The sequence below is a fragment of the Capsicum annuum genome, chromosome 8, assembly GCF_002878395.1.
Source record: "Capsicum annuum cultivar UCD-10X-F1 chromosome 8, UCD10Xv1.1, whole genome shotgun sequence".
In the NCBI taxonomy this organism is placed as follows: Eukaryota; Viridiplantae; Streptophyta; class Magnoliopsida; order Solanales; family Solanaceae; genus Capsicum; species Capsicum annuum.
Genome location: NC_061118.1, coordinates 80,705,050 through 80,777,138, shown reverse-complemented (window position 1 = coordinate 80,777,138; position 72,089 = coordinate 80,705,050). Strand labels below are relative to the sequence as shown.

At 35.3% G+C, this 72,089-nt stretch overlaps 1 long non-coding RNA gene across 1 annotated transcript; it reads left to right on the top strand.

The window, feature by feature from the left end:
• Positions 1-28,446: 28,446 nt before the first annotated feature.
• On the top strand, positions 28,447-38,998 carry LOC107879654. Its single transcript, XR_001677046.2, has 5 exons — positions 28,447-28,594; positions 31,313-31,384; positions 38,191-38,261; positions 38,380-38,754; positions 38,901-38,998. It is a non-coding gene; the product is annotated as an uncharacterized LOC107879654 (long non-coding RNA).
• The last annotated feature ends 33,091 nt before the right edge of the window (positions 38,999-72,089 follow it).

Here is a 72,089-nt window from a genome sequence, read left to right as displayed (position 1 = left end):
ACTTTCATGCCAAAGATATGGTATAGAGTATGCTTTATATACCTGACTGTTGCTTTATATACCTGACTGTCAACCTTCAGTACTAGTCCCAAATGGACTTTCCGTCTTTTCGGATTACTTATCTACAATGAACATATATAGCAATCTAGTATTAGAGACCAAATGTCACAATTCAATTATTTGAATTCACCAAAATAGTGGTTAAGTAGTAAGCCTTAATTACACCATAAAGGGTGTCACTTAACCCTCTTATACTCCAATTACATTCACATGCCATGCATATTCATACAACATCCTCCAATATCAAGTTTGGATTCATTTATCCTTCCAACCAATCCATTAAACCAAATTGAGCCATAGACATAAATAATCCTCAATTCAATAGTATATCACCATATCCACCTTCCATAACTCAATTACCATATCCACCTTCCACAATTCAATACAACCAAACCATGCAAAATAGTCCATAACCCTATTTTCATCACCTTTTAATAACAACCAATACATATAATCCTCTATCATACATATACATATGGAAAAGAATAAAGACAAATAATATTCATACCTTAGAATTCATCTCTTGATTATGCAATCCTTTTTTCACAAATAATAGGTGTCGTTCGAAGCTCTCGAGATGACAAACGCAGTTATCGGATTACTTTGGAATTTCTACGGTTGAATCAAAAGTAATTTAAAGGTCAAATTTGGCTAGGGTTTGTTCTTTCTCAATGATTGATGATGAAAATGAGTTTTTGAAATCATATACATCTATATATACACATATTCCCATCCATAATATAATAGATAACCAAAATGCCTTTAGAATTTAAATAATGTCAAATCTGTCCTTTGGTGGACTGTTTTGTTAAGCTAAAGTAGATTGACCATAACTCTTTGCTCCAATATCGGATTTGGGTGAAATTGGTATTGTTGGAAGGATAATTCAAAGGGCTTTCATTTCATATAAAGTAGGCCACCTAGTTTGTCCTGTACAAGGAGTTATGGTTGTTTGAAGTTGACCCTAAAAATCTATTTTGATAGGCTGAAGTAAAACGAGTATAACTCCTTACTCAGACGTTGTATTTGGATGAAACCAATTACATTGGAAATAAGACTCAAAGATCTTTCTTTTCACAGGTCGCAGCTCTCTTAGTTCATTATATTAAGGGAGTTATGATCATTCAAAGTTGACCCAAAAATTTGGCTGGCCTCAGTAGTTTGTGCGCGGGATATTTTCCTGCACATTTACTATTCCCAAATATCCCGGCCACCATTTTATAGTTTCGAACATACTCGATTATATCCGAAACCTATTAGTTTTTGGAAATCTTTATATCGTTGGAAAGCTTATTCAATAACCTTCGCATGGAACCATCAACGGGCAAATTCTGGTATAAATAAAATAAAAAAATTAATTCCATATAAATAAGATCAATACATGTACTTGAATACGCCAATACTCTTACTTGAATACGGGTGTTACAGTACTCCTTTGAGTGCACCTGGTGTTCCTTTAGCTCTAAGTATTGTACCCCCATCTGTGCCAAAGTCTACTTATAGTGTTCCTCTAGTTCTGAGTATGGATCCTCTTATTTTAACAATATCTACTTATGGTACTCCACAGACCCCGAATGCAGTTCCTCCTTTGGTGTCATTATCTGAGTATGATATTCCCACGTCAGGAGTTTAGTATTTTTCTATGATGCCTCCTTAGATAGGCTTTGAGCTAGTCAAATTTACTATGCCTCCTATTATTGCGAGTGCAGGTATGTATTTTAAGGATCAAAAGAGGTCTGAGAGATTTACTCATTTGGGTCCTGCTAGGTTTAGTAGTGTTGTAAGAAAGGATGCCTATGAGTTCTTGATGGATTATTGTGAGAAGTTACATAACCTTAGATCGCTTGAGTCACATATGGTTGCTTTTAATACTTATCAGTTGATATGCAACCAGAGATTGGTGGAGATCACTTATTAGCTGTTGACCTCTTAGTTTGCCAGATGACCTAGGATTAGTTTACAAAGTACTTTTTAGATAGATTTGTGTCTTTCAGTTTGAGGGATCATATGAGAGATGAGTTTGATCTCATAGAGCATGTATCCATGACTATTGTAGAGTATGAGGCACGATTTTATGCCTTTTCTAGATATTCTTATGCCTGTATTCCCACTTATTCTGAGAAGATTTGAAAGTTCACAAAAGGGATTGATGTTTCTCTTCAGCTTGCTACAACTCAGATGGTAGTGTATGGATCATCATTTTAGAGTATTATGGATCATACTAAGATGATTGAGGCTATTTCATGAGCATGTCAGGGAGGCACTAATAAGGTGCACTATTTGGTTGAGTTCAGAGATCTCATCTCTTAAGGTAAAGATTCTAGAGGCTTCCACGGGCACCATAAAAGACCAGTGCTGGCAACCTTTTAAAGTTCAGGTAGTGGGGCTTCTAGTTTGGTAGCTTTATGTAGTTATCCTAGTTCATTCGTACCTTCTTCCATTGAGCCAAGCTGTAGGATTTGCTATGTGTATGATGAGATTGACCATTTGACCAGGGACTTAACCCGCCGTGTCTTTAAAGTTACTCCTATATCGGTTGTGAGAGGTAAAGGTTCTACTAAAGGTGCAAGGGACAGAGGCAATGGTGCCTATAGTGGTGATCTAGGGACTACCCAGTTAGGTGGTGGACGTGGTCAGTGCTATGCTATACTGTCAGGCCAAAGGTAAAGGCTTCTAATGCCATCATCACAAGTATTGTCCTTATTTCCTTAAGATTTACATCTATTTTATTTGATCCAAGATTGACTTTCTTCTATGTGTTTGAATATTTTGATTCGTGTTTTGATTCTTTTCGTGAGCCCCTTAATATGTCTAATCATGTATCTAACCCTATAGGGAACTCTTTAGTGGTGGATCGGTGTACCAATCGTGTTGTGACTTTTGCTGGGCGTGAGATTTGGGTAGATTTGATTATCTTAGATATGGTTTACTTCAACATCATCTTTGGTATGGATTAGTTAGATTTTTACCTTGATGTCCTAGATTTCTATGCTTAGTCGATAACCTTAGCTTTTCTGGGTGTGCCGAGGATATCTTGAATGGGTGTGCTTCATAGCAAGAGAGTTATATCTTTTCACCAGGCTCGTCGATTGGTTGAGAGGGTGTGTTTGTCTTATTTGGCTAATATTCATGATACTAGTGTTGCATTACCTCTTTCTTTGGATTCTTTTCATATTGTCTTTGAGTTCATAGATATTTTCACTACGGATTTTCCTAGTAAGCCTTCGAATCATGATATTGACTTTTCCATTGATTTTGAGTCGAGTACCAAACCTATTTTTATTTCTCTTTATAGGATGGCCCTAGCATAGTTAAAGGAATTAAAAGATCAGTTGCAGGAGTTATTGGATATGGTATTTATCCAACCTAATGTATAACCTTAGCGTGCACTTGTGTTATTTGTGAAGAAGAAGAAGGATTGGTCTACACGTATGTGTATTGACTATCGATAGTTGAACAAAGTGACGGTTAAGAATAAATATCACCTTCCTCATATTGACGGTTTATTTGACCAACTTTAGGGTGCTTCAATATTTTCAAAGATTGATTTGAGGTTCGGGTATCACTTTTTGGGGATTTGAGCTTTGGATATTCTGAAGATAGATTTTAAGATTCTTAACGGTCATTATGAGTTCTTGGTCATGTCCTTTGGGTTGACCAATGCCCCAACCACATTCATGGAGTTGATAAACTGAGTAGGTTAATCATATCTCAACCTCTTTGTTATTATATTTTTAGATTATATCTTAGTTTATTCCAAAAGTGAGGCTAATCATGAGAAGCATTACTGATCGTGCTCCAGAGATTGAATAATGAGAAGTTATATGCTAAGTTCTCTAAGCGTGATTTTTATTTGAAGCCTGTCTCTTTCTTTGGTCATGTGGTAACCAAGGATGGTATTATGGTCGATCCAGCTAAGATTCCAGTGGTTCTTGATTGGGCTAGGCCTATATCCCCTATTGAGATTTGGAGTTTTCTTGGTTTAGAGGGCTAGTATTAGCATTTTATTGAGAGTTTTTCATCTATTGTAGGTTTGTTGAACAAGTTGACTCAGAAGAAGATTTCCTTTTAGTAGTCCAATTCTTATGAAGCGAGATTCGAAAAACTCAAGGATTTGTTGACTTCGGCTCTTATCTTGACCTTCCCTAACGAGGGCGTGGGTCTTACCATATTTTGTGATACTTCAGGTGCTTGCTGAGGTGCTTTGTTGATGCAGAAGGGTAAGGTGATTTCTTATGCTTCTCGTTTGTTGAATACCTATGAGAGGAATTAACCTGCCCATGATTTGGAGTTATGCTTGGTTATTTTTTCTTTGGAGGCACTCTTGTATGGTTTCCATTTCGAGAGCTTCTTTGATTATCGTAGTCTTTAGAATTTCTTCACCTAGAGAGAGCTTAATATGTGGCAGAACCATAGGCTTGAGTTTCTTAAGTATTATGACTTGACTATTCTCTATCTACTGGGCAAGGAAAATATGGTTATGGATGCCTTAAGCTGAAAGTCTACTAGCATTGGTAGCTTGGCGCATCTTTTGACTTAGGATTACCTTTAGCCTTGGAGGTTCAGTCTTTGGCTAACCATATTGTTTGGCTTGATATTTCTACACCTGGCTGTGTTTTGGCTTTTGTAGAGTCTATTATTCTTTGATGGAGCAAATTTTAGATCATCAGTTTGATGATGTTGGATCGAGAGTGATTCAGGATCAGGTATTGAGTGGTGGTGCTAAGAAAGCCCCTCTTGATCCAAATGGTGTCTTAAATATTTATGGTTGATTTTATGTACCGATAGTGGGTGATTGGATTATATTGATTTTGGAGGAGGCTTACTATTCCTAGTATTCGATTCATCTGAGAGTGATTAAGATGTATCGTGATTTGAAACAACATTACTGGTGGGATGGTATGAGGAAGGATGTAGCAGATTTTGTAGCTAGTTTTCTATGTTGCTAATAGGTGAAGGCCAAGCATTCGAGAACTGGTGGTTTACTTCAGGGGTAATCTATTCTCGATTGGAAATGGGAGCGGATCACTATGGACATTATGATTGGGTTGCTCGTACTTCTCATAGTTCTGATAGCTTCTGGGTCATCTTGGATCGATTGACCAAATCTGCTTATTTCATTTTGATTTAGGTTTTTTTCTATGTTGAGAGATTATCCCGTATCTATATTTGTGAGATATTTCGTCTTCATGGTATGCTAGTTCTATCATCTCAAATCGAGGTTTAGTATTCACATACCATTTCTAGAAAACCTTTCAGTAGGAGTTGGGTACTCGGGTTAATCTTAGCATGACTATTCACCCTTACACCGATGGTCAGTCAGAGCAGAGTGTTTTGAGTTTGAAGGATATGCTCCACGCTTGATGATAGACTCTGGAGGTGTAACAACCCAATTTTCTGAACTGGAATGCTACACGGTGCTCATGACCCCGAAGGACCACAAGCAAACCCATGATTGATATCTGTACCTGTATACTACATAAAAGACTGAAAAATGTGGAAACATAAACTAAAAGGCCATAAGGTTCAAACTGGATAAATATCTGATAAGAACAATGTCTGAAAGCGGTATAACAATACCAAAACAAATCTGAAATAACTGTCTGACATGCTATTGTCTGACAACCTCTAAACTGTCTGAATAAGGAGTTGATGGGACATATCCCCAACTAACTTTGACTACTGAAATAATCTGAAAACTGATATAATAATGTAATCATCATGTCCTCGAAGGATGAGGACTCACTGCTAACTCTGGTCGCTGAACTGGGATCTACTGGTTCTCTGGAGCTCGTGCTTCTAAACCTATGGTATGAAACACCATAGTGCAAATGCATCAATACTTTGAATGTACTGGTATGCAAGTGTGGTAGGCTGAATACAACTAGTTCATATGCATGAACAATACTAACTGGCTGACTAACATGAACGTGAGAATAAATGCATGACTACGTAACTGTAACTGACATCGTGATAGGTCTAAATACTAAGTTTACTTATATAGACATCTGAGTCACTGATGAATGAGAAAGACTGATAATGTATTACTGATCCTGATAATTTATTACTGAATACTGAGGGACTGAGACTATGTTACGAATACATGAATAACTGTGTCTGATAGTTCTGATTATGAAAACTGGTCTGGTTGACTGTATCTCAGTCCTAAAGGTGAATACTGATAACATAAGTTCTGATAATTGATATGATTGATAACATGAGTTTTGAGAATTAATATAACTGATAACATGAGTGACTGTATCTGACAGTCCTAAATCTTATGGAACTAGCTAGGTTTTGTACTGTATCTAAATTGACTGTATCTGACAGTCCTGAAATCTAAAGAACTATCTGAGTTCTTTTACTGAGACTGAGACTGTAACTGGGACTGTGGGAAGTAGTCATTTAACCGATATACCCCAATTATGCTATATCAGCTGAGTTGGGGTCCAATCTGTGCCCTGATTAGAAGGGTGTCAATACCGCGCCACTGGTAAGGACCACATGTGAGTAACCCTCATATAACAGGTAACTCTAATGAGAACAGTGGGAACCCTCATATAACAGGTTAAGCCACCTCATCTACCCTCATATAACAGGCTATGATGTCTCAACCTATGGTGGCTACATAGTTCTGGAATGCAAGGTTATGAGTTCCCATTCTTAGGTTCACTCGGTGCTAATTCCTACTCCCATCTGAATAGACACTGAACTGATTAATTGAGCTGAACTGATTAAATAAACTAAACTGATTAGCTGTACAGAACTAATTAGCTAAATTGAACTAATACTAGTGGTATTGTTTAGCGGAGCTAAACTAAATTTACTGAGTTATGTTGACTGACGGAATGTAGTGAGTTCTGAGAACTGACTGAGAGTACTGAGGTTACTGAGACTTACTGGGAATACTGAGATTACTGAGTACTGAGATCACTGAGATTACTGAGATTTCTGAGATTTTCTGAGTCACATAACTGACGGAGTTCTATGGATCATAGCTTGACTTAGAGTATCGTGAAAACATGACATAGCTCTAGGAACACAGCTAAATGATCGGGTACAAGTACCCCTAGGACTCGATGAGAAGAAACTAACATAGCATGGCTTACTTGAACACATGATCAACAACAGAATTCATTATTCATATATTGAAGCACTTCATCAAACATGTGATATACATAAGCTTGTACATACATGGGGATTTCATAATATCATACTAGTTGGGCTTTGTTCCTTCATCTAGGCATTAATCAAACACATGTTAGGCATAGCACATAAAGACAACATTATACAACAATTAATCATCATGATTCATTTCTAATTTCATTATCTAGGGTTTATTCATAGGTTCACATGAATATACATCTATACAAATCAATTCCACATAAATTGATCACCCAACCTGAATTTGAATTCAATTGATCATTCTCAACATTAAAAAAACGAACCCAACATGAAATTCATAAAGAAATCCATAGACTTAAACTTAGAAATAAGATTCTTGGGCTTCATGAACGAAAGGAGTCCACTCACCACTGAGAGTGAAATACACACACTCACACATTAGCGCCATGTCCACGTCAGCGCCATACAAGAAAAGTGTTTTTAAAAAGTAACTATTTTATATATAATTTAATACAAATATACATATATATAGTTTATATATAAATTTTTTTAAAAAAGGTTTTATTCTTCAACCCCCCCCCCCCCCATCTGCAATCCACTCACCCTTAAGGTATTTTCTTCTTCAAACCCCCCACGCCCTCATCTTCAACCACCCCACCCCACTCCCAACATGTTTTATTCTTCAACCTCCCCCATCCCACTCTCTTTCCCTCATCATCAACCGTACCCCCACCCTCAATTTAAAAAATTCCCTAATTAAAAAAAACCTCCGATTTTATTCTATTTTCTTTCTTCTACATTAATTTTATTTTCGTCAAACACACCATTTTTTTCATCTACACCGTTTTCTTCAATGAGGTGGAGAATAGATGAGGCAACAATTCAATTGACGTTTTGATACTCAAAATCAAAGGGCAGTTCGAAATTAACAGTAAAGCTTGATCTTTTTCATTTTGATGTTTTTTTACTTTTTGCTTATTTTTCCTAGGTTTTTAGGTTTTTAAGGTATTGGAATTAGGATAAAATGGATGGTCGAAGATACCATCTTCTTTGTTAAGAATGGAACAGAAAATGGGACATGTTTGTTAAGAATAAGTATGGTCGACTATTGGGGATTTTGGAGAAGAGAGTACCATGTGCTTCACTGGTTGTACCTCGCCATGGAAGGAGCTTCATAATTCTCCCACTGTATAAAGTGGATCCTTTAAAAAAAACAAATTCACGCATTTTTTTGTCACGTCAGCCGTAAGGGCTAAAATTAATTCACTTAAAAGTTGTTAAGGGATGATATATAATTTCCCGATTAGTCTAGGGTCTAAGTAAGTTTTGCTGACAAGTTGAGGGGGGATTTTATGTATTTTCTCCTTATTTATCTTATGTGTAGCTAGATATCCCTCTTGGGTTTATGTGTGACTAGGGATTTAAGTATGTGTGGTTTGTTATTGCTATCCTCTATTTAGTAGTTCATGTTGATGGGTTATATCATTGCTATGCTAACTTTGTTGTGATTTGTGGGTGAAAGTACCAAATACCTACATGGGTTTGATGGGTGATATTTGAAAGAAGGGTTATGGGGTGAACTTTAGGAATCCACATCATCCTTAAAAGAGGGATATGGAAACTAAAGAAATGGTAGAAAATTATGTGTGTAGTTTGCTAATTTATCACTATCCTAGACATAAGGGTTGTTGTGAAGTTAACTACACCTTGGGTATATCCTAGAAATAGGGATACCTAGATTGGAGTTTGGTTACAAATTGTTGAACACACCTATTAGGTATTCGAAAGAATCAATAGGTGAAAGTTTGGGGTTTTATTGAAAGACTAACATCAAAACCTATAACTAAACCTACCAGCACTTGATCTTCTAATGTTGAAGTTAATCATTAGCATCCACATGTCACTTCCCTTAGTATTACATAATCCCATGATCCGTCCTTAATTGTTTGAAAACTCTAATTATTCATAGCCCCGAATTTATACTAGAAAAAAATAAAAAAGAAAAATTAGTGTAGACTCCTATTTCCCCCATCTTTATCTTTTTGTACTATTTGTTTGAATTTAAATTATACCTATTATTTTTGAATTAACTTGATTGCCACTCACATTTCTCCTCGTGGATTCTACCCCAACTCTAAAGTTGGGTAAATATATTGACAACGACCACCTTCCACTTATATTGACATGTAAGTTGAGCATTATCACATATCTCTTCATTAAAAAAGTGCATTGGTGATCCAACATCTATAGTTCCTTTAGAAAAGGTTGACATGGAATCCTCTCTTATGAAGAAGTCCCTGTTGAGATCCTTAATCGTTAGGTTCATAGGTTGCGGAGTAAAAATATCGCTTTAGTAAAGGTTCTGTGAAGGAATCAGTTAGTTGAGGGTGCTACTTGGGAAGCAGAGGCAGATATGCAAGCCAAGTACCCTTATTTTTTCTCTTCAAACCCAGTTTTATCTTGGGGTAAGAGTTTCCTTAATTAAATATACAAATCTTTTATTTCTTTCTCAATCCATGAATCTAAATGCTCATGTCATAGCATGAATTCATGAGTTCAGTTTGATCCATGCTTCATATCTCAGATTCATATATTAGCTCATGTTTCAGCTCATAAGTATTGGGGCAAAATTTTAGTCTCCCCCCCTATTTTTTATCTTAGTCAGTTTAATTCAAAGAAAAATGATCCCAAGGGGGAGATATTATAATATCCCCAACTTTTCAAGCTCTAGAATCCTTAAAAGATAGGCTATTGATTTAGTTTTCCAATGCTACAACTCTCGCCTTCATCCGATATCCTAGCTAAAACTTATGCAAATTTTTCCTTAAGTATTAGTCAGCTGCCAGTGGCTGCAACTTACATGATGAACCGTTACCAGATTTAACGAGTCATTACAAGGAGTCATCTTCACAATAGTAAGGATCCTCAGTTTTAGCCCAGTGATAATGACCCTAACCTACTACTCGTCACAAGTAGCAACGAGTCATTAGGAGGGACTCATTATTACAACAATGTATATCCAAAAACCCAATCATAGACTACGAATTTACCTAATAAATCATAACCAATAGTGAAAAGTTGTTAGGATGGAAGTCTTAATCATAACATAAAGGATCCAAAACCTCATGATTTCAATTTTAACTCAGACCACGAGTCATGATTAGTCGTAATGAGTCATAAAAACTGAGAATGAAATTTCCTGCACTATTTCTCAAGGACTTTTAAGTCTTTTCCCACTCTTTTAAAATACAAACCCATGACATTTGGGCTACCAAAAGGGTGGTATAAAAGACTCAAAATCCCAAAATTCATGATTAAGTTGTAATTCCACATAGAGAAACCAAAAGGGGAAATTTTCTCCTCTCTCCAAGGCATTTAGGGTTCTTTATGTTCAAGCTCAATTCTAAGAAATTCTCCAAGCAATTTTCCTTCAGGTATGGAGATTTCATCAATGGGTCCATTCCACCTGTTGAGTACCAAAAAACCCTTATGCTCTAAGTAAATCCCTTTTTCCCTTGTATTGGATTCTAGGTCAATATGAGTTTTATCAACTCTCTCTATTTGTTTTGTTTATGAGCCATGATAATATGTTTCCCTTATAAATTGTGTCTCCATATGTTTGATAATTGTGAGTGCCATCATGATCAATTTTGAAATATTGAGTATTATTCATGACTTTCCCTACCATGACCAGGCTTAAATATTATCATGATCTATCATATTAATTAGAGTTGGTGGGTTATGAACACTCAATACCTAGAAAATCATGCATATATCATCTTACGTATTATTGAGATATTCATATTGTATATGTATTGTTATTTTTAGAATAGCATAACTTTAGCATATCATTTATCAGTTCATGTTTCAGTTTATATTTTAGTGTCTTTCAGTTGGGACTAATACATAGCACCGAGTAAACACAAGGATGATGGCACCCTCGTTAGTTAGGCATACATTAATAGCAGTCCCTAAGTTCCAGAACTATGGCACCACTGTAGGTCATAAGGGGCCTCCCTTCAGTAGATACATGATAACCTAGTCCTTTGGGACATTAGTTCAGTGGATCCTTGTCAACCATTATTGGTACCCTTGGTAAGGTACTAGTACCCTTCAAACTAGAGTTACAGGTTGGACCCTGGTTTTGTTAGATTGGGGTATGTCAGTTATAGTTAGCTCCCACAGTCTTATGTTCAGTTTTAGTTTACGTATCTAGTTTATGTTTCAGTCAAGATATGCATGACCTTGTATTCAGTCATTCATTTTATTCAGTACATTCTTATACTTGGTCTTGCATTCTGTTTACTAGTCCATGTATTTGTGTTTTGTTCTTACATGTTTGTTTAGTTTCCCATCACGCATACTTAGTACATTCAAAGTACTGATTGCATACTCTATTTTTACTATATTGTCTTATAATATAGGTTTGTACACCCAGTACTCGGACCGTGCGTTGTTTACCTTAGTATCACTCAACTGGAGTCATGGTGAGTCCTCATTAATCCATGACTAGTTATCAGTTATTTATCTTCAGTATTTAAGTATTTCAGTTCCTGGAGTTAGTTGGGGGTTTGTCCAAACAACTCATTCTAATTAGAGATTTTCAGATAGTCAGACAGATGTTTAGAGTTTTCAGTCTCATTGTATATCTTAGACTAACATTTATCTATTATTTTTCATTATCAATTTATTTCAGTTAGCTTCCACCCAATGTTTGTTACTTCTCTCTTAGTATTTGTAGTTCATAACAGACCATGGGTTATCTCTAGGTCACTTGAGACTCTAAGCACCGTGTTATGACTAAGGGATAGTCTCGGCTCGTGTCAAATTTGCCCCCATATTTATCAACTGTTCATCCAATTTTGTATGTTTCCTTGATTTGAAATAACACTTCGGATGATTCTCATGTCATTTGATGGGATTCCGTTCAGTTATACGAGAGGATTTTTTGTTAAGGAGCACATCTACATTTTAGACAAGGATGTTAGATGTTTGTGCTCTACTCCAGTAGTTAAGGTCCAGTGGAGTCACTGACCTATAGATGAGGCTGCTTGGGAGGTTAAATCGGATATGTGTAGTAGTTATCCCCAACTTTTTGTGGTCTCGAGTATTTATCTTGCCTTTAGTTCAAAGATGAACTAGATTTTTAGTGGTGGATGATGTAATGACTTGATTTTTGGTGATTTGTGTAAAATATTAATTTCAATATTATTTGACCATTTTACCCCTCCTTGTGGTTGCATTGTGGTAATTCTAGGGTGTTAGGATGATTGGCATGGTTCCCAATGCATTTCGATGTATTTTATATGAGATTGTGGTTTTTGATGGTCTTAAAGGATTATTAATTGACTTTGATTGACATCCATAATATATGCATTAGATTGCAAAACGGACTGTGGCAGTAGAGTCAGAATGTCGATTTTAGGTTGGTAACCTGGTTGGCGTGGTTTTATGTCCTTTATATCTAATTTTGACCCTTGGTTTAGATACTTCTGAAATTGGATTTTGGGGGTCAATTTTTTGAAAATGACATTTTTTTGAAAATCTAATATCACTAATGAGTCCAGAGTGTCGGATTTCATGGGTTAGCAGAGTTCATTTGCTTACTTGGTTTTCCGAATGAATCCCAAGGGGTTCGCAAAGACTGAAAATTCTCCAAGTCTCCAGCTGGTGCACTCGCGTAATCGACATGTCCTGACAACTAAAATGTCGACTAGGCGATATTAGGCTCGCTTAAGCGATGACCTGGTCGCTTAAGCTTCACTTACACGCCAGACGCCTATCGCTAAAGCGATATATATATATATATATATAAAATGCTGGGGATAGAGAACAATGCCTAAAATGAACATTTAAAATCTTAAACTGGATTGTGTAGCTTGACCATCATAAAATCCACCCACAGGCTATATGGTTCAGTTTTCACCCCCTAGACAGGCCCCAGTACATGTTAGGTGCTCAAACCGGAAATATCATTGAAGGTCGGGGGTTCTCTTGTACCGTTTTCCCTCCATGATACATATGCATATAAATACACTTGGGGGATTCGCTCGTACCCTACAAGAACAGGGTCATTAAGACCAACCCTCACGTCGGCAAACATGATTTTCCAGTATCATTCCTTTGGACTCTCACCTTCATGGCTAGCTAACAAAACCCCCATTAATGCCCAATTTAAACATTTAACAAATAACTCATTCACCAATTTCAGGAGTTAATTGATAAGGCATTATTCAGTGGTATTGTCATACAAATTATAGATTACAAGAAATGTCATTACGCGAACACTTAGGGATTCATTCGTACCTCGCAGACTCCATAATTAAAATCACTTGTTGGATTCCGTTGTAACCCACAAGGTTTTCATAAATCATTCACTTGTGGGATTCCATCGTACCCCACAAGGTTTTCAAAATAATCCTTAACCGTTTAACCATTTAGGCCATGCATTAGTTTTAAGGAAGTATACCAAACCAATCATTTTCATACCAATGCATTAATACAAGTGAGCAAACCAAACTTGGTGACAAAATCATATTCTTTGATAATTTCACAAACAGGTTGAGGGAATATTATTTCCAAACCATATACCAAAGCAAAAATCATCAAATTAGGGATTAACCATGACCGCTCCATTCAATTACCATTCTCAAGCATTCGAAAATGTTCCAAAATCATAAATAAAGCATAATTATGACAAAACAAACCATGGGAAAGCATTTGAACCAAACACATGCACAACCCTCAACCCATAGTTCAAAACCCATAATTTAAACCATGAAAAATAAACAATTTCATGCTATTAAGAAAATATAAGTTCAAGGGAAAGAGATGCATGCCTTAATTACCAAGAAATTTGAAGAAAATAACTCCCTTGGGATACTAGATGATCATTTCCTTAAGCCCTAGCCATGAGTTGAAAAGGGGATTTTGAGAGAATGATCGAGAGTGAAAATAATGACCTTAGTATCATGAAAACTGATGAGAATTGTCTTATATAGTGCTTAAGCGTCGTTTAAGTGAAAATACCCCATTGCTCCTCATCCCATTTAAAATAAACAAAACTGCCAAAGGAAATACACAGGTCTATGGCACGGATCTTATCGCAAAGGTCCAGCCTCCGTGCCACGTAGGTTAGTAGTCTCCATGATAACCTTTGTCGTACCCCAATATCATAGAGGCTTGCTTCCTCCGGGGTCTGAAGTAACCCCAAAACCCGTCCAAAAATTCTGAAACTCTTCTAAGTTACCCTTTTAACATCCCCAAACAAAATTTGGGTCAAAAATTGATATTCCAAGCCCGAAAGGCCAAAATAAATTGCTCGAAATTTGAGGGTGTTACATTATACACCCTTAGGATCATTTATCCTCGAATATTGAGTTAGGATATATTTCGTACAAGATCAACCGTAACACATCAGAATCAAAGGATGATCCCAAATAATAACAAGAAAGAACACAATTCATACCTCAAGCTTCTTCACCCATCACATGGAATAGAAATGGATACTTAGCCTACATATCCTTTTCCGCTTCCCAAGTGGCTTCTTCCACTTTATGGTTTCACCAAAGGACCTTTACCAATAAAACATCTTTGCTCCACAACCTATAAACTTGTATATCCAAGATCTCTACCGGGACCTCTTCGTAATACAGGGAATTCTAAACACCATCATCTTCAATTGGCATCACCAAGGAAGGATCACCCATGCATTTTCTTAACATGGACACGTGAAACACAGGGTGAAAAGAACTCAAACTTGTGGACAATTCTAACTCAGATGCAACACTTATTCTCTCTTCAAAATTAAATAAGGACCAATGTAATGGGGATTGAGCTTTCCCTTCTTCCTAAAATGCATCACTCCCTTCATGGGAGACACCTTTAAAAATACCCAATCGCCCACATCAAACTCTAATTCTCTTTGCCTCTTGTCTGCATAGGAATTTTGGTAACTTTGGGTAGTCCTAAGCCTATCCCGAATCACCTTCACCATCCCCATTGGTTCATGAACTAAATGAGGACCAAATAACCTTACCTCACCAACTTCAAACCATACGATAGGATATCTACACCTCCTACAATACAAAGCCTCAAATAGATCCATACCAATGCTAGAGTGATAACTATTATTGTACATAAACTCTACAAGAGGCAAATGGTCAATCCAATTACCACCAAAATTAATGACATAAGCTCGAAGCATATACTTTAACGTCTAAATGGTCCTTTTCACTTGTCCATCCATCTGCAGGTGGAAAGCAGTACTAAGGGTCACCTTAGTCCCCAAACCTCGCTGAAATGACTAACAAAAATGAGATAAGAACTGAGTATCATGATAAAAAATAATGGAAATTGAAGCGCCATGCAACTTCACAACCTCTTAAATTAACAACCTTGCATAATCCTCCAAAGAATAATTAGTCCACACAGGCAAAAAGTGAGCAGACTTAGTCATCTTATCCAAGATGACCCAAATAGACTCAAACTAGTTTTGAGACTACAAAATCTATATTTATCACTTCCCATTTCCATATAAGCAACTCAATTTCTTGAGATAACCCACTAGGCCTCAAGTGTTCCACTTTCACTTGTTGACACACCATGCATTTTAGCCACAAAATTAACTACATCCTTCTTTATGTTATTCCACTAATAAATCTCCTTAAGATCACTAAACATCTTCGTCTAACCAAGTTAAACCATATAAGGTGACTCATGAGCTTTGGTAAAAATTCTACCTCATAGCCCATTCATATCCGAAACACACAACTTACCTTGGTACCTTAAGATACCATCACAACCAACCTAAAAATCCATAACCTTATACCTACCCACATAATCCTTGATTTACATCAGGATAGGATCTAACACCTGCTTCTTTTTTACCTCAGTGCCAAGAGATGACCTTGCCATCTCGTGCATAAACACACCAATATCCTCAGAATTTAATAGACGAACTCCAAGATTAACTAAATAATGAATATCTTTCACTAAAACCCACTTCTCCACTGCCACATAAGACAAGATCCCCATAGATAACCTGCTAAGAGCGTCAGCAACCAAGTTTGCTTTACCTGGGACTCATGTCGTGATCCTTTAGCAACTCAAGCCATATCCTTTGCCTAAGATTCAACTCTTTTAGGGTGAACACATACTGCAGGATCTTGTGATCTGAAAAGATGTCGACATAAACTCCATATATATAGTGCCACAAAATCTTCAATGCGAACACCATAGCCAGCAATGCCAAATAATGAGTTGGACAATTCCTCTCATGAATTTTCAACTGCCTAGAAGCATACGCTACAATATTACCATGCTGCATCAACACACGACCAAGTTCCACATGGGATACATCACAATAAACCATGAAGTCATCACTACCCTTGGGTAGGGTCAAAATCGAAGTAGAAGTCAATTTATCTTTCAGTTTCTCAAAACTCCCCTTATAAGCATCGAACCATAAAAACTTTACCTTTTTCTAAGTCAACTTAGTCAAAGGTGCAAAAAACGATGAAAAGCCCTCCACAATCCCCAATAATAACTGGCAAAATCCAAGAAGCTCTAAATATCGATTGGAATCATGGGTCTAGGCCACTTCTTAACCACTGCAACCTTCTGTGGATCGTACATGATCCCTTCACTAGAAATGACCTGACCTAGAAAAGTAACAACATTCAACCAAAACTCACACTTAGAAAACTTACCACACAATTGTTGATTCTTTAGGGTCTGCAACATAACACGGAGGCGATTGGTATGGTCCATCTCACTCTTTGAATTTACCAAGATATCATTTATAAACAGAATCATAAACAAATCCAACTGATGAAATACCCATTTCATGATATCCATAAATGTTGTTGAGGCATTGGTCAACCCAAAATACATGACCTAGAACTCAAAGTGTCCATATCGAGTAGGAAAGGCAGTCTTAAGGATATCCTCCTACCAAATCCTTAACTAATGATAGCCCAAACGAAGATCAATTTTGGAGAAATACTTAGCACCTTGAAGCTGGTCAAACAAATCATCAATCCTAGAAGAGGGTACTTATTCTTCACCGTAACCTTATTCAACTAACGATAATCAATACACATCCGAATAGAACCATTCTTCTTTCTCATAAACAAAATAGAAGCATCCCATGGAGACATACTAGGGAGGATAAAACTCTTGTAAAAAGATCCTCCAACTACTTCTTAAGCTCTTTCAACTAGTCAGAACAATTTAATAAGGAGGGATAGAGACAGGTCGAGTGTCCAGAATAAGATTAATCCCAAAATAAATTTACCTATCGGGAGGTACACCAGTAAGATCATCAGGGAAAACCTCAAGAAACTCCCTAACAACATAAACTGATAGTAAAGAAAGATCCTCTAAGTTAGAATCATTAACTCTAAAAACATAAAAACGACACCCCTTGGAAATCAATTTTTGAGCTCAAAGATATGATATGAACCTCACCTTAGGCACAAAGAAACTCCCTTCCCACTCAATAATTGGCTCATTAGGGAATTTAAAGATAACCTTATATGTCTGATAATCTAAAGAGGCATACCTTGAGTGAAACCAATCCATCCCCAGAATGACATCAAAATCTAGTTTATCTAATTCAAATAGATTTACCAAAGTTTCCCTGCCACCAACAGATACCACACAACCCCCATAGGCCCTCCTAGTAACCACAGAGTAACCAACCGAAGTAGAAATAGAAAAAGGGTTCCATAATACACTCAGGACCAAAACCAAAATGCACAGCCATAAATGGGTTCACATAAAAAAGGATAGATCTCGGATCAAGTATATAGTATATATCGTGAGACAAAAGTCTTAACATACCAGTGATCACATCAGGAGATGCCTAAGACTCCCAATAAATAGTAAGAGCATAAAAGCAATTCAGACCAATGCCAAAGCTAGAAGTGGCACCTTTTGGTGAGAGAACTGATGAAGTAGCAATAGGAACCTTATTTTCCCCATAAACAACCTTTGAAGGATAATTCCATGGAAAATGACCAATCTGACCACAACTAAAACACCGATTCTTTCCCTTATCATAGAAACCACGATGCATCCGACCATAAAATCTACAATATAGTTATGATGGAGATGACTGGGCACCACTGGCCTGAGATTAGGCACCTTATGCCCTATAAGCAGCACCACTCTAAAAATGATGATCCTTGAATAGCTTGGGATAAGTTACACTAGCCATTAAATAAGATCTAGAGTTTCCCCAATTCTTCTTCAACCTCTTTTTACCATCTCTACCACTATGCTGCTGACCTCCTCTTTAATATGAATAACAAAACTTTCTACTCTACCTCTCTTCCATATCTATTTGCCTTTTGGTTTCCTCTTCAACCTGCTTCATATATACTACCAGTCGAGAGATGTCCATACCCTTGTTCAACAAGGCAAAACTTGCTTTCTCAAATTAACTCAAGAGACAAACTAGAAGAAAACTTCCTCATTTTATCCCTCACACTAGACACTAGCTCAGGAGCATACCACAACAAATGGTAGAACTTCAAGGCATACACCATCACTGACATCTTACCTTGATTGAAATTCACAAACTCCACTGTTTTTGCCTTTCTCAGCTCCTGAGAAAAGAAGCGATCAATAAAGGTACTAGAGAAGTTATCCCATAAAATAGAATCAGCATCATGACCCTTAAGCCACTCCCACTCCTCATACTGTTGGTACGCTACCTACTTTAATTGATTAGCAGCAAATTCCACACCCTCCATCTCAGTAGCATACATGAACCAAAAGATCTTCTTCATCTTATCCATAAAACTTTAAAGATCCTCCTCAACCTTAGTACCATAGAAAGTTAGAGAGATCAACCTTACAAACTGGCCAACTCTAGTGTCCTCATAAAAACTTATAACAATACCATCATAGCTCGTCTTACATGACTGAGATGTCACCAACTAGGTCAACAGGTAAATGGACTAGCAAAACTCAACAATAGTAGTATCTCTTTGAGGTGTCTGAGTATGAGTGCCAGGTGGAACTCCATGAGAACAGTCAGAAGCAGGGACCCTAGTTCGGGTCTATACCTTAGTATGAATTAGCGACCCTAGATCAGAACTCTACAAGCTCCGTCCATATTGTCCTCAGTTAGAACAAAAGAGTTTTTAGGGACATCAGATTGTCTAGGAGGCATGATCTGAAAGGTTAACAAATAGGAACTAGAGAGATTCAAGAGCTCTGTCCATATTGTCCTCAGTTGAGGGCATATTATTTCAAAACCCTATACCAAAGAAAAAATCATCAAATTGGGGATTAACCTGACCCCTCCCTTTAATTACCATTCGTATGCATTCCATAATGTTCTAAAATCATAAATAGAGAATAATTATCATATAATAAACCATAGAAAAGTATTTAAATCAAACACATGCACAACCCTCAACCCATAGCTCAGAATCCATTATTAAAACCATGAATAATAACCAATTTCATGCCATTAAGAAAATATAAGTTCAAGGGAAAGAGTTACTAGAATACCCCATATATTTCCAAGCTAGGAAATAAATCAGTTTTTCTATGTATGAAACCTCATATCTTGTGATTCATATTTGAGTACATGATTTACAATGAGTATCCTAGCGATAATATAGCTTATGATGTGATAAGCATACTCATGTAAGTCACTCAGAGTAAGGCAAGCTAATAGCTTTTGAATCTATCAAGCTTTAGTATGTGATTCCATAAGAGTGACATTTGAACGAGGATGACTTAATGTATATGTGATATTTTGGTAGATTTAGACCCACCAAATTCTAGAGAATTGAATTAACTTTCCAATGGTTCTAATTTTATAAAAATTTAACACCCGAGCAAGAAGTGATGGCCCTGCAAATAGGAGTGCGACACATAAGCAATTGCACATGGCTACTAGAACAAGTATGCGACAAGTTGTGCGGCGCACACCCTGAAGTGTGTGATATCATGTGCGATGCACACCTTAGCTTATGCGATAGGATGTGTAGTGCACACCTTAGCGTGTGCGATGAGGTGTGCGACACATACTTGTGATTTCAGCCACAAAAAACACTTAGTTTTTGAGTTATTTTGAGGATAATTAAGTCTTTTAACACTCCTTACATGTCCCAATACTTAAACTCACGAAATTTATAGCTTATAATCACATTACAACCCTATTAACATCTTAAGTTCATTATCCAAGAGCATAAGAAGGAGAAAAACTACTAGGGTTGCATAATCAAGCTTGAAGGTCCAATCTTTCAAGAATTTCATCGCCATTAAGGTATGCGTAGTGTTCATCCATGGATTCCTTTCGTTCGTAGAGTTCAAGAATTAATCTTTGATAAAAAAATCATGAATGTTTTGTGGTGATATGATTGTATTCATGTTGTTGTTTGTGGTTTGTGTTATAGAGTGGGAATTTGATGAACTTTCAGGAAGATTGTGATCATATAGTTGGAACCCATGAATTTAGGTGGATTAAAATGGTGTAAGTTTGTGAATACACCAATGCCTTAAAGAGTGTATGTAAGGTGTTTGATAAAATACCTAAGAGATTAGAAATCATGCATAATAGCTAAATTATGACTAAGTGAAGGATTCATGATAGGCCTCTATGATTCAATGTCATCCGTGTTGATAATATGTATTATGAACACTGTTGGATTACTCATGAACTAGTCTTATGGAATTATGCTATGCTTACTTGCAAAACCCACTCATGTACAAGATGTAGAATACCCATGTACTTCATGAAATTCCCCAAGTTATGATATTATGGATTCTAGTTGTAATATGTAATGAGCATGATATTGAAAGCTATGCATATACATGTTGTATAAAATTCCCTTCCATGAAATAGATTGTTGAGAACCATGCTTAGTATGAAATCCCTTACTTATGATATTATGAATTGTGGACTCCAATTTTGTGAACAAGTCATGTCATGTGTGTCAGTTTCCCTCTATCGAGTCGTGGGGGTACTTGTACCCAAAAAATATAGCTGTGTGCCTAGAGCCATGTCATGTTTTTACGATACTCTTAGTCAAGCCATGATCTATAGAAATCAGTCAGTCATGTGACTTAGGAAAACTCAGTAATCTCAGTAGTTCAGTATTCTCAATAATCTCAGTGCTCAGTAACCTCAGTAATCACAATAAATCTCAGTAACTTCAGTACTCTTAATCAGTCCTCAGAACTCATTATATTCTTTCCATCATCAGAATTTAGTAAACTCAATTTTAGCTCCTCTAAAAATACCACTAGTATCAGTTTAGTTAATCAGTATCAGTTCAGCAAATCAGTTCAATTAAGTTATTTAGTTCAGCCCAGTTATTCAATTCAGTGTCTTTTAGATGGAAGTAGGATTCAGCACCGAGCGAACCTAGGGATGGGGTCTCACCCGCTAAAATAGGACTGAGATCCCTAAAAGCAATCCCTAAGTTCCAAAACTATGTTGCCAGCGTAGGTACGAGATGTCACCCATTAGATAGGACTAACATACTCATGGGTCACCCATTAGCACATTTATATGTATAGGACTGATCCCAGGAGTCACCAGCTAGATTAGGACTGACTTCACAACAGATGTCTTTACTGGTGGCACGGTACTGACACCCTTCCATTCAGGGCAAAGATTGGACCCCAGTCAGCTTAGCTGGGGGCATGTTGGTTAGATGAACACATCCCACAGTTTCAATTACAGAATCAGGGCTTTTAGACACAGTCAACTCAGCTTAGTAGTACAGATTCAGTATTGTTAGATACAATCAATGCTTATCATTGTAAATAGACTTCAAGATCACCCATTAGCTAGGACTAATCTCAACTATGATTAATTAGTATCAGAATCATTAGATTTAAAAATCACCCGCTAGATAGGACTGATCTTAGACTAAGTCAAATCATCCTTATTATCAGTATACTCATGATCACCCGCTAGATAGGATTGATCACAAATTTAATTACTCTAAGTAGAACGAAACTCAGATAGTTCCATCAGAACTTAGACTATCAGATACAGTCGCTCAGTATCAGTTATATAGATTAGTCCGATCATTATAGTTATATCAGATATATCAGTTTTCATAGCTCACGTTACCAGTATTCAGTTTCAGGACTGTTAAACACAATCATTCAAACCAGTTCTTCATAATTTGAACTATCAGAAATAGTTAATAATCTATTCAGTACCTTAGTAACAGTAGGTCATGTCGTCAGCATTCAGACTCAGTAGTCAGCTTCATCACGAGTTCAGTTATAGCTATTTATGAGTGTATGTATTCTTACGTTCATATTAGTTAGCATTGTTCATGCATATAACCCTTTACAATTAGCCTACCTCACTCGTATACTCAGTACATTCAGATGTACTGACGTATTTGCGCTATGGTGCTTTCTTTTATGTTACACCATAGGTTCAGAGAAACAAGCTCTAGATCAGCAGTAGCATTCCACTGTTCAGAGTTTGCAGTGAGTCCTTCTCATTCGAGGACGATATGACTATTGCTACATTTACTATTCAGTTACTAGATGGAGTTAGTTGGAGACATGTTCCTTCAACTCCTTATTCAGTTCAGTTAGAGGCTTTCAGACTAGATGTCAGATTAGATATTCAGATCTTATTATTTTCAGTATTTATGACTTGTTTTAGTATTGTTATACATTTTTTAGACATTTTATTATTAGATGTTTATTCAGTTCGAACCTTATGGCCTTTCATGTTCATGTTTCCGCAGTTTATGTATATTATGTAGTATAAAGGTACATATATCAGTCATGGGTTGTCTTGTGGTCCTTTGGGGTCATGAGCACCGTATAGCATACCAGTTCAGAAAAATTGGGGTGTTACAGATACATGCCTTAATTGTTAAGAAATTTGAAGAAAATAATTCCCTTGGGACCCAAGATGATCACTTCCTTAAGACCTATCCTTGAGTTTAAAAGGGGATTTTGAGAGAGCATGATCGAGAGTGAAAATAATGACCTTAGTATCGTGAAAACTAATGAGATTTGAATTATACAGTGCTTAAAGGTAATTATAAGTTAAAAGACCCCATTGTCCTTCATCCCATTTAAAATAAACAAAATTATCGTAGAAAATACATAGGTCTATAGCACGAACCTTATTACAGAGGTCCAGCATCCGTGTCATGGACCCTATCATGGAACACAGCCTCTGTGTCATGGAGGTTAGTCTCCATGACAACCTCCATGGATTGCCAATATCGTGGAGGCTTGCTATCTTCTGGTTTTGAAATCACCCCAAACCCCATCCAAAAATTCTCAAACTTCTTCGGATTAACCTTTTAACATCCCTAAAAACAATTTGGGTCAAAAATTAATATTCCAAGCACAGGAAGGCCAAAAATAAATTGCTTCAAATTTTAGTGTGTTACAATAGGCAGCATAATTCTGTCTTGAAACTAATGACTAGACATGAAATATAGAAGGATATAGTTGACTTCAATTCCAAGAGCTCACCCAATCAATGGCCTTACCTAGTACTCAAATATAAACCAAAAGGGTACAAAAATATAGTATAAGTTCGAAAACCATAGGTACTGATAGACATCATCTATCAACTGAGCTAAATAGTAATGTAAGAATGATAAAATGCAAGATAATATAACTAGTCAAGGTAGAAACAAACATGAATATCTCCAACATCGATGTACATAATTAGGCAAATAAACCAAAATAATAGCATAACATATCATAGAGCATCACACACACAATCATAACAACAAAATTGGCTCCCATATGCCAATTAGTGCGAAAATAACTAATCCAATGCAAACCCCATAAGCCTGCTGGATACAAACAAGAAAACATAATTAGAAACTATTATTTACTAATTTTAAATATTCCTCTATAATCCACTCAGATCAACACACATTATAGCCATTTCTCCCCTTTCAAGCATAGCCATATTGCTATTTTCAATCTCACACCCCAATAGCGTCATATCATAGTAAGTATATCATCATAGAATAATATGCATATCCGAACTTGAACCAATAAATAAAATCAATATCTGGACTTGATATAGTAAATCTAATCAAGTCAAACTCAAAACAATAAATATAATTAATAACCGAACTTGATCAGGTAAATATAATCAATAGCCAAACACAAATTGGTAAATATAATCAATATCTGGACTCGAATCAGTAAATATATCATCAATGTCATAATCTTCCTCTGGACTAAAATCGAGTAAATATCATCAACATCATAGCCATCCTCCGAACTCAAACTGGTAAATATAAATATATCAATATAATAAATAGTATCATCTATAGCTTAAGTATTAGCATAATAAATAAGATTCAACCCTCACATCAACCAACATTACCATCAAGTGTCCAAGTTTCTCAATATTTACTCAATAAGCATATGTAAGAGTCTAACAAGCCTATAGAGGTCTACAAAGGTGGGTCAAGGGCTCACTTTTAATCCCCAAAGTTCTATTTTAGGCAAATTCTACCTGAACTAGGCTTAAGGTATCTAATTCCACTTTCAGATGTTAAAAAAGGCCTCAATATTCTAAGATAGGAAACACCTAAAATATGAGCAACTATGTGAATTATGCCTAATTTATAGTTTTCAAATAGCCTAAACAATCCAACTAACCCAAGCATTTCAATTCAGCATATCAATATCTAAAACCTATCCTGAATCTAACAAAATATCATAAAATTCTATGAAATATCTCAATCTAACTAGGGGTAAAACCTAGCCTACCTGGACACCAAACAAAGTTCAAAGATCTACTAAATCAATGTTTTTTGCTTTTGAGAACCTTCTGCAAGATAACAAGCTATCAAAATTACATTCTACTCATCAATACGAGAGTAATGATACCCATATTGCACTATTATTCTTTGGGTCCAAAAATCATCCAAAATCCTATGTGGGTCCCATTTATGGAAATTATGTTTCCAAAATGAACCCAATATTCCTTTAGGCTCAAGAAGTCATTACCCTAAAAATAGGGGAAATCTGAGCTAATTTGGGGTTAAAATAAAACCACCAATATTTTGGTATTTTGTGAACAAGAAATAAAAAATCTACCATAAAATTAAAGGAATATTAACTCAAATTCCAAGGAAAATCACATAATCAATTAATATCTAAGCTCCCAAACAACCCACAAGATTTAATTTTAAGCTACCTCACTATTCAGGGTTTATAGCTCTCAAGGAATGGATGAAAAATAGGTAAATTGTGCAAAGATGGTCTATTTATACCCATACCAGGTGCTTGTCTTTGCTATCGCGACTCGATCTTTGCAATTGAGGAATATTAGGGCTATCCAAGTAAATAACAATCGCAATACTTAGCCCCACAATCGTGGGTCTACTACCTTGGTCAAGGGAGTCTCAATCACGACCCAAAACATCGTTATTGTGATGCACCAGATACAACTGAGACTTGGGAAATTTCCAAGTCTCCTTCAACCCCCAAGATTCATCCAAAAGGCCATATGCAAAAGAACTATTTAACTAAAATAAATTCAATGTTCCAAAATCAATGGAAAGTTCAAAATTTCCATCTGGGGTCATTTCTATAAAATATGGGTCCCACTCCTCATTTTTAATTTCTTAACTTTCCAGCCAATAGGTTAAAATAAGCCTGAGTTCCTTGGGACCTTGTAATACCCCGCATTTCCTTAGTGTAATCTAAGTCCAAATGTGTAAGTATTCATATATAAAATTTTTAAAATAGTCATTATTTTCTAGTTTAGAGCCTGCTATTACGTAGAAAATTGAATTAGCTTTCCAATGATATAAAATTTGCCCAAATCTGATAATCAGGTAAGAAGTTATGGCGATTTTAAGTTTTAGTATTTAAATAACATCATTTTAACCCTTAGCGCATTGCGGAGCCAACATAAATGACGATTGTCAATTTATAGTGAAGCTCCATAAAACTACCACGTCGTGCCGTCAACCAAAATTCCAATTGTCTTTTTCCAGTATCCTGTCGCGATAATGGCGCATCGCGCCAAGGGTGAATTTTAAAATACAAAGGGCACCGTGATTCCTCTGCATCACGCCAATACCTCAGTTTTTCGTTGTCCGATTCTAGTGACACGATGCGATAGCACCGTGTCGTGCTAAGGCCAAAAATTGGGTATTTTTCTAGTTTTATGATTTAAAATTTCAGGGGCCGTTTGGTCTTTTCCCATGACCTCAAATCCACCTAAACATGAGATTTGACCCTAGGAGAGCATTATTTGTTCAATTTGTCATTATTCTCTCAAATTAAAATCAACTCTGTTCAAGAACAAGAAACCCTAGCTCTCAAGAATCAAGGCCAAATCTCAAGAACTCACCATCAATCCTTCGAAATTCATTATCCCAGATGTGTTAGATGTTCATCCATGCATCCCTTTTATTCATGGAGTTCAAGTATCCTATTTAAATTATAAGATTTTGTTCTTTTCAAGTTAATTGATTTTAAATTGTGATTTCACCCATAAATCTCCATGTACTATTGATTTTATACCATAATTCAATGAAATTATTATTGTTATTCAATCCTCCATGTTTTAATATTATTATTTACTAAATTAAACCATGATTTAATACTATTATATCGAATTCATGCTATTTCTATAAGTTTCATGACATTCCTATGATTGTAGTAAACCATGAACTACAAGTGTTTCATAAAATTCCTACAAAAGTGATTGATTTAATAAAAGTCTTCATTGCTTTGTCCCCCAAGCTTTAGTGTCATTTTACCATTGTTGTCTTGAGTCCTGGGGGTATTGAATACCCGAAAACTATAGTTGTTTATTTAATCTAGTTGAATACCCTAAAACTATAGTTGTTTATTTAATCTAGTCTCCGCACATTACAGAATAGTCTTCAAAATATACTATAAGCATTATCAGAATAGTCAGTTATCAGTTAGTTAAACTCAGAACAGTCTAGTATTTCATTGTCTTTCAGTTGGGAGTAGGATTTAGCATCGACCGAGTGTTGGGATGGCGGCTTTCCCATCAGATAGGAAGAGTCATTAGTAGAAGCCCCTATACTTCAAAACTACGTAGCCACCGTAGGATATGAGAAGTCACCCTTCAGATTAGGCTTGACTATCTCGCAGGGCTCACCCATCAGTTTAGGATTGACACCCTTAGTCCTTTGGACATTATATCAGTTTAGTGGATCCACACAGCCAGCGTTAATACTTGTGGCACGGTATTAATACCCTTCCAACTAGGATTACAGGTTGGACGTCAATTAGATTAAATTGGAGAATGTCGGTTAGATGATACCTCCCACAGTCTCAGATATAGTTTTAGTTACAGTCCCAGTTCAGTTATTCAGTCTTAGTGTTGTTTGACCAAAGCATACAAATTTCAGTTATTTCAGTATTTCAGTTTATAGATTTTACTCAGTTCATGTTATATGCTTGGTCATGCATCCTCAGTATCTACAGATTTTCACATATCTTTAGTATTTACAGATTTTCAATCATACTTAGTATTTATAGATTTCCATATATTCCAGTACCTACAGATTTTATGCTCTCTATTTAGTACTCCATGCTTTATATGAATATTCAGTTAAATATTAGTTCGGTTCATGAAACTATACATATCAGCCTACCTCATTTATCATACTAGTACATTCAAAGTATTGATCGCATACCTTTTCTTTTGTGCTATGGTGTATGATATCATAGGTTCTGACGCTCAGTTCCTGGCTCGTGATTAGACTTATCAGATCCTCAGCAGTAGAAGTGGTGAGTCCTCATACATCGAGGACAGGCTTACTTTATTTCATGTCCCAGTTTAGTAGTTAGTGGGAATTAGTTGGAGCCTGTCCTATCAACTCCTAGTCATTCAGTTTTAGAGGCTTATCAAACATTAGAGTCAGTTATTCAGTATTCACTACAAGAAAATATATAATTGGAAACAATATTTTTTACAACAAAAATAATATTATTGGTAAATATCAAGAAATGACAACAACCTCATTTAATTGAGGGTACAACATAAAACCTTTAGCCATAAGTTTTTTCTTGTTGGCAAATATTCTAATCTTGTTGCCATAGATTATGGGAAAAATAATTAATTTAAATTATAGATAATTTGGCAACAATATACTTCTGTTGTTGCCAAAAATATTTACATTGTTGGTAAAACTTAAATTTTGTCAACAAAATCATTTGTTTTATTGTATAAAATTAATTATCAATTATTTTCCATATTTTAGCTAGTAATAACATGGCAATGTTTCCTTCCAACTCCCAATTTTTCGTCAAAATCACTTTTATCCCAAAACCCTTTAGCGGTTTAGCGGCTCCTCATCACACTTCAGGTTCAAGCAAAGCTTTCAAGAGTTATTGAGTTTCTAGAGCTTTCTCAACCCAGACCTAGGCTTGGAAGGTAATTAGTTTCTTCCCTTTAATTTCAGTAGTTTTAAGTTTAGGATTTTAATTTCTCATGTAAGCATACACATAGTTTGTTAGATTTGCAATTATTTTTGGTACAAATGGAATAGTTTGTTATATTTACAATTATTTTGGGTACAAATGGATTCTTCAGTTGTGCAATTAACTTCATTAGTTAACTATCAAATCTGAGGATCCCTATTTAGTTAAGAGACTAGACATTTTCTATTTCGTCAAAGTAAAATTAGGGCTTGAACTTTAAGTTGGTGTTTGGCCATGAAAATTATAATTTTTTTGGAGTTGGAGTTGTGTTTGCCCATGAATATAAATTGGGGTTGTTTTTGAGTAGTTAGTTATAACACACTTATATGTGGTTTATGTAAGCATTCGAAGGTTGATGAAGTGGAGTCTTACTTGCATAAAATGGTGAAGTATGGGTTAGACCCTGATGTGTTCATGTTAACACAATTATTGGCGTGTGTTGGAAGTTGGGTATGGTGCAGAAAGCGGATGTAATCCTTAATAATGCAGTTTTTAAAGGTTCTGTTCCTGATGAGCTTACTTTTTGCTTGCTTATTTATGGATTATGTAAGGATGGTGACATCGACAGAGCCAAGAATTTGTTTCAGGAAGATAACAAGTGGGAAAGCCTTAACTTAAATGTGTTAAATTTGGATACCAATATGACTAAAAATATGAGCAAGAATGATATTATAGATAGCATTTACAATGCAAATTCAGTTTATCTTAAACCCAATTTTAACAGCTTGGGAAATTCTTCCTTAAACAACCTCAACACTAGCATCTATACCAAGGAACCTGTCAATAATAACAATAACAACAGTGAGAGCACCAATGGAAATAAATCCACTGACAAAAGGTTTAAGACTCTGCCTATTGCTAATACACTACTGAAGAATGAGGTTCTTGGTGGATATATATTTGTTTGTAAAAATGACTTTCACTTGTATTCACTTTTTCAAATCCAACTCAAAGTTGTATTTGAGATTCTTATGGCCAAATGCCATACTTCTACTGTTTACCTCTTTCTAACGATTGAATGTTGTCACAACTAACACCACTTTAACAAAATCCTTTAGTCTTTTTTAATGTTCAGCTCATTACAAATTGTAATGTAATTCTACAGTAATATAACTTGTTACATTTCTTAATCATTATTTATAGTTATTATTTGTGTATTATAAGTTCTATTCTGCTAATTAATACAATATTACTGTATACATTATAGTTTTTGTAATAATCTGTTATGCACTAAAGTCCATACTAGTTACCCACTCGTATGTTTCAATACTAACTCATAATATGTTCCAACACACACTCTTATTGCCATTTCTTGTGATGTAATGCCATTATATGTAAGTATGTTGTAGTAATGTTGCCTTATATAGTTGTCCAATGCCTATTTCCACCACGTTAATAGTACTACATGTGTCTTTGTTACATTATACTACAACTATATGCATTATTTTGCAACTATACCATTGTATTCTGTCGCCTATGTCTACTACTATCAGTGCCCTTTGTTGGTTATTGTTAAGGTGTCATTTTCCTCGAATTGTGTTGTTATCATGCTATCATTCATTCTATTCTTTCATAAGCACCAATCAACAATTTGAAATGCTTCTACAATATGTGCAATATTATCTATATTAAACTTATTGTATCGCGCACATTACAATGAAACAACACTGTACTACACACATTACTCATCATCCTTCGTACTGTATTGCCTCATATATTTCAACCCTGCTTGTATACCAAACATAAGTCTAATTGTTTACGCCCACCTACACTAACAGTTGTAGCCCATAAATTTGTTGTTGTCTTAAAGCATACTGTAGTACTGTACTACATATTACTCTCTCACAGTGGACCAACATTAATTTCACAACGTGGTGCTATTTAGTTAAATTGTATAAGCCTGGTAACAATACAATCTATAAGTTTCTTGTTTTTTGTATTTTTATATTAGAGTGTCTTGTATTGATTTTAAAACCTGCAATTTGTTTAGTACATCAATAAGTTTCACTTGTCCTTGCAAACACTGCCTCTCTACACTTTTCTAAATATTTCCTATTTTATTATAGTAATTATTGTATATCGTATTGTGTGCACCAGTTACATTATATGCTACCACATGTGTAATTACATAGGCACATCATGTTTGTGTTGTTTTGTGCTATAGAACATACAAAACAGGTAGGGTTCTATTGGCTAAAGGCAATATCATTATGTGTACACTAGTGTTGCATTTGTATCATTTATATTGTCTAGTAAGAACAAGACTACACGCAATTTTACCAAATTGGATTATTTATGAAGAATACAGTGGCGTTCAGAAAGGTTATTTGGTGTGTGTTCATCAAAAGGGGTTAAAAATGAACATCACTGTGGTGAAGTTTATGTGGTGCCCCTTCTTCAAAAAGTTTAAAAATGAACGTCACTATGGTTCAATGTTAACATCCTTAATTGGCAAATTTATGAAATGGGGATTAACTAATTGTCATCACTGGAAATATACTTGTTCTGCAAGCTTAATTCTTCTGTGTCTATAGTTCAAAAAAAGGATTCTCCGATGTCTATTGAATTTAAGATTTTATTTATTTAATTTTGTTAGATTTTTCTTGTTTTAAAGAGTCACTAATCTTGCCTTCCATTCACCTTGGTTGTTCTTTCTAATATGATTATGAAGTTCGAGAAGCGGAGTTTGAGTTAGACGAATCATTTGGCGTTAGAGCTCCTGTTTGTTGCTACAGCATACAAGGTACTAATAACACTTCCTCTTTCTCGTATTTCTTATTCAAGTTGTTACTTGATATTTGATATGTAGGAAGTTCTGAATTAAATACAGTGATAGTATATTATTAGAATTGTTTTCTTAATTGTTTCTGGTTTACAAATTTGGAAAGAGAGATTGGAATTGATATTGCTAGTTGCTTTCTCTTTTAACATGCATTATTCTCTTATACTCTTATGTATTAGAGGTTGTATATGAATGATTTCAGGAGAGGTAAAGGTAGACAAAAGAAGTATTATCTTGCAAACACTTTATGGTCTTTATTTTTTTATATATATAATTTAAAGTCTTTCTCTAACATTTTCTTTCTTTATTTTTTCATTAAGAAAATTTTATATAATTTTATGTTTATTAATATGGAGCTCTCTGTAGGTAAGTATATAATGGAAAAAAGTTGGATGCATATTGGAAATAGGATGTTACCACAACACTTAAATGGTGTGGAACAATTTCTAAACTTTGCATTTTCTAATCTTGAGGTTGGTGTAAGAATTCAATGTCTGTGCACGAAATGTAATAATGTTCTTTGGAACGAGACGAAGTGAGAACAGACTTACATAGATGGGGGACAATCCAAACTTATAAAAGGTGGATTAATCATGATGAGCCAGATTTATCTTCAGATGATAAAACAAATATCAGTGAAGATTCAAATTTAGAACCTGATAATGCTCCCATTTTTGAAATGTTGCATGATATGTATCATGGTGTTCCTAATAGTAATCATGAATTTAATTAGACAACTGATTCAGATCCTGAAGAGCATAATACAGAAGCTGAGAGTTTCTTTAGGTTATTAGAGGATGCACAAAAATAGTTGATCTAAATTGTGAAAATTTCTCCAAACTCTCTTTTATAGTGCAGCTTTTTCAAATGAAGTGTATGCATGGATGGAGTAATACCTCATTTGATTCTTTGTTAAAATTACTGAGTGATTCTTTACCCAAAGAGAATGTGCTTCCGAATTTCATTTATGAAGCTCAAAAGATAATAAAAGATTTGGGTTTAGATTATGTGAAGATAGATGCATGTGTTAATAATTGCATCTTATATAGAAAGGAATATGTTGATCTTACACAATGTCCTAAATCTGGTGAAAAAAATGGACAATAAGAAAAAGAGATGTTAATGATGAGGTTGCTTCAGATAATTTGAATAAGAAAAAAAGGGGTATTCCTAGAAAGATTCTTAGATACTTTCCTATAATACCTAGATTACAACGACTATTTATGATGAAATGAATCACAAAACAAATAAGGTGGCATAAAAATAAATGAATTGATGAAGTGTTAAGACATCCACATGACTCATTGGCATGGCAAAATTTTGATAAAAAACATCCAAATTTTGCTTCAGATCCTCGTAGTGTAAGACTTGGACTTGCTTCCGATGGATTTAATCCTTTTGGTTCAATGAGTAGTTCATATAGCATGTTGCCTATCATCTTTATTCCATATAATCTTCCCTCATGGCTATGCCTGAAACAATCTAGTCTATTATTGTCCTTACTTATTCCTGCACCAAAAAGTCTCGGTATGGATATTGACGTGTATCTCCAACCCTTGATTGATGATTTGAATATCTTATGGGTGAATGGGATTGAGACTTATGATGCTTTTGTGAAACAAAATTTTCAATTACGTGCTTCTTTATTATGGACAATCTATGATTTTCCTGCTTATGGTATTCTGTCTGGTTGGAGCACCAAAGGTAAACTAGCTGGTCCAGTTTTTTATGTATATACTTGTTCAGTTTACTTGAAACATGGTCGAAAGCAATGCTACATGGGTCATCAAAGGTTCTAGGAGATAAATCATCCTTATCGATGGAATAAAATTTATTTTGACAATATAAAGCAAGAAAGACTTACACCACATGCTTTGAGTGGTGAAGATGTGCTTGTGCAACTTAATATTTTTTTACAAAGGTCAGTCTATGGCAGCATAAGAAAAAGAAAATGAGATACTGAAAGATGTGATAATTGGAAAAAGAAAAGTGTATTCTTTGAACTCCCATATTTTCCTTCAAATCTGTTGAGAAATAATTTGGATGTAATGCATGTTGAAAAGAATATTAGTGAAAGTATATTTGGAATGTTGTTGGACATTGAAGGAAAAAATAAGGACACATTGAAATTTTGACTGGACTTACAAGAGATGAAAATTAAAAATTCCCTTCATCCCATAAAAAGTGGGGATAAATACATACTTCCTTCTGCAAGTTATACAATGTCTGAAGCTGAAAGAATTCAATTTTGTCAACTCATCAAAGAAGTTAAGTTTCCTGATGCGTATGCTTCAAACATTATTCGTTGCATCAAGGAAGCTAAAATTCATGGACTTAAAATTCATGATCATTATGTTCTTTTTCAGTGGCTTTTACCACTTATCATCAAAGAAATCTTGCCAAAAGATGCACATGAACCATTAATCAAATTATCACTATTTTTTAGTGCTTTATGTGCTAAAGATTTGCGTGTGGAGAGTTTGGATCAGCTAGATAAAAGCATAAGAATTACATTATGTAAATTAGAGCACGTGTTCTTACCATCGTTCTTTGATGTGATGGTTCATTTGGCAATTCATTTGGCAAACGAGGCTAAGTTGGGTGGTCCTGTGCAATTTCGATGGATGTACTTCATTGAAAGGTTGGCTTATTACTTTTTAAACTATTTTTTTAATTGAAATATGTTAAAATATTAATATATATACTTCATAGATTTTTGCGAACCTTGAAAGGTTATGTACACAACAAATCTCGTGCAGAAGGATCAATTGCTGAAGGTTATCTTGTAGTGGAGTGCGTGATATTCTTCTCTAGATATTTGACTGATATGGAAACGATGCAAAGTCATTAAGATAGAAATTCTGATTCTTTTAGCATAAATCAAAATAGCTTGTCCATATTTAATTATTACAGTAAACCACTATTAGGGGGTTCTTGGACAAAGTTGAGTACTCTTGAAATCAATCAAGCCCACTTTTACATTCTCCAAAATTGTGAGGAAGTCAAACCTTGGATTAGTCATAATGGATATATCTTGAATGGTTCTCGATTTCAAACAGTGGCATCTGTGCTAGGTTTGAAAACTCAAAATAGTGGTGTGATAGTGAAGAGTGATGGACATATAGGAAATATTGATTATTTTGGAAAGATAAAAAGAATTTTAGAGATTCAATATATGAATAATAAATCAGTAATATTATTTCAATGTGATTGGTTTGAAGTTCCTTCTCAAGGTCGTAGCCAAAGTAGAGGTTACAAAAAAGATAAATATGGATTCGTATCTATAGATATAACGCGACTTCATTACACAAGTGATCCATTCATTCTAGGTTCACAGGCTAAGTCAGTATACTATGTTAAACATGGCCAAAGTGAGAAATGGCATGCAGTGATAAGAGTAAGACCATGAAATTTGTTTGATGTTCCCGCACAAGAAGATGAAATAAAATTGTTTCAACTGATTGACTTAGTTGAAAAAAGAGGAGCAAATCCACAAGTGGAGTTGGATAATGATAACATTAAAATACAAAGAGAAGATATTGATGGAGTGAGTGTTGAAGCACCTTCTCTCAATAGTGAGAAAGAAGTAGACTTTGTACGTAGTACGTGTAGTAGGTGTAAATGAGTCTGATCACGAAGACCTGGATAACTTTAGTGACTCTGCTGCAGATGAAGAAACTGAAGAAACTACTGAACATGATGAAGTCAAGGATGATGATTTGATGTGATTTTCAAGTCAATATCGAGATAACTTTTTCTTTATTGAATCTTTTTTTAATTTGAGAACTTGATATTATATAATATATAATATACAACCCTTGGTTTTGCTTTGTCTTTTTTAAAATGAGTGTCCAGGTACTAGGTATCCTACACAATCAAAATAAGGTTTTGCAAAATAAAAGCCTTTTTGAATTTTGTCTTCTTTCCAGGTTCCATGCTCCCTTTTGCAAGATGCTAAATCAATATTAATGGCACATCATAGAGCGGATGGCCTTTACTGTTTCTTTCCATTATTCTTTGAGCAATAGAAACTTAGTAAGAGAGAGAAAACTAAATAAAGCATGTGGCACTAGCTTAGTATATTGAAACATTTTAACTCCCTATCTTTTCCAAATTACACCAAATGGCAAGATTCCATGAACTCTTGAACTCAAGTGTGGCTACGTACAGAAACAACATTGAAGCACCTCTGGTCTCCCGCTCTTTAATCTTTGTATGTTCCTCTCCCTTTATAATGTCCAGTTCAATACCTTTATGTGTTGCTACTTCTGGTTTCCTTGTTCCAAGTGACTTAAGCTTCACATAAGCGGCACTAGTTGAGAGGAAAAAAGGGCATTCTGGTGCACTAAGTTCGTGCTATGTGTGGAGTCCTGTAAAGGGTGGGACCAGTTAAGATTACATGCTAAGTTTTCAATTATATACATTTGGATAATGTGATGATAATCCCTTGCATATTAACTTATATTTTGTCATCTTCTATCAACATCCTTATGTAGTTTGTACTTGCTCCTATCTATATGACCGTGAAGCAATTATCTGGTGGCAGAAGGAAATCATTGAAAGTAACTCTAAAATTTCCTAGGAAACTACATAAAGCACCTATCTTCTTTTGTTCTTTTTTTCTGTTCCTTTTCTTTACTTTTTGATATTTTAATGTATAGGTCATCAGATATGAGTTAAAATATGAATGAATCATTTTTCGTTTCACTTCATCCAAAAATATCATTTTTCATTTCAGTAAACTGTGACACTAGTAGATTTCCCAAGTCATCTGAGCTTCTTTTGTTGTAACATGACATTGTCTTTAGCATGGAGTATACAAATCCCACCGGACAGGAGATGGTATGAAAGTGTATCACCTTGACTTTTTTTCACGTTTTCTCAAAGAGTTTATCTGCTGCAATTCTTGGTTTACTAAGCTAGTGCTACATGCTTTATTTAGTCTTCTCTCCAATATCTTCATCTATGAGCTAGTAATCCCAAGAGTGTCCATAGGGATGACTGTAAGTAGCTTTGGTTGTCACCATTACTCTTTTCCAATGTACAACAACATTATTATTATTAACATTCCCAAATGATCTTTCCAATTTGAAACGTGACAGAGCCACTACTAGCGGTCTTGGTGCAGCAAGCATTATGCTTTATCTCAACTTAGGGAATGCCCCTATTACTACTTCCTACAGAAATGTATGGACACAATACGTTGATGCCCACTACGGTTTTCAAAGGGATGAATGTTTTTTCTTTGGATAATTGCAACTTGATAATTTTATTGAATCTCTTTGTCCATAGAAGTTTTATTTTCCATCTCCTTCTTGATTTCTACTTTTGATTAGTCTTTATTTGTTAAAATTTTTAATATATTGCAGTCAATCATGATGACAAATGTGGATATTTCTAATAATGGTGAAACTACCAATGTATCTGTAATCCCGCCTCCAGATAAATTGATTTATTTATTAAATCATGTCTCTCCAAATCTGTAGTTGTGTTTTATTTATTTATATCTAAATAATTTTATGTACTATTAAATAAAAAAGAGAAAGGGAAGAGGAAAGACAACAGGGCTTTCAACCCAAAAGAAACGCAAGGAAAATGACATTGGAAAGTTGAAGGTGATTATCCTACTAGATCGAACAGTAGTAGTAGGTGCAGGAGCTAAATATTTTATTACCGAGCTCTTAGTGAAGTTCATCATAATTTTAAACATGATGTCTAGAATTGGAAGGGAGTTCCTGATCTGGCGAAAGATAGGATTGTTGCTTATATGCTGGCAATTTACTAGTCCTATTTGTCTAATTAACTAAAATTAGATTTTGGCTTGTGCTGCATATCTAAGATGAAGGTTCAAGAAAGCCATGATGCAAAGACTTTCACCAATTGAAAAATCTCCAAAATTATGAGAAAATTGGTAATGTGAATTTGTTTTTATTGGTTTTGTTGATTAGCTTCAAAGCCCGAAAATTGTTACTTCTAAACTAGATTAAGAGTTGATTCCTTTTGTTGGATATTTACTAAACATATATTCTACATAAATAATAGTGTACTTGTGAAGGTAGGGGTATGGGTAGGGTGGGAGGGTTGGTTTTCTATCTAGACAAAGCAACATTACAAAAGGTATGGTTCAGGAAATACCTTTAAGGTTTAAAATAATCTCCATAGTTGTTGAGTATATTTGCAATGTAAAAACTGATGGTAACCTGTCTTTGATGTTTCCCCACATAAGAAGCACCTAGAGCATAAGATCATCCCTCTTTTTATTAGATTGTCCTAAGTTTGTAGTCTTAATGTTTGATTCTATTTTGAGTGTAGGACACTTTTCATCTTCTGGATACAGAACACAATCGAGATACTATTCTTATAATAGCCAAAAATTTATATTGATATCACCATAGCAGACTTCATGATTATTTCAAGAATTTGCTACAAAAGAAGAAAGTTTGCAAAATATACCTTCAGATGTTAATGAAGTTGAATGGAAATTCTTGGTAGATTATTTCAGCTCTGATGGTTTTAAGGTAAAATTATAAATGATTTAACTTTTTATTTGATTTCTTATACTTAGATGAAAATTAATATTTTTATGCAAATGCAACGTAGAGAATAAGTAAAAGAAATAAAAGTAACAAGGCAAAACAAGAAGTGAATCATATTTGCGCTAGAAAATCCTTCCAAGCAGTGTCTTATGAAGCGGTGATATCTTTATTTATTTTTATCGATTATGATTATATTTTCTTCAATAACATAATTATATTATTTTGATATAGGGACACAAACACTGGAAAAGATCCAAATTATCAAAAACTTTGGGAAATGACTAGATGAAGCCAAATGGACAGTGAGTTACTAATGCTTCAGCTTAAGTGAATGTACACAAACCCTTCTTATTGATATTTATAGAACTAATTTTTTTAATAAATATTGAAAATCAAAGTTGGTTTAACTTTTTTTTGTAGGATAAAGTGAAAGATGTTATTGCTGAAAAAGATCAAGAAATCGAAGAGGACACCGATATGGATCCTACTATCAATGCTGCATTTATGGAAGTTGTGGGAGAAAAATCAAAGTACATTCTTGATCAAGGATCTTGAATTAAGTCAGCAAGTAGGATATCGAGAAATGAAATTCAAGAGCAACTTAAAGCACGCCAAAAGGAAGCGAAAGATGAACGTCATAAATGAGAGAGTGTAGAAAGCAAGCTAATGGAAGTTAAAAATCAGCTTGAAGAGGAATGAAGAAAATGAGAAGTAATGGAAGTTCGTTTAGTGCATGACCAAAAAATGTTAAAAGATAGCGTAATGGCACTAGTTTCTCATATGCAAAGTTCTAAGGTATTTGTTTGGTATACGGTGCTACACTAGTAAATGTTGCATTATTACTTTTATTTTTTCCACTCTTATTCCATCTCTGCCTCTTTTTTGTTCTATTATCCTTTTGTACAACAAACTAAGTTAATTATATGTACTATATTTAACAGAATGGACTTTCGCTTTCGGCTACAATTTTCAATATGATTACAAATTCAACTACTTCATATGAGACAAGTCCTGCAAGTCTTAGGGATGACAACCGGGTAAGTAAACTTATAGATCCTCAAGTTATCTTGAAGTGTAGCGTGTGGGTATTTTTTTAACTGTGCAACATGGTTGAAATGCTCCTGGAGTTTCTTGGTTTCTCTTTAGTTGTGCTTTTAGTGAAAAGTTTGTGTCATTGTGTTGGTCAAGGCTAAAGAAGTCTTATTTTGTACCAAGTATGGCGTTTTCGTAAAGTATAGCATGTGGGTATTTTGTTAACTGTGCAGTGTGATTGAAATGCTATCAGGGGTTTGGTTTTCCCCCATCTTTTTTGTTCTTATGGTGGTAAGTTTTGGGCTTTGTGGTAGTGAAGGTTGTTTAACTTGACATATTTCTTTGACACTAGTAAGCTATATTTAAGCTCTTGCCATTCCATGTATTGTTGGAAAGTTTAGCTCCGTCCAAATGTGAAGGATCTCTCATGTTTTTGGGTGTTACCTTGGCTACTTTCCTTGGTGTAACACCTGGTAACTACTCGAATCTGCATATTGGAATTCTTATCCAATTTATTGTGGCGTTACTGCCACTGGGATTGCTCAGTTATGTGCCTTTGGCTCAACCTACAGCTGAAAAGGGAAGGAAGTGAGGTCAAAGTAAAAGGACGAGAAAATATAAGAGGTTGTTCACAGAGGCGTTCCTTCAGTTCTTGTGATTCAGTTATTTTAGAAGCCCGCTTTGTTTACTTCTTGTAATAAGGATCTGATTGCTTGTTATCAACCTGCTGATCTTGTGCTTATTTTTCTTTATTATTCTCAGTAATACCCTGCATCTGATCTTTATTAAGCACAATGAAATATATTTTTGGTATGTATTTATTTATGACGTATGGTTATGTGTTGGCAAACAGTTGATGAAAGATTTACAAGAAAAGAAAAAACAAAAATCAAAGATGCAAAAAGAACTGGATCACTTAAAAGACAACTTGACTTTTGAGAAGCAAAATTAAGAAGTGGCTGATTGTGATTGTGATATATTCAGATCTTTATGCAATGAAAAAGATGCAGAGCTTCTGGTATTTGTTGAATGTTATTAAATTTTATTTATTAAAGTGAAAATCATTTCATTTTATTGATTCATTCTTGACAGGCTGCTTTAGCAGAGAAGCAAAACTTAGAATTGTGATTTTCAAAGTTGCTAGGTCCTCAAGGTTTGAAAAAAAAATTCAAGAGTTGGTTGAAGCAAATAATCAGGTAGAGCTATGAATTTGACCTCTGTCCAAATTTGTCTGTAATCCGTAAAATACAAACTCATGAATCTTTTACTAGCAGGTCTTAGAAAAGTTTCAAGAAGAGTTGAAAGCTCGATCTATATTGCGTATTGTAGAAGAGACAAAGAAGAGACTTTTGAGTGAAAAAACATCGCTTGAGGAAAAAATTTAAGAGCTAGAGAAGAAGATGAAGATTTAAATCAAGTAACAACACAAGTGCTATCGGAGAAGTTTTTTTTTTTTAATTACTTAGTATCGGATCATAATGATCAATTTATATTTTTTTTTTACAAGTTAAGACATGTAGTACTTAATTTTTTGAAAGTAGAAAATATCTAGTTCATCAATCTTATATATTTTTTGACCTTTGCAAATTATATAATTTTTAGTATTTTTATAAAATTAGATTTATAATGTGTTTTGTGTATGTAGAAACTACTCACAAATTGTTGCTAAAAGTTTATAGAAAATATTTAATTTATTAATAAAAATTATTGTTCCTAAAAAGCTTTCTACCCGCCAACTAACTAATTTTTTGTCAAGTTTTTGCAACAATTAATAATGTTGGTAAAAAAAATTAATTTATCGCAACATTAAATTTTGTTGCAAAATTTTTTATTAGCCTCAATCATACGAATGTAAGACAACAACTTTTTTGGTTGCATTAAGTTATTTTTGGCAATAATATATTTGTTGTTGCAAAAACTTTTTCCATCGATGTTTATTGCAACGACATGCAACAACTTTTTTATTGTTGCCAAAAGTACTTTTGGCAACAACATACGATATATGGCAATAAAAAATTTGTTGGGAAATGCCTTCTTTCTTGTAGTGATTCAGACATTTCAGTTAGTTATCCATTTATCAGTATTTTATCAGCTCAGTCAGTTATTAAAACCTTAGGGTATATCAGTTCTTCCGCAATTATGATATTATTATTCAGTGACATTTCAGTTAGTTATCCAGTTTATTAGTATTTTATCAGATTTAGTCAGTTATTAAAACCTTAGGGCATAAAAGTTGTTCTTCCGTAATTATGATATTATTATTTAGTGGTCATAACAGGTACCAGCTCATGGATTAGCTTGTGGTCCCTCAGGACTGTAAGCATCATGTAACGCCCAGGGTGTACTTTCAGGGCGTTACAAACTTGGTATTAGAGCCAGGTTTTAAAGTATCCTAGGAAGTCTAAAAGCCACGTCATGTAGAGTCTTGTGAATGGATGTGTAGCGCTCCATACTTATGGACAAGAGGCTACAAGGCATTTAGGAGAAAGTTTCCCTTCTTTCAGTATTCATGTCGTGCAAGTGAGCATGAGCTCAAATTAAACTTCTTGTCTAATCTATTTCTTCATTCCGTTTAAAGAACATGCCTCCCAAGAAGAATGGAAGAAGAAAAGAAAACCAGCCAGCCTCTCAGCCCGTCCAGGCAGATCCTTTGGATGAGTATGTCTCTCATGCAGAATTCAGAACTGTATTCACTACTCTAGCGAACTCTGTAGTGGCACAAAATGAACGGCCAGCTGTTGTTCTGGCCAACCTAGTGGCTAATACTGCTGCAACCAGAATTTGAGATTTTACCCGGATGAATTCTCCTTCTTTCATGGGATCCAATTCTAAAGAGGATCTAAAGGAATTCTTTGATATGGTTCAGAAGGTTACGGATACTGTGGGGGTGATATTTAGTCAGAGTGCTAAGTTGGTTGTATGCCAATTAAAGGATGTAGCCTCTACTTGGTTTAAGCAGTGGAAGGTTGATAGTGGTGTAGATGCAGAGCCTATATAATGGGAAGAGTTTACCACATATTTCTTAGATAGATTCTTCCCATTAGAGTTGAGAAAGGCCAAGGTGTTAGAGTTTATTAACTTGAGGCAGGGCAACATGAATGTGAGGGAGTAATCCCTTAAGTTTACTCAGTTATCTAGATATGCTCCTCATATGGTAGCTGATAACAGGTCTAAGATGAGTAAGTTTGTTTTTGGCGTATCTGATAGTGTGGTCAAGAAATGCAGGACCACAATACTAATTAGTGAGATAGACCTATCTTGGCTGATGGTCCATGCTCAATAGATAGAGGAGGAGAAGATTAAAGAGAGTGAGAGGAAACAAGAGAGATAGAATGGGTAGTTTTAACATCAGTTAGCCAAAGTCAGAGGGTGGTAATCGTCCTCAGTTCTATCAAAAGTCTTCAGCCCAAGCACCTTTTTCTGCCAGTTTTCCTATACCCAAATTTAGAAATGACAATACGGATTGAGAGCACCAGGCTCTAAGTCCCAGGTCAGTGTTAGCAGTGCTCGTACAAATCCTCTATGTCAGAAATGTGGCAGACACCATCAGGGTGAATGTAGAGTAGGTAGTGATGTGTATTTTGGGTGTGGCAAACCAACCCATCAGATTTGAGAGTATCAGGTAGTTTCTAAGAAAGGTAGGGATAAGCGCCAACAGGGCCAATCCCATCAGTCATCGTTCTATCCAGCTGCCCAACTCAGTAGGGTGACACTTCCAGTGCTACTAGTGGTCAGCGTCCGAATAGATTATATGTTCTTCAGTCCCACCAAGATTAGGAAAATTCTTTTGACATAGTTACTGGTATGTTGCAGGTCTTTCACTTACATATTTATGCCTTACTAGACCCTGGAGCTTCTCTTTCTTTTGTAACTCCATATATAACTATTAATTTTGGAGTCAGTCCCAAAACTCTAGCAAAGCACTTTTCAGTGTCTGCCCCAGTAGTTGCTTCCATTGAAGCCAGATAAGTATAGAGGAACTCTTTGATTCACAATATCTCAGAAAGTTACTTCAGTTGATCTCGTGGAGTTAGAGATGATGGATTTTGACGTTATTCTCGACATGGATTGGATCCACTCATGCTATGCCTCAGTTGATTGTAGAAATAGAATAGTTCATTTTCAGTTTCCAAATGACCAGTCCTTGAATGAAGGGGTATAACCACAACTCTTAGGGGTTGGTTGATTTGTACCTTAGAGTGAGAAAGATGACATCGAAGCGGTGCATTTACCATCTTGTGTGAGGCAGAGACTCTAACTCAAAAACTTCAACTCTTAAATCAGTTCCATTAGTAAATGAATTCTCAGATATATTTCCTGAAGATCTTCCTAGAGTTTCTCTTGAAAAGGAAATCGACTTCGGAATCTACCTTCTTCCAGATACTCATCCTATATCTATTCTGCCATACAGAATGGCTCCAGCTAAACTCAAGAAGTTAAAAGAATAGTTAAAGGATCTTCTAGATAAGGGATACATTAGACCTAGCGTCTCTCCATGGGGCGCACCTATTCTATTCAAGAGTAAGAAAGATGGTTCTCTCAGAATGTGCATACCCTACCATCAGTTTAATGAAGTCACATTCAAGATAAGTATCCACTTCCTAAAATCAATGAATTGTTTGATCAACTTCAGGGTGGCAACTATTTTTCAAAGATAAACCTCAGATCAAGCTATCATCAGCTTCGAGTCAGGGAATGTGACATTTCAAAAATAGTTTTCTGAACTCGGTATGGTTACTTTGAATTTCTAGTTATGTCCATTGGTCTTATGAATTCCCCAGCAGCCTCAATGGGCATGATGAACTGAGTGTTTAAGTAATATTTGGAAATGTTCGTCATAGTCTTTATTGATGACCATTCTTGTTTGCTTTCGTAGCAAAACTGATTATGCAGACCATCTCAGGATAGTGTTACAAACTTTTAGAGCTGACCGGTTATTCGCTAAATTAAGTAAGTGTGAATTCTGGATAAGATCAGTAGCTTTTCGTGGACATATTATTTTTGGTGATGGCATTAGAGTTTATCTTCAAATGACTGTGGTGGTGAGAAACTGGCCTCGACCCATCTCTCCATCAGACATCAGGAGTTTCTTGGGTTTAGTTGGCTATTACCATTGTTTTATTGAGTGATTTTCTTCTATTGCATCCCCTATATCCAGATTGACTCAGAAGAAAGTTAAGTTTCAGTGGTCAGATTCATGTGAGAAAAGTTTTCAAGAATTGAAGACTCGACTTACCTCAACCCCAGTTCTTACCTTGCCAAATGATTCAGATGGGTTTGCTGTGTACTATGATGCATCCAGATTAGGTTTGGGTTGTGTCCTCATGCAGAGAGGTAAGGTTATAGCCAATGCCTCCAGAAAATTTAAACCCCATGAGAAGAATTATTTAACTCATGATCTTGAGTTAGCAGTAGTAGTATTCCCTTAAAAGATTTGGAGGCATTACTTGTATGGGGTGCACATTGATGTGTTCACTGACCATAAGAGTCTACAGTATACGTTCTCTCAGAAAGATTTAAATCTACATCAGAGAAGGTGGTTAGAATTATTGAAGGATTATGACATGAGTGTTCTGTATCATCCAGGAAAGGCCAATATAGTGGTTGATTCTCTCAGTAGAATGTCTATGTGTAGTGTTGCTCATGTTAAGGATGGTAAGAAGAAGTTAGCTCAGAAATTTTATCAGTTTGCCTGACTAGGTGTCTGCTTACTCGATTCAGCAAAAAGTAGTATATGGGTACAGAGTAGCTCAGAATCATCTCTAGTTCTGAGGTAAAGGAAAGGCAGGATAGAGATTCTAGTCTAGTTAAGTTGAAAGAATTAGTTAGATACCAGAAAGTGAAGGTTTTCTCCCAAAGGAGAGATGGTGTGTTGCGCTATTAGGGTAGATTGTGTGTGCCTAGTGTAGATGACTTGAGGCAATGAATTCTTACAGAAGCACATGGTGCATGTTACACTATTCATCTAAGGGCCACTAAGATGTATCGTGATTTACGGTAGATCTATTAGTGGAGTGGGATGAAGAGGGATATTACAGAGTTTATGGCTAAGTGCTCTACGTGCCTGCAAGTTAATATTGAGCACCAGAAGCCTAGTGGGTCCATACAGGAGTTCAATATTCCCATGTGGAAATGGGAAGATGTGAACATGGACTTTGTGATAGATTTTCCTCGTACTCGTCATCAACATGATTCTATTTGGGTTATCATAGACCGGATGACTAAATCAACTCATTTCTTGCCATTCCATACCTCTTATTCAGCCGAAGACTATGCCAAACTCTATCTCAGAGAGTTGGTCAGGTTGTACGATTTTCCCTTATCTATCATCTCAGATAGAGGTACCCAATTTACCTCTCACTTCTAGAAAGCACTTCAAAAGGGTCTTTCTACCCAAGTCCTTCTCAGTATAGCTTTCCACCCTCAGACAGATGGTCAAAAAGAATGGATAATTCAGCCTCTAGAAGATATACTGAGAGCATGCGTAGTTAATTTTAAAGGTAGTTGGGATGACCACTTGCCTTTGGTTGAATTCGCATATAATAACAGCTATCATTCCAGTATCCATATGGATCCATTTGAGGCTCTCTATGGTAGGAGATGTAGATCTCATATTGGTTGGTTTGAAGTAGGTGAGGCCGCAGTAGTAGGGCCTGACTTGGTATTTGATGCATTAGATAAGGTTCAGTTGATCATTGAAAGGCTTAGGACAGCCCAGAGCAGACCAAAACCGTATGTAGATGTGAGAAAAAAGGATCTCGAGTTTGAGGTTGGTGATTTTGTGTACTTTAAAATCTCTCCCATGAAGGAAGTGAAGAGATTTGGCAAGAAAGGGAAACTCAATACCCGATATGTCGGCCCCTTCAGAATTCTCAGTCATTTAGTAAAGGTAGCTTAAGAGCTTGAGTTACCTTTAGATTTAGCCTCAGTACACCCAGTGTTCTGTGTCTTATTGTTGAAAAAGTGTATTGGTGATCCAGCTGTAGTTGTTCCCTTAGAAAGTGTAGATATTCAGAACAGTCTTACCTTTGAGGAAGTTCTAGTCAAAATTCTTGATCATCAAGTTCATAGACTAAGGAACAAATAAGTTCCGTTGGTCAAAGTTCTTTGGCAGAATCAGTCTATCGAGGGAGCCATATCGGAAGCAGAAGTAGATAAGTTGACCAAGTATACTCATGTTTTCTCCGAAAATCTAGATTCAGTATAAGGTACTAATCTTCTTAAGATTTCTCTCTATCATGATCAGTTTCATTTGCACATTATGTTCATGTCAGTCGTGCATTCATGAGTTAGTTCAGTCATGCATTCCATACATCAGATATGCATGTTTAGTGTGTAAGCTCAGTCCATCAATTTTCCCTCAGCTTAACCAGTCCCGTTCGAGGATGAATGATCCCAAGGGGGAGATATTATAATACCCCGCATTTCCTTAGTGTAATCTAAGTCCCAATGCATGAGTATTCATATCTAAAATTTTCAAAATACTCATTATTTTCTAGTTTAGAGCCTACAATTGCATAGAAATTTGAATTAGCTTTCAAACGATATTAAATTTACCCAAATCCGATAACCGGGTAAGAAGTTATGACAATTTTAAGTTTCAGTCATTAAACACCATCATTTTAACCCTTACCGCATTGCGAAGCCAGTATAAATGAAGATTGTCAATTTCCAGTAAAGCTCCACGAAACCACCACGTCGTATTGTCAGTGAAAATCCTAATTTTCCTTTTCCAGTGTCTTATCATGATAATGGTGCGTCACGCCAAGAGTGAATTTCAGAATAAAAAGGGCACTACTATTTCTCCATGTCACGCCAAACCCTCAGTTCTAAGTTGTTTGATTCCAGTGACATGGCGCGTTAGCACCGCATCACTCCTAGGCTAAAATTTGGGTTTTTTTTCTGGTTTTGCGATTTGAAATTTCAGGGGCCGTTTGGTCTTTTCCCATGACCTCAAATCCGCCTAAACATGGGATTTAACCCAAAAAGAGCATTATTTACTCACTTTTTCATTATTCTCTCAAATTAAAATCAACTCTCTTCAAGAACAAAAAAACCCTAACTCTCAAGAATCAAAGCCAAATCTCAAGAACTCATCATCAATCCTTCCAAATTCATTATCCCAGGTATGTTAGATGTTCATCCATGGATCCCTTTCATCAATGGAGTCCAAGTATCCTATTTAAATTATAATATTTTGATCTCTGCAAGTTAATTGATTTTAAATTGTGATTTCACCCATGAATCTCCATGTACTATTGATTTTTTACCATGATTCAATTAAATTATTATTGTTATTCAATCCTACATGTTTTAATATTATTATTTATTGAATTAAATCATGATTTAATACTATTATGTTGAATTCATGCTATTTCTATAAGTTCCATGACAAATCTATGATTGTTTTAAACCATGAACTACAAGTGTTTGATAAAATTCCTACAAGTGTAATTGATTTAATAAAAGCCTTCATGCTTTATCCCCCAAGCTTTAGTGTCATTTGACCATTGTTGTCTTGAGTCCTGGGGGTATTGAATACCCGAAAACCATAGTTGTTTATTTAGTCTAATCTTATCACATTACATAATAATCTTTAGAATATACTATGAGCATTATCAGAATAGTCAGTTATCAGCCAGTTAAACTCAGAATAGTATAGTATTTCAGTGTCTTTTAGTTGGGAGTAAGATTTAATACCGAGCGAGGGTAGGGATGGAAGCTTCCCCATCAGATAGGCAAAGTCGTAAGTAGCAGTCCCTATATTCTAGAACTACGTAACCAGCGTAGGATATGAGAAGTCACCAGTTAGATTAGGATTAACTATCTCGCAGGGGTCACCCGTCAGTTCAGGCTTGACACCCTTAGTTCTTTGGACATTATATCAGTTTAGTGGATCCACACAGCCAGCGTTAGTACCCGTGGCATGGTATTAACACCCTTCCAACTGGGGTTACAGGTTGGACCCTAATTAGCTTAAATTGGGGAATGTCGGTTAGATGATACCTCCTACAGTCTCAGATGCAGACTCAGTTAGAGTCCCAGTTCAGTTATTCAGTCTTATTGTTGTTTGACCAATGCATACATATTTTAGTTATTTTAGTATTTTAGTTTACAGATTTTACTCAGTTCATGGTACATGCTTGGTCATGCATTCTCAATAGCTACAGATTTTCATGTATCTTTAGTATTTACATATTTTCATGCATACTCAGTATTTAGAGATTTCCACATGTTCCCAATACCTAATATTGCATGCTCTCTATTCAGTACTCTATGCTTTACATGCATATTCGGTTAAATATTAGTTTTGTTCATGAAATCATGCATATCAGCCTACCTCATTTAGCATACCAGTACATTCAAAGTACTAATCGTATACCTTTTCTTTTGTGCTATGATGTATTATATCATAGGTTCTGACGCTCAGTTCCCGGCTCTCGATTAGACTTATTAGATCCTCAGCGGTAGCAGTGATGAGTCCTCATACATCGAGGACAGGCTTACTTTATTTGATGTCTCGATTTAGTAGTTAGTTGGGGCATGTCCCATTAACTCACAGTCATTCAGTTTTAGAGGCTTATCATACATTAGAGTCAGTTATTCAGTATTCAAATATTTCAGTTGGTTATCCTGTTTATCAGTATTTTATCAGATTCAGTAAGTTATTTCTATCAGATTCAGTCAGTTACAGACCTGAACCAACGGTCCACCTAGCCTAAAATTGATATTTTAGAGATTTTAGAATAATCAAAATTTACGATCAAGGTTATTTAGCTAAAGTTTTTTGCCTAGTGGCCATTTGGAACCAATGAAATCTTCAAAATAGGGGATTAGCTCTAAAATCCAAACAAACTGCACGGTAACCTTATTGTTTATTCCAACAAGTCATTAATGACTTGGTGAAGCTATAGAAAAGCTCTAATGGCAAAAAAAAACAAGAAAAGTGGAAAATGACATAAAGGGTCATAATAATATCTACTACTAAAGGAACTTTCATTCGCAAAAGTTAAGGATTAGGATATACCTGTAGTCTGAAACAAGTGAGCATACTGGGTCTGCATGTTGCTTTCGATCTCCAACGTAGCCTCCTCTACTGGGAGGCTCCACTGAACCTTAACTATAGGAATATCTTTTGTGTACAACCGTCTGACATTACTAGATAAAATGAGCTCAGGCTCCTCCCTAAATGTTAACCGCTCATCTAACTGGACTGAGTCCCATCTTAAGCATATAAGATGGATTAGGAATGTATCACCGTAGCATAGAAACATGGAAAACTAGATGGACTATAGCAAAATTTGGAGGTAAAGCTAACTCATACACTACCTCACCAACTGTGCAAAGAATCTCAAAAGGTCTAATATATCTAGGACTAGCCTTGGCCTTCCTCCCAAACCTTATCGCACCCTTTTATGAGCGATACACCGAGGAATACTCGATCACTAACTCCAAATCTCAAGGCAAGAAGCCTACGGTCAGAATAGTCTTACTGCCTACTCTAAGCCACTCTTAACATATCCTAAATCACCATGATATACCCAACAACTCCTAAAGAAAATCAGTACCACATGGTCAAATCTTAGAAGTCCCAAACCACCCAATTGGAGAACAAAATCTTCTACCATACAAAGCCTCAAATGGTGCCATCTCAATACTTAAATTATTACTATTGTTATATGAAAACTTTTGCAAGGATAAGTGCTCCTCCTATTGTCCTTCAAATTTTATAACACAGTTGTAGAGCATATCCTTAAGCACCTGTATAGTTCGCTCAAACTGGCCATCTATTTGCAGATGGAAGGTTGTACTCAGATCTACCTAAGTGCCTAACTACTTTTAAAAATCTCTCTAAAATCTAGAAGTGAACACAAAAACCCGATCTAAAATGAAAGATATGGACACACCAGGAAAATAAACTATCTCATACATATAAATGCCAGCTAACCTCTCAACACTGAACGACATCTGAATCGAAATGATATGCCTAAGTTGTTCAAATGATCCATGATGATCCAAATACCATCGAAACCACAAGAAGTATAAGGTAAGTTACTAACAAAGTCTATGGTAATCCACTCCCACTTGCACTTGGGAATGGGCAATCCTTGAATCAAACCACATAGATGTTGATTCTCGACCTTTACCTTCTAACAAAAAAGGCAATGAGCTCCAAGGTCTTCCACATCTCTCTTTATGTCACTCTACCAATAATGTTGTCTTAAATCTCTATACATCTTAGCTTTGTCTAGATAAATAAAATATCTAGAGCTATGAGACTTATGCAGAATCAACTAAATTAAGTCATCAATCCTTGAAACACAAAGTGTGGCCATCAAATTGAAAAACACCCTTGGAATCTATGGTTTTCCTCTCTAACTCACCACTCAAAACCTGATCACAAAGGAAAAAATCTTACTATCCTCAAACCGATAATCCTAAATTTGCTCAAAAAGGGATGATCTTGCCTCAACACTAGCAAGAATCCTCCTAGGGTCTGAAATGTCAAGGTGAACTATCAAGTTGGCTAAGGACTAAATATCCCCCATGCCAACGGCCTCTGATAAACTGAAATACAAGCCAAACTGCCTATACTCACTATCTTCCAACTCAAGGTATTTTCTACCACATTCGCCTTGCCTGAATGATACAAGATCGAAATATCATAATCCTTAAGCAACTCCATCCATCTATGTTGTCTAGCATCAAGCTTTCTCTGGGTCATAAGATACTAAAGACTGCAATGATCGGTGAAAATCTCATAATGTACACCATAAAGATAATACCTCCAAATCTTATACGTAAAAACTACATCCACTTACTCTAAATTATGAGTTGGGTAGTTATAATCGTGCACCTTAAGATATCTCAAAGCATCAGAAATAACACGACTCTACTTCATCTATACACAACCTAGGACAACAGTGAAATTATCAGAAAACACGGTGAATCCTTCATCCTTAATAGGAAGAGATAAAATAAGACCTAAAGTAAGAAAATGCTTGAGCTTTCAAAAGGACAACTCACACCCTTCAGATTTTCTCTATAGCTAAACCCCAACCCTAAACCTAACTTTTCATTAATTATCGATCACCATGGCCCCCACCTTCGATGGGGTTGACCCATGAAAAATAATTAAAAGATAAAGGACGTTGATAACAATAGTGATGCCCAAGGATCCTTACCTAAAAAGAAGAATTATGCTAACATATTGAAACCTAAGAATTTTAGTGGTAACCTTTAAGGGTTCCACCCAAACCCGTGGTAATATTGCACGGTGAACCTAGCATAACATGGAAGTCATCCAAAATAAGAAGCTTAATCATTCAAGGAAATTTGAAATATGCTATTATAGGTAAATTTTCTTATGGAAAACCAGACATAATGGAGTTGAGAAGAACTATTCTAAGTAAGAGTGGCATTAAGGGTGAATGCGCTATTGGAGTCTTGGACACTACACATATACTTATTTGATTGGAAGTATTGGAGGATTATATCAATATTATGTCAACTACTTCATATTACATAAAATCTAAGGATATGTTTTGGTAAATGAGAACATTAAAGTGGGATTCGTGGTTTGAACCAGATGTAGAAACAACTATTGGGGTAGCATGGATATCAAAGCCAGATCTTCAACCTAATTTTTTGCAAAGGACACAATTTTCTTAATAGCTTCAACAGTAGGAAAGCATTAACAGTATATATAGAAACTAGGAATCAAATGAGATCTAGTTGTGCAAGGGTTAAAGTGGGGGTAGACTTGGTTTCCAAGATGCCATAAAGGGTGAGAATAAATAAAAAAGATGATGTGATAGGAGAAATTAAATTCAATTGGGTACAAATTCAATATAATTACATGCCAAAGTATTGTAAGGAATGTTTCTTGCAAGGACATGATGAAAGTACCTGCTAGAATATTTACCTTGAATTGCATGAGAGAAAGCTGGAGGAAAATGAAGAAGTGTCAGATAAAAAATCACAAGAAAGAGGTAAAGAGAATGAAGAAGAATCATTTAAAAATAATCAACGGGGAGGAAAAAATAACAAGCAGCAGTGGCTAACCAAAAGAAATAACTACAAAAGAGAAAAGTATGGGCATATTTTGGGGAGATAGAAAAATAAAAGCAAAAAGAAATTCTAATGTCAAATACCTTTGACGTATTTACTGAGGAGGAGGTAATAGATATAGAGCAAAGGAAGAAAGAAAAGATTGATAAGAATAAGTACCAGTAGCAAATCAAGTAGAGTAATAAAGATTGGGTTACGAATAAATTCAGGAAAGTATCAGAAGACAAAAAAGAAGATGGTAAGAAAAGAGAAAAAATTATCAATAAAGAATAAGCAAAGAAGATTGAAAACTTGGCTACTGATTTATTTCTTATAGGAAGCATAATAGGGCAAAGATCCATACAGAAAAAAGAGAGATCAAAGGAGCTAGTTATTGTTGATCAATAGAAAGATGAGGAGACAAAGGTAATAGAGGATATTATTCCATTAGCAATACAAGCTGCAAATCAAATCAAATTCAACAACACAGGGAAGGAAAGTCTGGATGCAGATAATATTGACAAAAATAGAGATAAATTATCCATTGCGGGAAATCTGTCTCCAAAGTAGATTTATATGTTGAAAGCATCTCAAGGTATTCAAAAGAAGAAGAACAAACGAGTTAATGCAAGTTCAATGTAGACTAGAAGTTCCCTTAAGAATAAATCTAGATAAATGCAATAATATGGAATATAAGATCATTGAATACTCAAAAAGAATTCACTAGATTGATCACTTTACAAAAAAAGACATCATTTTTATTTCATAGGGTTAATGGAACCATTTCAAGATAATCAAAATACAGATGAGTATAAAAGGAGATTAGGGATGCAACATGTAGTGGCTAACATATCATGAAAAATATGGGCATTCATGGATTCAATTGTTAATTATACTATTATGATGGATAAAGAGTGGCAACTGACTTTAAGGTTGGAAAATCATAAGGAAAGGGTAACAGTAATAGTTATATTAGTGTATGCTAAATGTACTTAAGCTGAGAGAGTAGTATTATGGGAATCATAGGAGGAGATGTCATAATCAATGCAAGAACCATAGTTAGTTAGTGGTGACTTTAATGTTATCATCATTGAAGAAGAGAAACTAGGGTTCTACCAGTTACTGTAGCAGAAATTGAGGACTTCAAACATTGCATAAATATATACAATCTAGATGACCCTAGTTTTAAAGGCAGTAAATTTACATGGTCGCCTAGGAGAATAAATGAGGATTGAATATTCAAGATATTAGATAGAATCTTGTTTAATAACAAAATGCATGATTAATTTCCAGTACCTGAAATTGATCAATTGTTCAGAAGTGGTTCTGACCAAACACCTTTGCAGATTAACTTCAGTAATGTTAATAAGAAGATTACTAAATCTTTAAGATTTCTCAACCTTTGTTTGAAAGAGGAGTCTTGCTTGGAGGTTATAAATTTGAACTAGAAAATAGAAGTGCAAGGAAATCCTTTCATCATATTTCATCATAAGTTGAATAAAGTTAAATATGCTTTAACTAACTAGAGTAAAGCCAACTTTGGTAATATTTTTAAAGAAATTGCTACCTTGGAAGAGGTTATTAAGGTTAGTGAGAAGCAGTTTGAAGATAAACCTTCAGGTACAAATAAAAAATTATTGTTTAAAGCACAAGCAAATTTTAATGTCCAACTTAGGATGAAAGAAGAATTTTGGAATTAGAAAGCAGGTTTAGAATGGTTCAAAGAAGGTGAAAGAAATACCAAATTCTTTCATACAGTTTTCAAAGATAGAAGGTGTAGACTAAAGGTAAAAATAATCCAAAATGAAGAAGGTGTATTATTGGAAGATCAAAATGAGATTGCAGAAGCAGTAGTGAAGTACTTTCCGAAGAAATTCTCAAAAGAAAAGCAAAATAAAGATTTTTCAATGCTGAAAAAATTACCAATAATAGTGAATACAGATCAGAATATGGATTTAAATAAAATCTCTTCCATCTAGGAGGTTAAGGAAGCAGTCATGGGTTTGAATAGACATAGTACTGCAGGCCCAGATGGAATAATAAGAACATTTTTTCAAGAGGCCTGAGATATTATTGGAGTAGATGCACATCAAATGGTTGTAGCTTTCTTTTTTAGTTATGAATTACCAAGATTTGTTACACATACAAACTTGGTTCTTCTACAATAAAAGTTAGTAGTGGATACTTTATCAGATATGGGGCTAATATCTCTGAGTAATTTTGTAAATAATATTTTTTCTAGAATTATTCATGATAGAATGAAGAAGTTGTTACCTGAGATCATATTAAAAGAATAGGCTGGTTTATCTAAGGGAGAAGCATTGCAGAAAACATTTTAATGGTGCGACAAACAATTTCAAATCTAAGAAAGAGAGGTAAACCGCTTAATATTGTTATCAAATTGGATATGTTGAAGGTTTATGACTGGATGGATTGGTTGTATCTCACTAAAGTATTGAGAAAAGTAGGTTTTAATGAAACAATTATAGACATGGTGTACATATTAATAGGCAAAAACTGGTACTCAATTCTATTGCATGGACAACCAGAAGGATTTTTTAGATCCTATAGGGGTTTGAAACAAGAAGATCCTTTATATACTACTCTCTTTATTATGGCTGCATAACTGATGTCTAGAACCTTAAAATCTATGGCTCTTAGAGAAGAATTTAAGATGTTTTGTATGCCAAGAGGACATCCGAAGATTAACCACCTTGCATTTGTTGATGATATGATCATATTATGCAAAGCAGATTTGGTTACTTTGAAAGAGGTTACATCTACACTGGAGAGGTATGAAAATGTTTTTGGGCAAAAGATTAATAAGGAGAAAAGTGCAATCTACCTGCACAAGGGAGTGTCCCAAGAAGTAGTTGTGATGACAGAAGTAGCTATAGGGATCCTAAGGAAAGAATTTCCTTTTACTTAACTTGGATGCCCTATTTTCCACATGAGGAAGAAAAGGTATTTCTATCAGTCTATCATGAACAGGATTAGTAGTAAATTGCAAGGATGGAAAGGTAAAATATTATTATATGGAGGAAGAACTTCTATAATCAATCATGTGTTACAAAGTATTCCCATCCATTTTCCATCAGTTATGAATCCTCCAGGAAATATAATCAACACAATTCATAAAAATGTTAGCTATGTTTTTCTAGAGTTGTTATATAGGAGGAAAAAGCAGCCATTAGGTAAAATGGAAGTTTTTATATTTACCTGGAGAAGAAGGAGGTCTTGGTCTTAGACTATTGCAAGATATGGCTATGACTCTCTTTTACAAATTATGGTGGAATTTCAGAAATAAAAAATCTATTTGGAGTACTTATATTCATAATAAGTCTTGTAAAAGAGAGCATCCTAACATGGTAATATAGAGGACAGAGGTAGGTCTCAGGTTTGGAAAAAGATATTGCAGGCCAGAGACTTAATTGAACACCAGATCTTGTGGCAAACAAGGAGTGGAAATTCTAGTATTTGGTGTTATAATGGAAAGGCTATAGGAGACTTATAAACTATTATTCAGAGTAGTAGAAAGTGGGATAATAGGTATCAGAAAGTGAGATATTTAATGCAAGATGCTACATGGAATTTAGAATTGATCACTCAGTTATTTTCACTGAGACTGCTAATAATATTATGGACAAAGTTTGTCCCCCAGTCAGTACAAGAGGAGAGAATAGACCCATATAGATGCTTGAAGCTAAAGAAAATTTTACAGTGAGATCAGCTTAGCAATATATTAGACAAAAGAAGCAAAAAAGCAAGACTTCCAGAGAGCTATGGATAAAACGACTGCCATTCAAAATGGCCTTCTTCATATGGAGAATATGGAAAAAAAGTTTCCAGCTAATGAGAAAATAAGAAGATGGGGAATAGAAGGTCCTTCTAGATACTGGTGTTGTACAACTTTGGACGAAGAAACCATATCTCATGTGTTTCTAAGATCACACGTTGTAAATAAGACATGGTCCTAGTTTTCTTCTTTAGCAGGTATTAACATACTTGTTCTAAGCTTCAGGGAACCTATAATGGCATGGTGGAATAATGAAATCAAGAGTAGAGAAAGAGCCTATTATCAAGCTATACCTAGTATGATGATTTGGGAACTATGTAAAAGAAGAAAGAGTATAAAGCATGATGTAAAGAGTATATTAGAACACAGAGTAATATTCAATATCAACAGGAATATTTGGATACTACTCAAGGTCAGCAAACTAATTCAGGAGTTTCCTCATGCATGACCTAATATTCAAAACAAATTTAAGCATAGCAGATCAAAGGTGAAGGTTAAAAAAGTTAACTGGAAGTGTCCTAAAGAAGGATGGGTTAAATATAATACTGATGGAGCATTTTTAGGGAATCCTAGTATTAGTTCCTATGCATTTTTCTTAAAAAATAAACAGGGAGATTTGATTTATGCATAACGAGCTAACATAGATAACACTTCTAAAGTGGAAGCAGAGACAAATGATATTTTGCAATCATCAAAATATTGTTGTTACAAACATTAAAACAAGGTAATATATCAAAAAATTTCTCTTCTTATTCAGAAAATATTAATTAGAGAATAGAGTTGTTCATGGAACATAACAGAGTCCATAGAGCAAATTTGGTCATTATTGGAACATAAGCAAGTTCAGTGTCAACATATTATGAGGGAAAGAAATCAATTAGATGATCATTTAGCTAATTTAGCCATTAAAAGGGGATTTCACAATCACAAGCTTCCAGCAATTAGAAGTTACAACCAAGAAGATAGTTAACAATGACAAATTACAATGTCCTTACTTAAAATTGTCACCAAAAAGGAGTGAAGGGGCTGGGAAGGATACAACTTAGTTTGTTCATATGCAAATATTTACAATCCAAGGAGGCATCAAAAAGAGTGAAAAATCTATCTATATTACACTATAGAATTAAATAAAAAGGACTCACAGTAAAAGGGCAGGGTTACTTGGGTGGTTTGCTATTTGTACACCTAAAGAGTTTATTACTATCTGAATACTTGTGGCTGAGCTTACTCAAAGAAGTAATAATATTCAAGGGCCTTGAACCCTCAGCAGAGCACAAAAAGAAGATGTAATTCCCATCCACCAGAGAGCATAGCTAGGAGAAACAAAACATAGGAAAAATAAGCTAAAAACAAATGAACTATTAATACAAGGTAATAATCGACACTTAATTTTGCAAGCTAAAATAAGTAGGAGCAACAATAATCCATGGAATGGAGTTGATCACCCAAAGCTGGTACAAGAGAAAGCTACAATTCAACAAAGAAAAAGGTAATATTTCTCAGGTGTATAAAGCTTCGATTATATGTAATAGAGTAGTAGGGTTTGGGTCGGGTCACTTAGTATGAGATAGGAGTAGGGCCTTTTATTTTTGTTTTTTGTGTTTTTCGAATAGGTTGGCCCATTTGTTTGAAAGACTTGATTTTTGTTTTCCTTTATTATTTATAAAATTCCTAAATTAATTCAAAAAACACACTCTTCAGGCTATTAGAAAGGAACCTCCATCCTATTCAATCTGGTCGTAGGTGTTGAAAGAGTAGAAAAACCCTCAACAAATCATGTACAGTAACCGACCACACCAATAAAATTATGAACCTTAGTCGGAGAAGTAGGCTTAGCCCAATAATGAATTGCCTCAATCTTGGCTGGGTCTACCATAATACCATCCTTAGGCACCACATTCCTAAGAAATTTCACCGACTCAAGAAAAAACTCACAATTAGAGTACTTAAAATAAAGCGCATGATCTCTCAGAGTCTGGAGCATGATCCTCAAATGTTTTGCATGCTTCTCTCTACTCCTTGAATACACAAGGATGTCATCAATGAAGATAATCATAAAGGAATCCATGGAAGGTTCAAACACTTGATTCTTTAAATACATAAATAAGACTCAGGTATTATACAAGTTGAATAACATTACCAAGAACTCATAGTGACCATAACGAGTCCTAAAGGATGTCTTTGGGGTATCCTGTAATACCCCATATTTTTCCTAGCTTAAATTCATTCCTAGAATGTTAAGGGATAGCTTCCAAAATGAATAATATTTTTACCATGAGGAATTTTCAAGATTTTAACTTTCTATTGTGTGGAAAATTGAATAAGCTTTCCATCGAGACCAAATTTGCCCAATTTCGACACTTGGTGAAGGAGTTATGACATTTTTAAGTTGACAGTGTCCCACCTAGGCAACCACCGCATTGCAGTGAAGGTCAATTTCATAATTGTCAATTCCAGTGGACCTCCACGATATTGGCGCATCGCAGAGAGGTCCAAATTCCCAATTTTTCAATTTCCAGTAGCTCAGCGTGATGGTGACGCGTCGCGCTAATAGCCAAAATTGCAAAAACTATAGGGCACCGCGATAGCTCTGTGTCACGGAGAATGCCCAATTCCCACTTGTCTTTTTCCAGTGAACCACCGCGATTGTGGCGCGTCGCGATGGCCAACCGAATTAAGAAAAATGTTGCATTTTTTAGTTCTGACTTGAAGTTTTAAAAGGGCATTTTGGTCAATTTCCAAGGCCCCAAGCTGTTCAAACATAGTATTTAAGCTTATTTCAAGCACTTTATGCTCATTATTCACCATTCTCTTCTAAAGCAAAACCCATAAGCCAAAAGCTTCTTCTCCAAGAAATCCAAATTCCTCCATTCATTCTCCAAAGAAATTCAAGATTAAGGATTTCCAATACAAGAACTCCAAGAATTCATCTCCAAAAGCACAATAGGAATCCAAGATTCAAGCTTTTCATCTAAGATCATCAATTAAGGTATGTGGGGTTATAAACAAGGATACTCTTTTCATCCTTGTGCCCAAAACTTGTTTTAAATTACAAAGTTATTTGATTTTATATGATTTTCCATGAATTTGAAATTAGGATTCATACTCAATGTTACCATTTACAAGATTATGAGATTTCAAGAGAATTATAAGTTAAATTGCATGTCTATTTTCATATTTACATGCTTATTGCAGTAATTTCCAGATTTCGAGATGAATTTTCATTGTTTTCATTATCAAGTATGATTATTATGATGCTTTTACATGAGTTTGCTATATGGGTTGGTAAGCCCCAAGTTTAGATGTTGAGATTTTGAGAATGATGATGGTTTAAGCATCCTACTATTGGATTATTTTCAGATTTATAGTAAACCTTTAGTCTTTCGATCATCAAATTAGCTATGGAATCCACTTTTCAGATTATTACAAATTATAGAATTCAGATCAGCTTTATTTATAAATTTTTATCAGATTAATGCATAATTGGTTTTAGATAAACCCTTATACTAGTTTTAAAGTGGATTTTCAACAGAATAAGCGTAGCAAATAAAAAGGGAGTAGTATTTATCACCGAGCGGGAAGTATGGGTTTAGCGCATCCTACTTCCACAGAACTATATAGCCAACATAGGTTCAGATTATCAGATTATTCCCATTTTTATATGGATGACAGATTTAGCTTGTGATCGATCACATGGGTAGGTTATACTCCCTGGTAAGAGTATGACACCTCTCCCCAATGTGAGGTTTCTTCCTTAGGAGAACGAGACGTTTGACTCCATGTAGCTCGCATGGTTTATGTCGGTTAAGAGAACCTTCCTTGCAGAACAGTTTTTTCCTAAAAGTTTAAAAGCCTTATAAAATGATTTTAAGATAAAGTATTCACCTTAATAGTAAAAGAAGAATGGAAAAGTTTTTAGAAAACCAAGTGAAAAGGCTCAAAAGTTTTACTCAGATTTTACCTTACATAAAAGATAATAGATACAAATTTCAGCTTTCAGATTTCAGATTCAGTAGTGAGTCCTTCTACACTTAGACAGAATGATTTAAAGGGAGAATACAAGTATAACTTTTAGAACTAAATGTTATGACTTACTAGATTTTCAAGTATGATTTGTTATTCATGATTACAGACATAAGAAATAATCCCAGTCGTCTCGCGACTAACTTCTCCCTACTATACGATTGGGGGCATGCTAGGCATGACTAAGGTAATGATCTTGGCAAAACGATCCATGACTGCATGATAGTGAGATAACCAGTCCACACCCAGAATTACATTGAAATCCACCATATTTAAAATAATAAGATTAATTAAGTATCAATATCTCTAATAGACAACACAAGATTTGAAAACCCGAAACACTAGTAAAAAATCACCTATGAGAGTAGTTACACGTAGAACAAATAATAAATCCCAAGATAACACTAGTCGTGAATCATGATAATCGAAAATATATGAATAAGTGCATCTCGAATCCAGTAAAGCAAGGGTCGACTAACGGCACCTCAAAATCATATATGTAACAGTATCCGAAGACTCACCCTCGGGTCTAGCATGAACTATATATAACTAACCATGCATGCCACCTAGATGGTCTCCTAACCGACCTCCTATCCTTCTTTCTTAAGAAACCCTCGAGTACCTTGGAAACCATCCATACGACCCTAAAAACCACCTTTAAATAAAGGATAAACTGCTTTAATAGGGGACACTCTACGTTTAATCAACAATCGACCCATGACTAGGGCATTCTTGAGAATAATTATCAAAAGATCCACAACTATAACATGCCCCTTGAGCTAAACCAGAACCAATAGATCCATTTGACCTGGAGAAACCACTATGACTAGAATATCTAGAAGACAAACCCTTCAAAGACTTACCACCAACCAACCAGGGCGATCACTAGAACTAAATTGGCCTTCATCAATAATCTGAAGAGCTACCTGAATTAGTCGACTGGAATGACTCTAAGGCTGATAGGATGGACGCGGATAATACCCACCATGAGAACTACTACCTCTAAATGGGGAACCCTACAACCCATACTGAAACTTCCCTGAGTATGTAGGCCTCATACCATTGCCATCTAGGACCTTACAATATATCTCCTCTATCAACTGAGTGTGATCCAAAACCTAAGCAAAAGACCTATCCATAATAACTAAACTCTAAGTAGACATATGAAGGGGAATTCTAAATCCTCTAACAAAGAAACAAACTCTCTCATACTCGATGTCTAAAATAAAAGTACCATGCCTATCTAACTCATGAAAATGAGCCTCATACTCCCCAACTGTCATGGAGCCCTACTCAAATCTAAAGAACTGGTCCCTCAAATGATCCCTAAGGCTACAATGCATGTACTTCTAAAAGAACATCTCAGAGAACTAAGTCCATGTCAAAGTAGAAGATCCAGCTAGTGTAGAATCCATAAAGCCACTCCATCAATGTCGAGTAGCCAAATAAAATTGAAATATGGTGTAATCTATGCCACGAGTCTTAACAAGGCCTAAATTATGGAGCCTATTCTTATAAGATAACGAAAACTCATATGCATCCTCGCTTGTGGCACTAGAAAGCCTAGGTAAAGCTAATCTTAAAAATCCACCCAACATCTTCTACTCCTTAATAGACATAGCAGGTTGGGCATCCACTGGCTGAGTAGCTACCAGCTGTTCGACTGCCGGTGCAGGAGGGACCTCTACTCTGAGAGTCACAGCTATAGGTTATGCCTCTTCTCTACTACTACTCTGATCTATAGATTGTGCACTATTAAATAATGCACCATCAACTATCCTTAAAAGCTAAACCAAAGGTATCTCTGAGTACTGAAGAAGAAATTAACCTCCCTGGTCCACCGCTAGTTGGGGCAGAAGAATATCTGGCTCAAGAGCAGGAGTAGGATCTAGTAAAGGCCCCCTATCCTGGCCTCTAGCTAGGGACACCTTTCCAAGATATCTGTGACCTCTAGGTCATCCACAAATAGAAGTAGGAACCCTAGGATTGGTCTCGATACCCTCATCTCTATAGTTGTTGCATATGTCCTATCTATCTGTAAAAGAGCGAAATCAAAGGAATATTCTATAAACAAACTTACACTCTTAGCACGATATGAGTGAAAGAAGTAAAGAACTCCTATGAATGTATTATAGCCTCACAAAGATAGGAAACAAATGTCATTATTCAGATCCGCAGGACTCTACTAGATAGTTGCTCTTATACCAACAATACCGGTGAAATCTAGGCTCTGATACTAATTTGTCACGACCAAATTTATAAGTCATGATGACACCAATTAAATCTTACCAGTAGGTAAGACAAACCATAACCTAAAGATAAACACAATAGATTAATTTGGTGGGAAATGCCAACATAGGAGAAAATCAATAACATATTTTGTATTTTAATAAGGCAATATAGATAGATAAGGTTCAATCAATAGTACAAAAATTCATCCCATAACCCGGTAGAGCTAGTAAAAGAACATCTAGTAATAATACAACCAAAGTCATACAACAACCAACACAATCATGTATTAAAACTAAAGACTAGACATGAATGATAGAAGAAAATAGGTGATTACAACTCGAAGAGCTCACCCTATCTTCGGATATTTGTAAAGCATGAATTTCAATCAAAGATGGTAACTAGTACTTGAATATTTACCAAAAGAGTACAAAAGTATAGTATGAGTACCAAAACCACGTGTACTGAGTAGGCATCATCGACCTACTGAGATAAATCATTATATAAGAAAGATAAAATACAAGATAATATAATTAAGTCAAGGTAGAAACAAACCTAAATCATCTCCAACATTAGTGTGCATAAATAAGAAAATAAAACAAAATAATATAACAACATACCGTAAAATATCACAAACACAATCATAACTACAAAATTGGTGCCCATATGCCAATTAGTACAAAAAAGTAAATAATCCAATGTAAGCCCCAATAGATAGTATAACCTATCACCGTCTTTTACCAATTTTTCAATATTCACTAGAATCCACTCATATCATGTCACATTATATCCATTGCCTCTCTTTCAAACTTAGCCACATTGCTATTTTCAATCGCACACCCTAATATCATCATATTATAGTAAGTATATCATTACAGAATAATATGCATATTCAGATTCAAATTGGTAAAAATAATCAATAGGTGGACTTGAATTGGTAAATATAATCAATACCAAAACTCAAACTGGTAAATATAATCAAGAGTCGAACTCAAATAGGTAAATACAATCAATAGCCGGGCTTAAATTGGTAAATATAATTAATAGTCAGACTCGAATTGATAAATATATCATCAATGTCATAATCTTCTTCCAGACTCAAACTGGGTAAATATCATCAATATCATAACCATCCTCTGAACTTGAACCGGTAAATATAAATATATCAATGTAATCAATAGTATCATTAATAGCATAATTAGTAAGAATAAACCCTCATATCAACCAACACAACAATCAAGTGTCAAAGTTTCTCAATATTACCTTAATAAGTATTTCCAAGAGTCTAACAAGCATATAGAGGTCTACAAAAAGCTAACATGCATCTTAGCCTAAGATCGGTCAAGGGCCCACTCCTAATCCCCAAAGTTCTATTATAGGCAAATTCTACCTGAACTAGGTTGAAGGTATCTAATTCTATTTTTAGATTTTAATCAAGTCTTAATTATCCATAGGATAGGAAATTCACCTAAATTTTTATCAACCAGGTCAATTATTTATAATTTAAAGATTCTGAATAGCCTAAATGATCCAACTAACCCAAAGATTGAATTCATCATACCAACACCTAAAACCTATCCTCAATATAACATAATATCAATAAGATAATATGAACTAGCTCAATATAACAAGGGTTAAAACCTAAATTATCGCTTTTCTCTTTTGAGAAACTTTTGTAAAATCCAAATCTATCAAAATCACATTCTACTCATCAATATGAGAATAATGATAACCATATTGTACTATTGTTCTTTGGGTTCAAAGATCACCTAAAATCCTATGTGGGTCCCATTTTTGAAAATTCATGTTTTCGAAACCAACTCAATATTACCTTATGCTCAAGGAGTCATTACCCTAAAAAATGGGTAAAATTCAAGCTAATTTGAGGCCAAAATCAAGCCTTCAAGGTTTTTGGATTTTTTAACAAGAAATGGAAAATCTACTATGAAATTAGATGAATCTTACCTCAAATTCAAATAAAATTGCATAATCAATCAATATCTAAGATCCCAAATCACCAATAAGATCAAATTTTAAGCTACTTCACTATTTAGGGTTTTTATCTCTCTTGGAATGGATGAGAAATTGAAAAATCTTGCTAAGAGGGTCTATTTATACCCATTCCAAGTGCTCGGGTCTAGCTAATGTGACTCGATATTTGAGATTGCAGTATATTGTGGTTGTCCAAGTGAATTATGGTCATGATACTTAGCCCTGCGATCGTGGCTCTACAATCCTGCTCAAGAGAGTCATGATCATGACCCAAAATAGTGTTATCTCAATGCCATAGAAACAACTGAGACTTGAGAAATTTCCAAGTCTCCGCCAACCCCTCAAGATTTATCTGTAAGCCCATATACACATAAAAACTATGTAAATATACCAAATTCAACATTTTAGACTTAATGATGAAGTTGAATTTTCCATACGAGGTCATGTCAATGTAATATGGGTCCCACATCAAATTTCCAATTTCTTAACTTTCTAACCAATAGGTTGATATGAGCCTGGGTGCATCGAGACCTAAACAAAAGGTCCACCTAGCCTAAATCCAACATTCTAGAGCTGCTAAAATAGTCAAAATTTGCATTTAAGGTTGTTTAACTGAAGTTTTTGCCCAGTGGATATTTTGAACAAATGAAGACTTCAAAATAGGGAAGTGACTCTAAAAACCACACAAACTGCCCAGTAATCATATTGTCAGTTCTAGCAAGTTATTTAGCAGCTATCAAAAATCTCTAATAGTAAAAATAAGTGAAAATGTGGAAAATAACCCGAAGGGTCTTTACAAAAACATAGATCTAAAGGTAAAATTTGGAGATTTTGGCCCCAAAGCTTAAAAATAGTATTTTGTCGATTGGAACCCCAATTTTAACCTTTTTTCACTTGGGTTTTCTTTTATGAGTTCCTTTAATCATAGAAAATATATTTTTAGACTAAAATTCTAATTTTATCCTTCTTTTTCAAAAACCTATTTTGGGGGTCCGTTTTGACCCCATTTTGGAAATAGAAAATATGGATATCATTTATTTTTTTTGATATGTAGATGCTATTTTTATATGTTTTAGTTAATTCTGGGTCCATTTGAAAGGTAAATACTCTGTGTAGAAGGCTGTCTGATCCAGATTTTAACATTCCAGGTAGGTTAGACTTAACTTTTATCAGACTAAGTTGGGTAGTTAATATTGGTACAAAAACATATTAAGGGTATGGGAACCAATCATGAAAATGGCTATATTATAGTGTCGTGGCCGTGTGGGGGCCTATGTTGTCACTAATTAGTGATTTTGGGATATTATTTGCTATCTATGACAATGTGGGGTCTTTTAAGATATTTTTGGCCTCGTGTATGCAAAATTGGTTATATCTTATTTGATAAAAAAGCCTAATATGGTGTTAATGGTGTATTTTGGTGTATTTTACTCTATTGACATATGGATTATGATGGATTTCATGGATGTTTGGAATATTGAGTGGATTTTTAACTCAGTTGGTTAGTATATTGGTTGGATATGAAAATTCTAATTTATAGTTAGTTATGAGCATTATATCCTCATATCATATACATTCATAAAACATTGGTACTACCTTGGAAATACTAGTTTTTTCTGATAGAAAATATGACATCTTTCAAGCCCTCTATTAATGGATATGCCAGAGAGAAGATATGGATATGGTATTGGATAATGATTGTATATGGGTTTAAAAATCCATATGGTTCCTACCTCGGAAGCACAACTCGATAGGTGTATATAGTGGTTGTGCGACGACCTCGTGTATCATTATTATCATCGCATTTTACATACATTGTGCTCTTTTCATGTTGTATTATCTTCCTTTATATGAGATTTGTCTATATGCATTACTTACTTATTGAATGTATATGTAATATTTGTATACTTGTGCTTCTTTATTTTATTTATGTGTGGAATATGTGAATATTGTAGAACTGTTAGTGAAGACGGCGTGGGCTACCATTTGGGACATTTTCTGATTGCAAGTAACATTCCCATAGTGTGTATTTTGAATGCTTTACTTTTTTCTTTGTTCAGTAGGCCTATGATAGCTACTGATTACAAGTGGACCGTACTCGTTCCATGTGTCCTTTCAGTGCAGATCGAGGTATGAGTGCACCTCATGGTAGTTGATTGAGGCGATACTTAAAGCCCATTTGAGGTAGCAGTTGATCTATGCATCCGGAGTTGGCTATAACCTTTTCTCATATTACTATGTCTTTATTTAAATTCTAAGATAGAGTTTACTCCTTTTTGGATATCCTATGTATTTGACTTTGAGTTTTATTAGTTAGTTCTTACATTGTGACACTAGGTTTGGGGATTTTGGCATGGTCTCCTTGGTTATATATCTCAACTTTTGTTACATTTGTGTTGTTCAACTCTGTTACAAGAGTCTTACCTTGGGTTTGGTGCTATCTTTCATTTTATATTAGTCTGGGTGATAGTCTTACTTGTCAAGGCTTGCCACAACAAGTTCCATCATGACCCTTAATTTTTAGGTCGTGAAAATGGCCCTTTGAGTGCCTCTGCGGAGGCCGCTTTAGTGGCCCTAACCTCTCAGTGAATCGCTATATCTCCATGCTTACCGCTAAAGCATAATCTGCTTTAGTAAAGGCTTGTCCACTTTTGAAGCATGCCACACAAGTGCAGGTACCACTTTAGCAGCACCTAGGCACTTCAGCACAGACCGTTACAGGCCCAGTTCTCACTTTAGCACCTAAGAGCCCTTTAAATATCTTTTTTTCCCAAATTCTCTACTATTTCCCCACAAGTTCAAGAATGGAAAACCCTATAAAGTTTAGAAACTTGGGATAGACATTAACAGGTGATTTTAGGGTGTTCGTAAGCATGAATTACTTATTTCTTCTCTGAATTCTTGGTAAGTTTTCATTTAATTCATGGTTAAATTCACATGATTTTCCAAAATCCCTAGAAATAATGGTGGGTTGATTTTAGCATCATTTAAGCTTAACATTTACCAATTCTTAAGGGTAAATATTCCTTGAGCATAGAGATACATGTTGTCAATTTCAAAAGTATAATTTTACAGGCGGGCCCCACATGGGATTTTTATTCATTTTGAACCCAAATCATGATAATGAAATATGGGTACCATTATTCTTGTATTGATGAGGAGATTATCATTTTGATATACTGGCATCTTGCGGAAGCTTCTCGCAAGGGAAATTCATTGACTTAGTGATTTTCTTTGGGCTTTCATCGGCGTCTATGTAGGCTAGGTTTACCTCTCTCATAGATTGAGATAAATTATTCTGTATTTGATATAATGTGCTATATATGGGTTGGAAATTAGGTCTTGTAGGTATAATTAGTATTATTTGGGTTATTTAGCCTTTTAAGGAATCATAAATTATACGTAATCGACATAGTTACTCATGTTTCTTAGGTAGAATTGCTATTTTAGAGCTAATTGTCGCTAATTTAGCTTCCAGTAGAAGAATTAGATACCTTAGTCTAGTCTGGCATAGAAACCACCATAAGATGGATTTCGGGGATTAGAAACGGCCCATTTGGCCCATCTTAGGCAAAACTCGTGTTAACTCCTTGTAGACTTTTATAAGAATATTTTAACCTTTAAATATTTCTTTTGAATTTTGAAGAGGATAGATACACATCTTTTATGCTAGTATGGTACTTGTGGATTTATGCTAGTTCCGATTCAAGTCTAATGATTTGTGATTTATGAGTTTCAATTCAAATCTAAAAAATGACGATGATATTTAATTCCAATTTAAGTCTAGTAGTAAGAGGTTATTTATGGTATGTTATGTTATGGATGGATTCACAGTTATGGCTTGATATATGGTTAATAAATGAAATTTTGATTATATACTTTCTTTGATTGCAGTCTTCGGGCTTATGGGGTCCACATGGGGTTATTTACTTTTGCCATTGGATTATGGGGCCAATCTTGTGGTATTATTTATGATTTTTTTATTATTTTATCTACTCTAGTTATTTATATACAGTATTGGAACATTGCTCTAGCTTTTTCTTTTCACCTTAACTTAGCTTATTTATCTTGCATTTTATTCTACTTATATTAAGATCTAGCTCAGTCAGCTGATTATACTTACTGAGTACCTGTGACTTTGGTACTCATGTTATACTTCTGTTCTTTTTAGTGTAGATCCGAGTACAATTGGTCGTCTCTAACGTTACGATTATGCTACTTAGAGTTCAGAGGCAGGGTCATCTCTCAAAGCCAAAGTTGTCCTTTTATCCCTCTTCTACTTTTGTTTAGTCTTTCATTATTTGATATTGATATATATATTTGACTATTTTTGTACTCGTATTTCCTTGTTAGTGGCTTTTGTTCCTTCATTAATGGTCATGGGATATTATTATTATCTTATCTATCTTTTGAATTATTATTATTACATGAATTATTGTTGAAAGTCTTTACTTGCAAATTTCCAGCTTTTATGCCCCTTTTCCACCAAATTAGCCCATTGCTTATAGTTTTGGGCATTGGTTTGGCTTACCTACAGTGGGATAAATTAGGTACCATCGAGCACTAGTTTCACCGACATTATTGGTACTAGAACATGTGTCAAGTCGAGTCTTGCTGATTAGAATGATAATATTTGTTTTTATCTTTGGGAGGCTATAGGATATTCTTTATAGTTATTCAAAATTTTCACTTATTTCATGTTAAGAGTCTGAGTTGATTTCTAAAGATTCCCTTGGTTTCACTCTTTCTCAGATAATTAGGACACGTGCTATCACTACATGTGGTGAGGACATTGAGTCCATGATTAGGGATCCTATAATAGATATTGGATGACCTAGAGGTCGAGGACAACCTAGAGATATAACCCCAGCTAGGGACCAGAATAGGTAGCCTTCATTAGACCCTATTCCTACTCTCAAGCTATAGATTCTTCTGCCCCAACCAGCAGTAGGACTGGGACTAACCCAGGCTCCATTGGGGTTTATTTCTTCTTCATTTCTTAGAGATACATTGGTTTAACTCTTACGGTTGGTTGGTGGTGCACTTTTTTATGTGCACAATCTATGAATCAGAATGGTATTGAGGCGGGGGTATAACTTATAGTTGTGGTTCCTAGAGTTGAGGTTCCTTCTGCATTGATAGTTGCTTAGCCGTTGGTTTTCCAACCTTCTATATTTGTTAAGAAGCAGAAGATACTGGGTAGATTTTTGTGAGTAACTCTGCCTAGGTCTTATAGTGTATCGGGCGAGGATGTTTATAAGTTTTTAAATATATATGAGGATAGGTTCTATAATTTAGGATTAGTTGATACTCGTGGTATGGTGTACACTAATTTTTTAGTTGGATTTGGCAGCTTGACACTGGTAAAGAGTCCATTTTGATTTGAGGCCATCTAGATCTCCCTCATTAATGTGGAATCATTTCTCTAATAGCCTTCTTAGAGAAGTATATGTCTAGTAATATTAGGGATCATCTGAGAGATTATTCCTTAAGGTTTGTGTAGGGATCCATGATAGTTATTGAGTATGAGGCTTAGTTTTATAAGTTGGGTAGCCATGGTACATCTATCTCGATGATTGAGTATGATCGGATTTGGTGTTTTGTTTGGAGATTAATACTTTCTCTCAATATGGCTATTAGAGTTTGGTTGTTGCAAGTAGATTTTTGCTCTGGTTATGGAGGAGATACATCTCGAGGCCCAATGGGGAAGTGAGAATAGGCTACGATATCTAGATAGTTTCAGTTGAAGTCTTAGTGAATCACTATTTAGAGGCAGTGGTTCTTAGGCTAAGTATCCTCCGTGTCAGCCTTATCAGCTTCAGGGTCAGTCTAGTAGACCTATTTATGTAGTACCTTAGATCACGGATGGACACCAACCTAGTTACAATAATTATCCTAAAAAAGTAGTGGTCAGCCTCTGAGGGGTCTATCTTCTGGTTATCCTACCTGTGGTAGTTATTGCTCAATCAGATCTTCTAGTTTTGTTACCATGCCTGGGGTATGGTATAGTATTAGAGCCTTTAGCCATTTATCAAGAGAATGCCTCAGTCATGGAGAACTGGGTTTCTTCAACTATGAGTGTTCTAATGATTATAGCAGTTTTGCCCCCATCTAGAGGTGGTATGCATGGTCATCAAGGTATTCTCCAAGGTGCTTGTAGAGGTCCACAGGCAGATTGGATAGAAGATCAGTCAAGATCCCAGCCAGGTGGCGGATGTGGCTAATTCTATGCCATACCTACTAGACCTGAGGGTGAGTTTTTAGATATTTTCAATACAGGTATAATTTCAGTGTACCATCAGTTGGCTTTGCCTTTATTTGATCTAAGATCCACTTATTCTTATTTGTTTCTTATTATACCCCATAGCTAGAGTTATCTTGGGATTTTTTATCTATGTTATTATGTAGGGCTACTTCGGTGGGTGATTCTATAGTAGAGGACCAGGTTTATAGATAATGTATTATGACTATTTAAGAGTTTGATACTTAGGATGACCTTATTATGTTAGATATGATAGATTTTGATGTGATTCTGAGCATGGACTGGTTATCCCACTATCATGCAACCTTAGATTGTTTTGCCAAAGCCATTAACTTAGCCATGTCTAGTATAACCTCGGTTGTATAGTAGGGACCTATTAGCTGCGACCCAACCAGGATTATTTCTTAAATTTGAGTTAAGAGACTTATTTTGAGGGGTTGCGAGTCTTATTTTGCTTATATTCATTATGTTAGTTTGGAGAGCCTATTGCTTGACTCTATTCTTATAGTTCGTGAGATTTCTAATGTTTTTCCTACCGATCTACATGGTATTTGTCTTGAGCGTGATATTGAGTTTGTTATTAATCATGAGTCAGGCACCCAACCTATTTCTATGGTACCTTACCATATGGCTTCTGCCAAGATTAAGCAGCTGAATTCTCAGCTTTAAGATCTTCTAGGTAAAGGTTTCATTAGATCAAGTATGTCTTCTTTAGGTGCTCCTATCTTGTTTGTGAAAAAAAGGATAGTTTTATGTATGTGTATTGACTATAATCTGCTTAGTAAGGTGACTATAAAGAATAGGTATCCTATGTATTATATTGATGATTTGTTTGACCAACTTCACAGAGCAGTGGTGCTCTCTAAGATTGACTTGAGGCTAGGTTACCATCACTTGAGGATTCAGGTTGAGGGTATCCAAAAGACATCTTTTAAGACCCATTATGGCCATTATAAGTTCCCGGTGATATATTTGGGTTGACCAATACACTAACAATATTTATGGAATTGATGAACCACATGTTCAGGTCTTATTTGGAGTATTTTGTGATTATGTTCATCGATAACATCCTTGTGCATTTGAAGAGTGGGGAGGGGCATGTGTAGCATTTAAGGATTATGCTCCAGACTTTGAGAGATCATAGGCTTTTTTCCAAATTATCTAATTGTGAGTTCTGGCTTGAGTCGGTGACATTCCTTAGATATGTGGTATCTACGGATAGGATTTTGGTAGACCCAACAAAGATTGATGCTATTCGTGATTGGGCTAGGCCTACATCTGTCTTTGAGGTTCGTAGCTTCATCGGTTTAGTTTGTTACTATAGGTGATTCATTGAGGGTTTTACTGCTATTGCAGCACCGATGACTAGATTGACTCAAAAATAGAGTCCTTTCTAGTAGTTCGAGGGGTGTGAGTCAAGCTTTCATAAACGCAAGGGATTTCTCACTTCAGCTCCTATATTGTCTCTTCCTATTGAGGGTGATGGATTTATTATATATTATGATAATTCCAGTATTGGTTGGCATTGTGTATTGATACAGTAGGGTTGAGTTATTTCTTATACGTTGAGGCAGCTGACGGTACACGATCATAACTACCCTACTTGTGATTTAGAGTTGGAGTGATATTTTTCACACTTAACATTTAGAAGCATTATCTTTATAGTGTGTATTATGTGATCTTCATAGATCATCAAAGTCTTCAACATCTTATGACCTAGGGAGAGCTAAATTCTAGAAAGCATAA